This window comes from Ailuropoda melanoleuca, chromosome 2, assembly GCF_002007445.2.
Source record: "Ailuropoda melanoleuca isolate Jingjing chromosome 2, ASM200744v2, whole genome shotgun sequence".
Taxonomy (NCBI): Eukaryota; Metazoa; Chordata; class Mammalia; order Carnivora; family Ursidae; genus Ailuropoda; species Ailuropoda melanoleuca.
Genome location: NC_048219.1, coordinates 78,254,309 through 78,324,223, shown reverse-complemented (window position 1 = coordinate 78,324,223; position 69,915 = coordinate 78,254,309). Strand labels below are relative to the sequence as shown.

Sequence of the window (69,915 nt, the reverse complement as noted above, 5' to 3'; positions counted from 1 at the left end):
TGTCTATGAATTTGATTTTTGACTACCATAGGGACTTCATATAAATGGAATCATACAGTATTTGTGGGGTTTTGTTTTTTGTTTTTTTTGGTTTTTCTGTGACTGGCTTACTTCACCCAGCATAATATCCTCAAGGCCCATCCGTGGTGTAAACTGTATCCGAATTTCCTTCCTTTTAAAAGCTGAATAATATTCTGGGGGCACCTGGGTGCCTCAGTTGGTTAAGGTCATGATCTCAGGGTCCTAAGATAGAGCCCCACCCCCCACCCTGCCAGACTCCCTGCTCAGTAGGCAGACTGCTTGAGATTCTTTCCCTCTTCCCCTCCCCTTCTGCTCCTTCACCCCCCCCGCTTGTACTCTCTCTCTCTCTAAAATAAATAAATAAATCAATAAAAATGTTAAAGGCTGAATCATATTCCGTTGTATGCACGCAGCACATTTTGCTTATCGGTTTTTCTGTCAGTGGACGTTTGCGTTGTTCCATATTCTGGCTGTTGTGGGTAATGCTGCTGTGAACGTGGGTGTACAAATATCTCTCAGTTTCTGCTTTCCGTTCTTTTGGGTATACCCAAAAGTGGTATTTTTGGATCATACAGTAATGCTATTTTTAATTTGTTGAGGAACCGCCATACTATTTTCCGTATTTCCACTGGCAGTGGCATTTCTCACTTCTCCACAGCCTCACACCACTGGATCATTTGTCCGCTCTAGTAACAGCCATCCTAATGGATGGAAACCGGTATCTCATTGAGGTTTTGGTTTGTTTCCCTACTGATCAGTGATGCTGAGCATCTTTTCATGTGCTTAGTGGCCATTTGTAGATCTTCTTTGGAGAAATGACCATTCAACTCAGTTTGCGCATTTTTTAATTTGGCTTTTTTCATTGTTGGGATTTAGGAGATTATATATATTGGATATATGTCTATGTACATATGCATGTACATACATGTATATCTAGATAATTTATTAACATCTTATCAGATATAAGATTCACAATTATTTTCTCCAGTTCCATGGTCGCCTTTTAACTCTGTTGATAGTGTCCTTTGATGCACAAAAGTTTTAAATTGTTTTTCAAAGTTTTAAATTTTGATATAGTCTAATTTACTTATTTTTTTCTTTTGTTGCTTGCACTTTGGATATCGTATTCAAGAAATCACTGCCACATCCAATATCATGAAGCTTTTCCTTTGTGTTTTCTTCTAAGAGCTTTCTAGTTTTAGCCTTTATGTTCAGATCTTTGATCCATTTTGAGTCAATTTTTGTGTATAGTATAGGGTAAGGGTAACTTTAGTCTTTTATGTGTGACTATGCAGTTTTCCCAACACTTTCTGTTGAAATGACTGTCCCTTCCTCATTGAATGGTCTTCAAACTCTTGTCAAAAATCATTTACCATATATGTGGTTTATTTTCGGGCACTCTGTTCTATCCCATTGATCTATATATTTGTCTTTATGTCAGTACCATACTTTTGATTACAGTAGCTTTGTAATAGGCTTTGAAATCAGGAAGTGTGATGCCTCCAGCATTTTTCTTTTTCTTTTTTTTTAAGAATATTTTCACTATTTGAAGAAGAATAAGAAAAAAAAAGAATATTTTCACTATTTGGGGTTGTAGTTCCTAGTTTTTTTGTTTTTAAAATAAAATAAGTATTAGTTTCATGATAATAAAACATTAAAAAGCAAATTTAATAAAATGTTATCTACCCAAACAGCTCCCTACATAAACAAAGCAAAACTCAACAATGGGCCCTCACTGTGTGCTGAAGAAAGTCCAAACTCCTTAGCAGGCCATTCAAGGTTCTCCACATCCTGTCTCCTATAGATTTACCCTTCCTTGTCTCACCTCTGTCCCCACCTTCCACCTAGTGCTTCTTTTGTAAATTCTGAGCTCATGCCTAGCTGCTTGCATTTTTTATGCCAGCCCATCTCCCTATACCACCGGACCTTTCCTTATACTGTTCCATCTGCCAAGAACACCCTTCCTACTTTTGGGGAGTGACTCTTGCTTACCCTTCCTTTAGAAATTAGGTTCTATGTCATCGTTTTCAAGAAGCTTTTCCCCACCCCCCATGCTGGCCTACAACCCTCTCTTCTGAGTTCCAGTGGTTCCAAGTCTATGTTGCTTGGTTAGGACATTATATTATATAGAACTTGCATGTAAGTTCTTCAGGATCAGTGACCAGATCTTCTTCTTTTTTTGTTTAACTTTCAGTGGCTACACACAATTTTTGGCACATAAATTACATTTGTTAACGTTAATTCAATAGAACCGAAAGGAATTTTGTGTCTTTAAGGCACGTGCCTGTTGCTAAGGGTGGGATATCACTGCCATTGGCAAAGGGAGGCCCAAACGGGACAAATTCTCTTGTATCGGTCCTGGGGCTCAGGCTCATTGGGATCCAGATTATATAAAATTTTGCAGGGGAATAGAAGTATCAGATGACTTTGATATCATAGATTGGGAAAATTCTCCTGTTGCCAAATCACTAGGCAGGGCATCTATTTGAAAAAGTATATAAAGTTAAGGTCATTCCAAAGGCTACTAGGCAAAAATCCAACTCTTCTGTGATGTAATAGTCCTTTCTTGGAGGAATGCCAGAGGTCCTGGGAACCTTTTCATTCTTCAGTGCATTGAGATGGAAACATGCTTTACTCAACCGTAGCTCTTTAATTCTTGAGATGGTTTCCCCAAATGCATTCCAGTGACTTCAGTAGTTGCAATTATTTTGTAGACAGTATGGTTCTAAACCCAAAGGAGATTCTGTGCGCTTGGCTTCTGGGACTTCAAAGATGAACCAAATGCATTCAGGGCAAAATCCGTAGTAGTGGGGGCCCACTACGCGGGGACCGGATGCCGGGAGAGACTGATTCAGCAGCCACAACAAGAGACACACGCTCATCAGGAACTTCACACTCATGCCCTGCTCAGAATCATTAGTCATACAGAGACATGGCGTGTCCAAGCAATGAACTTGATAATGGAAAGACCACAATTTGTGTAGCCATGTGATGGGTGTGGGTGATGAACTTCCCAATGCCAATCCTCCTTCTGTATTTGATAAACTTGAGAGCAAGAAGTCTCTGGGGTACCACATAGTTTTCTGCACAGCATCTTGTCTATAATATGTAACCGATAAATGTTTGATACAATATGTAATTCCAGAAGTACACAATGTGTTTTTCAGTGAAATGTCTGTAGTTGTCTGCATATCATAGGAAGTGAATTTTTAATGGCTGGTATCATCCTGATATGCTCAATTTTGTGATGCAACCATTCTTTAAAAAATTGTGAAAATGCCATATGAACTGACAAATAGCAAAAAGCTGTCTTTAATTTTAAATGCTTAGGTATTTAAGAAGAGGACTTAAAGGAAATGAGAACCCCCATTCTGGTAGTAAGGACATGGGGTGGGGGGATCCCCTTGAATAAATGACTAGTAATTAAAATGGTCCAGCAAAAAAGATCACATCTATTTTGGGTGCCTGTCTGGCTCAGTGGTAGAGCATGCAACTCTTGAACTCAGGGTCGTGAGTTTGAGCCCCACCTTAGGCATAAAGTTTAAAAAAAGATCCCATCTATTTTAATCTTGGTTATCATGGCCCCTGTGTGTTTCATGTTGCTAATTATATTGTTTTAATTTTCCTTAAAGTTTATTAATTCCAGATTAGATATGTCTTCCTTAGTCTTGGTAAAGTAGGATTGTTTCCCTTGGACACATAATCTTTGTATTCCTCAGCATTTCCAAATGAGTTCAAACTACGTTCTTTCTAATTCTTTGAAATCACATGTCAAAAAAGGAAGGTTCCCCCTAAAGGAGAACTCTCTGGTGTCCTAGGACAGCTTGTCCCAGGGACAATTTTTAAAGTGCTGCTTAGCCTTTGAGCCTCTTTGGCCTCAGTCATCCAAAAAGGGAAGTTTCTTCTTTAAGCAACAATGCTCTTATGAATTTGTTTTTTGGGTCATAAGTGCCATTGACATCCCTGCCTACATCACTGGAAGATGAGCTCTGACGTCAGATTACCTTCAGGTGCTCAGCAAGTTTTCCTTGAGCGCCTGCGGAGAGCTCAGTGCTGTGCTAGGAGCTATTCATTCAATCCGTGTTTACAGAGCCCCTACACTCTGCTAGACGTTGGAATACACAACAAAAAGGATGACTCCTGTGTTCAAATTGCTCAGAGTCCAGGCAAGGACAGAGCTGATGCACAAGGAAGCATACAGCAATTTGAGCAGTCTTGTGTTAGAGGGGAGCGCCTGGAGTAACCTGAGAAGAAGCCATTACTCTGGCATTGAGGAAGAGGACCTCGATGATGATACTTGATACCATGCCTTGAAGGATGAGTGAAATTTTACCAGTTAAAGAAGACTTAGGTGAGAACAGTGGGGAAATGAGTTTGAGTAGATAAGGTGGTTGCAGGAAAACGTGAAAACCAAGGGGAGGAATTTGGACCTGAATTGGTGGGTAATATGAAGAAGTCAACCGTAGGACGGCATGACCGGTGAGTCGTTCAAGGAACAATTCCTCAGACAAGACATGTTGGAGACAAGAGAAGTTGTCCTGGAGGCAGCCAGCTAGTTCTGGCAGATGCCAGTTGGCTGGAAGGCAATAAAGCCTGGGGCTGAGGTGACAGCAGAAGGAACGGAGAGCAACAGGGCTTGGTGCGTGGTGGGAGATGAATACATGTCTGTTGAGAGAGTATTTAAATGGATAACTAACAGCACTGGATGTATCAAAAGGAAGTGAACACAAAACATCACTGACTCTAAGGATTTGAACCAACATGACAAGAAGAATGGCTTAGCATTTCATTGACAGGGATGAGGAGTATGACAGATGAAGTGTATTCAAAGAAAAAGAAATTAACTAGTCACTGTAAATTCCTCTAGGGTAGACTTTCGCTTCGTTCGGAGTATGACACTTAGTATATAACAATTTATCAGTAAGGGTTAGTAGGAAGTTAATAGTGCAAGTAAGTAGGGGAAACAAGGGCATGGCTCTCAGCCTCTCTGGGGTCCTAAGATGCCTTGTCCTGGGGATAGATACTCTCGAAGTGCAGCTTGGGCCCTTAGCCTCTTTGGCCTCAGTGTCCTCAGCCAAAAAATGCAGGATTTGATTGATGGCTAGCTAACATCCTTCCAGTGTTAAAAATCAGTGACTCTGTTTTTGGTTTTTCTGATATTAGCATTCTTTCTTCTATAAAACAACTTAGAAAATGAGCCTCAACTTCTCAGGCTTTATTCCTTCCCTCTGAAGTGAGCAGAGGGAACTGATGTGTGAGGTACAGAGAGAATCCAAAGGACTTCTGAGCTGAAGGGCTATTTCTCAGTTTGAAGGATCTCATTGCCAAAAATGGAAGTGGTGTTTGGAGTGTTGTTTTTGCCATGTCCCCTGGACTTAAATGGAACTGAATTCTCTTGCAAAGATGGAGAGGAGAGGAGGGGTTGCCTTGGCTGGGAGCTGGCTGCTAATCTATGCACCGGAGGTCCAAGTTCAAATATGCTTTCAGAAAAGCTTCAGTGCGTTTTTCTCCACCCACAATGGAGCTGTTGTGCATCCAGAAACCGGGAGAAGGCAGCTGGATTTCTAGAGCCCCATGGCCAGCATCTTTCTGATTCTTTTTTGATTCTTTTCTTTTGGAGACACACCCCACAGGCCACATTGGTCTGGAGAATAAAACACGGCTCAGTCATTGTCATCAAGTCTAGAAAACAAGAAGTGCACCCTGAATGGGTGTTATCGGGCCCTCATTAGCGCTTGGCCTCCATGACTCATTCAGCAGAATATGAAAAACCACTTGCAGGAGAACAAGGGGCATTAAACACTTACACCTCAACTTAATGATTTGCCCTGCCTATGCCGACCATTTTAGGTGGGTAAGTTCCCGGACTGCTGGCTCCTCGTGCTGTGTTACTTTAATTCTGTAAACTACCCTGTACAAGAATGTGTTGAATAAATGCCCATCTGATTTCAAAAGTCCAGAAAGATTTCTGTGCCTCCTGCTTATAGGATCTCATCAGATGGTCTCTGAAATGGCTCCCAGCCCTCTTTAGGGGAAAAATGTCTAAAATGAGAAATTGTGGTTTTTTCTAAACTCTGTGTGATAGTTGTGTGTGTGTGTGTGTGTGTGTGTGTGTGCGTGTGTGTGATTTCGCTTTAAACAGATGAAATTTGAGGAATTGGCACGAGAGGAAACTAAAGTTGAGTGATGGTGTGGGTGGATGCATTTAGATACAGTGATGGCGATGGGTGACATTTATCCAGTGTTTACTCTGTGCCAGGCACTCATAGAGGCACCTGATGAATTTACCTCATTTAGTCTTCAGCGTGAGTCTATAAAAGGTATATTATCTTTATCACCTTAAAGATGAAACACAGGGTGATTAAATCACGAAGCTGATAGGTCGTTGGGCAAGCTCCCAAAAGTGGTACTTAGAGCCACAGACTGTACTCATTTCCTGTGAGGAGGGTGTTCCCCAGACTTCCATGCCTCTCGGCTTTATGTCGCGTTGTGTTCTGGCGGTGCGCGCTGGGTTGTATGTGCTGTGTTTTAGTTCTGGGTACAGTTCTCGGCTCTTCATTGTCTTTACACTCTGCTTCCCAGATACAAGATGAGCAGAAAGTAATAGAGGAGAAACAGGAGTGGAAAGCAAGGGAAGAAGTCATGACGTTGAGTCCACACGCGCGTGCATGCGCGTGCGGACATATACACACGCACACGCACACGCACGCACACGCCGACCCGTTTATTTCATGCTCCCATCACTCATGCGCTCTCACAGGCTCCTTTCCTGCCAGCTTATACATAGTCCTTCCCCGAGGGATCAGCCCTTTCCAGTCCCGGTCATGGGAAGGGGCAGGAAGGGGATGACTTCCCTTCCAAGAGCCTGCCGGAAAACCATGTTTGGATAGGGTCACTTATAAGAATTGATCAATAAGAATAGCGACTGTGAAGGCCAAACCCCTGTGAGCGAACCAGTGCAATCAGCAGCGCTCGGAGCACAGAAGGAAATCAGTCCTGTCCTACAGGAGCTCAGCACTGACAAAAGCAAACGCAGGTTCTGACGCGTCGTCCCCCACCTGTGCCCACAACCCAGAACACCAAGATTAGTATCTTGGGACATACTGTGGGATATGCTGCTGCGTATTATTTAGTTTCTAGTACCCTGGATTTAAAAACAAGTCCAGCTCTTACGACCATACAATCAGATACTGCGTCCTTACAGTGAATGAGGTTGAATTAATATTGAAAAATATCCATGAGGGTGCCTGGGTGGCTTAGTTGGTTAAGCATCTGCCTTTGGCTCAGGTCGTGATCCCAGGGTCCTGGGATCGAGGCCGCGTTGCGGGGGGCGGCGGGNCCTTTCTGTCTCTCAAACAAGTAAATAAATAAATAACACAGACAGCTTTAACGACCTATGCTTAAATACAAAGTCTCAATGGGGGGAAAACTTATGTTTTCCATGTACAGAAATGAAATAAATAAATAAATCTTTTTAAAAAAAGAAAGAAAGATGCCGATGGTATGTTCTGCAGCTTGCAGAAGAGGACGCTTGGTATGATCCCATTTGTGTAACAAAGATAGAAATACAGGCATAGCAACAATAATAACGCAAACAATAATATCTGTATAGGGCTTATTATACACCAAGCATTATTCTGCGTGCTTTACATTTATTAACTTATTAATCTTCACAACAATCCTATAAAAAGGATACTGACATTATCTCAATTTTATATGAAGCAATCAAAGAAGGAGAAGTTAAGCAACTTGCTCAAGATCACCCAAGTAAATGGCAAAGTCAGAATTCACACCTCCGGCATCCTGGCTCCAGAGTGGCTATTATTAACCAGTATGCTGTCTATAAACGCCATGCAAGCATAGAACAATTCTGGACAAATACACAGCAGACTGCTAACAATGGTTAGCCAAGAGGAGTGGAAGTGACGTTGGGATAAGGGACAGGACAGGAAAATTTGTTTTTCTAATACATACCTTTGTACTCCAGGGGCACTATTCTCAAACTATCTTTTGATTTGCTTACAGTTTTAAGAATCCTTTAGCAGCTACAGACAACCACTAAATCTGGACAGATTCTGTTTCTAGGAGGAGAGAACGAGACGTGGGTTGGCTACAAGTAGAAAGGAAAGAGCAGGATAAGGAGTAGTTGATGCGAGTTAGGTAGTCGGAGCTGTCAGAACCCTGGAGACAGGAAGTGTGACGGGGCTGCGGGGGGTGGGGAGGGGGGGGGTTAGTGCTTAGTGGGTGCAGTTTCAGTTTTACAAGATAAAAAGAGAGGGGCGGGACTCTTAACTATAGGGAACACACTGAGGGCTGCTGGAGGGGTGGGGTTGCTAGATGGGGTGACTGGGTGATGGACATTAAGGAGGACACGTGATATGATGAGCGCTGAGTGTTAGAGGCAACTGAGGATTCACTAAACTCTACCTCAGAAACTAATAATACACCATATGCAAGTTAACTGAATTTAAATAAAAAAAATAAATGAAAAAAAAGGGAGGGGTGGGGAGGGATGGTGGTGATGGTTCACACCAGTGTGCGTGCTTCTAACTCCCCTGAATCGTACACTTAAAAAATTGGTTAAGATGGTAAAGTTTATGTTAAGTGTATGTTGCTACAATAAAAAAGAAATTGAAGGGGATAAAAAAAAAAAGAGAGAGAAGAGGGAGAAAGAGGACAAGGAGCCAGGAGAGGCAACAAAGAAGAGAAAGGAGTTGAAATCGGTGCATAAAACTGTGCCAAGGACCTTGGCTGGGTAACACAGCCGGCTTTAACGACCTATGCTTAAATACAAAGTCTCAGTTGGGGGGGAAAACTTATGTTCTCCACGTACAGAAATGAAATATTTTGCACACTTTATAAATGAACCAGTAATTGTCCTTTTGGGGGATGGTTAGAGGGTCCCCGGGAGAATTCCGATCATAACAGACTTGTCTCCATCCTGAGACTGGGTATTTTGGTTTGGAGGAAAGGCTGCTGTTGTAAAGCAGAAGTGAGCTCCCTGTCTCTGAAAAATGCAAATACAGAGTGATCCTCTCTTCTACGGAGCAGTATGGATAAACAGGGCCACCCACAAATACACCGGTATGGGAGAGCAGGGAGCAGAGTTAGCCGCGGGGACACCTTGCTGGCCTGCTGGTGAGGTGGCCCCATTCCAGCAGATCCCAGTGGCTCCTTTGCCAAGTCTGCTATCAGCTCACCCACCTTTGCCCTTGAACCAGAGCCAAGGTCTTTGGAGGAAGGAGTGTGCTTTCATATCCGGCCTTCCTAGCACGCACTGAGGTCAGGCAGCACTCAGCGCTGAGTGGCTCCCAGGGCTTCCTGGGGCATTGTCACTGGAAAGACTGAATCTCTGGAAAAGACAGCCTCTAAAGGATGGTCAGTCAGGGCCAACAACAATCATCTTCACCTGGGACATCTCTGGCAATTTTGATTTTTGCGGAGTAGAAATGAGATTTTCTTAGTTTTTCCTAGGCTTGGATGGACTTCACTTTAGAGCTCTGCATGGTTTCATTTTGGCAAGTATGGAGAGGTACCATCTTCCATTTTTTAAAAAAGATTTTATTTATTTATTTGAGAGAGAGAGAGAATGAACAGGGGGAGAAGCAGAGGGAGAGGGTGGGGGAGAAGCAGGTTCCCCACTGAGCGGGGAGCCTGATAAGGGGCTCAATGTGGGGCTCTACCCCAGGACCCCGAGATCATGACCTGAGCCGAAGGCAGACACTTAACCGACTGGGCCACCCAGGGCCCTCTAGGAACTACTTTCTATTCAAGTAGCTCTCCAATAAATAGATGGCCAGAGCCATGGCGTAAGCTCAGCATACCTTGTCAGATGTAAGGTCTGAGATTCTCCTCCACCTTATGGGGTATGAAAGGCATTTGCATATGGAAGCTTTGGAAGTGACATTTCCTCAGCTACTAAATACCGTGAGGTCCTAGAACTGGGTTACTATATCCCCAAAGTTCCTCATTTACACGGAGGATATAACTTTAGCTCTAAGAAGGATTTGCTCTGTGTTCAAAGGGCTGTAGAATGAGCCAAGCTAATCCACTTCTCTCCCACCACAAGGCCAAGGGCAGGCTCTCACTGCCTGCAGGGGAGGTAGGAGAGGACCATTTCAGTGCTTCTGGCTAGGTCTCTGAGGAAGAATCATTGATTATCAGTCAGGACTGATTGGTATCAGAGAATTGCTTCTCTGCTGATGGTCCGTCCTCACCGTGAGGCCGTTCTGTGAGGTTTGTTAGGGCTGGCCTCAATTTCCCAGTGTCTCCTGGACATGATCTTAATGATTATTTATGCTCCTTGAATTCAAGTTCTCAATCTTCACACAAGTTTCTAACTCCTTTTTAAAAAGACAACTCAGGAGGGTTCTGTGAAAGAGGTGATTTTCTAAAGCGGTTGACCTTTGCATGACTACACTCTGCAACGGGTAGAATTGATTACTCATGAAAATGTGTCTTTAAAGGCAGTGTTTTTTACACTTTCTCCTCCTCACAACCCACATAAAAAAATACATTTTAGACTTTTAATTCCAACCAAGACAGAGTAGGAGGAACCAGATTTGCTTCCCCAGCTGAAACAAGTAATAAGCTGGACAAACAAGTGATGAACAGTTTTTGGACACTATCAGGCAATGACAGTATTTTCTGAGAGAGGGAAACAAATGAAGTTAACCCCACAGTCATCCAGATTACTTCTGGAAGTGTTTCTAGGTTGCAAAGCAGAGAGGAGGAAGCCAGGCAGTGCCTGGTAATTGAGGAAATGGAAATGGGAGTCTGGGGAGCCAAAGTGGCTAGAGTCTGCAGACAGAGAAAGTGCTGGACACCCCCAGAGGGTCTCCCTCTAGTCTAGCCAAGTACTGCTCAGCACATGCACTTGAGAAAATTATCTGCAGCTGGACAGAACCACACAAAGGGAGCAGAGGACAGGACCAGAAGAGTTCATGTTCCTCCCAGCCAGAGTGGAAAACTTCGTAAATGATGGGATTTGGGGTAGAGATCTCATAAAGATACTGCCTCAGTTGTAGAACAAAATTAGTCCTAGACTAAAGGCAGCTCTGGTCCCACCAAACAAAGTTTGAAGCAAGCCTGGAACGAATAAAACTGTTTCTGACTAACTTAACCGTGCTCCAGAACAGAGCTCGAGAATATTTATAGGAATACAAAAATATCTAGCACTAACAAGGTGAAATTCACAAGGCTGTGCAGCCAATCAAAAAATTGCCTGTTGTGTAAAGAAGCCAAACTATGACCAATAATTATAACATTTATAGAAATAAAACATATGACAGTAGCACAAAGGCCAGGAAGGGGAGAATGGATGTATACTGCTTTATGGTCTTATGCTTTGTGTGAAATGGTATAATATTTGCAGCTAGACTGTATTCTACAAACCTTTTGTTACAAAATAATAAAGAGTTATAGCTAATGAGTCAACAAAAGGGGGTAAAATGAAATCATTAAAAATATAATTATAGGAACAGGGCAAGGATGTCCCCTCTCACTCTTCCTTTTCAACATTATACTGGAAGTCCTAGCTAATGCAATAAAACAAAAAGAAATAAAAGGTATACAGATTGGGAAGGAGGAAGTAAAACTGTCAAATTTTTTAGGATGACCTGATTTTCTATGTAGAAAATTCCAATGAATCAACAAAAAGCCCCTGGGATTAATTTGCTATTATAGCAAGTTTGCAGGATATAAGGTCAGTAGACAAAGGTAAATTGTTTTTTTATATACCAGCAAGAAAAAATTGGAATTTGAAATTAAAAGCACAATATCATTTCCATTAGCATTATTACATAAATATGAAATACTTGGGTATAAATCTAATTAAATACATGTGAGAGGAAAACTGCCAAACTCCGATGAAAGAAATCAAAGAAGAACCAAATACATCGAGAAATAGTCCATGTTCACATATAGGAAGACTCAGTATTGTCAAGATATTAGTTCTTTCCAGCTAGAGCTATAGACTCAACATAATCACAGTCAAAACCACAGTTCTATTGTATGGATATCAACAAATGAATTCTAAAGCTTATATGGAGAGGCAAAAGACCCAGAAGAGCCAACACAATATTGATGGAGAAGAACAAAGTTGGAGGACTGACACTACCCAAATTATTGTAAATCTACAGTAATCAAGACAGTGCAGTATTGGCAAAAGAGTAGACAAATAGATCAATGGAACAGCATAGAAAATCCCAAAAGAGACCCACATAAATTCAGTCAACTGATCTTTAACAAAGGAGTAAAGACTGTCCAATGGAGAAAAGATAGTCTTTTCAACAAATGGAGCTGGAACAAGTGGACACGCACATGCAAAAGTAAATTTAGACATAGATTGTATACCCTTCACAAAAATTAACTTAAATAGACCATAGATCTCAATGTAAAGTGCAAAATTATAAAACAACTAGAGGATAATAAAGAAGGGCATCTAGAGGATTTTGGTTATGGCAATGACTTTTTAGATAGAACATCAAAGGCACAATCTATGAAAGAAATAATTCATATGCTGGACCTCATTAAGTTGAAAATTTTCTTTTCTGCAAAGGTCACTGTCAAAAGAATGAGAAGATAAGCCACAAACTGGGAGAAAATATTTGCAAAAGACATACCTGATAAAGGACTGTTATTCAAAATATACAAGGAACTCTTAAAACGCAACGGTAGGAAAATGAAAAACCAGATTTAAAAAATGGGCAAAAAACCTGAAGAAGACACCTCACCAAAGAAAATATGCAAATTTTCACATAAGCATATGAAAAGATGCTCCGCCTCATGTCATCAGGGAAACGCAAATTAAAACAACAATGAGATACTACTACAGACCTAGTGGAATGGCCAAAATCCCAAACAGTGACAGCACCAAATGTTGGCAAGGATATAGAGCAACAGGGGTTCTCATGCATTGCTGGTGGGAATGCAAAATGGTACAGTTATTTTGGAAGACACTTGGTAGTTCCTGATGAAACAAAACATAATCTTACCATATGATCCAACAATCACACTCATTGGTAGTTACCTAAGTGAGTTAAAAAAAAAAAAACAACTCATATCTATACAAAAACCTGCACATAGATTTTTATAGCAGCTTTTATCAGAATTGCCAAAACTTGGAAGCAACCAAGATAACTTACAGTAGCTGAATGGATAATAAAGTGTGGCACATCCAGACTGTGGAATGTTGTTCAGCACTAAAGATAAATGAACTATTAAGTCATGAAAAGACATGGAGGAACCTAAATGTATATTACTAAGTGAAAAAAGCCAATCTGAAAAGACTTCATACTATATTGTTCCAACTATATGACATTCTGGAAAGGGCAAAACTGGAAAATCAAAACAAAACAAAGAAACCCCCTGGGTTGCCAGAAGTCAAGGGGGAGGGTGGGATTAATAGGTAGAGCATAGAGAATTTTTAGGACGGCGAAACTATGCTGTGCGATACTATAATGGTAGATACATGTCAGTACACATTTGTCAAAACCCATAGAAGGTGCAATACCAGGAGTGAACTGTAATGTAAAGTATGGACTTTGGTGATAATGATGTGTCAATAAAGGTTCTTTGATTATAACAAGTGTACCACTCTGTGCAGATTGTTGATAGTGGTGGAGGCTGTGTATGTGGGGCAGAAGATATATGGAAACGTTCTGTGCTTGCTGCTCAATTTGCTGTGAATTTAAAATTGCTCTAAGGGGTGCCTGGGTGGCACAGTGGTGATCCTGGCGTTGTGGGATCGAGCCCCACATCAGGCTCCTCTGCTGTGAGCCTGCTTCTTCCTCTCCCACTCCCCCTGCTTGTGTTCCCTCTCTCACCGGCTGTCTCTATCTCTGTGAATAAATGAATAAAATCTTAAAAAAAAATTGCTCTAAGAAATAAAATGTGTTTAAAAAAAATTCTAAGAAATACTCAATTCAAAAGAAGTCATAAAAAGAGGAAAAAGGAAACCCAAAACAAATGGAACAAATAAAGACTAAATAGCAAGAAAGTAGATTTCAATCCAACTATATTGATAATTACATTAAATGCTAATTAAAAGGCAGAGATGGTCAGATTATATAAAAAAGCAAGAATCAACTATATGTTGTTTCCAAAGAAATCCACTTTAAATATAAACACATAAATAGGTTAAAAATAACAGGATGGAAAATAATACATCATGGTACTACTAATCAAAAGAAAGCTGGAGAGGCTCTATTAATATCAAAGTCAATTTCAGAGCAAAGAATATTATTGAGGATAAAAAGGGTTATTTCATAGTGACAAAAGGGTCAATTCATCAAGAGGACAGTAACTCTAAACATTTAGTGTTTAATAGAGTGTAATAATAGAGCTTCAGAACAAATGAAACAAAAACTGATAGAACTATAAGAGGAAACAGACAAATCTACAATTATAGTTGGAATTTTAACACCCCTCACTCAATAATTACTAGAACGAGTAGACAGAAGTCAGCAAGTATATGGAAAAACTGAATAACAACCATCAATTAACTGGGCCTGATTGTTATTCATAGAACTATCTAGGCAGCAACAGAATACATATTCTTTTCAAGTATACATAGAACATTCACCAGTAAACTGTGAAATAAGTCCCAATAAACTCAAAAGGATTTAGATTATGCAAATTGTTCTCTATGCAAATTGTTCTCTAGCCACATGGAATTAAATTAGAAAGAAATAATATAAAGATATTAGGAAAATTCCCAAATATTTAGAAATTAACACACTTCTAAATAATCCATGAGTCACAGAAGAAAACAAAAGGTAAATTAGAAAGTATTTTGGAATAAATAAGGATAAAAATATAACATCACAATTTGTGGACACAGCTAAAGCAGTGGTTAGAGGGAAATTTATAGCACTAAACATTTCTACTAGAAAGGTCAAATCAAAGGCCTCAGCTTCTATCTTAAGAAAGTAGAAAAAGAAAATTAAACTAAACCCAAAGCTAGCATAAGAGAGAAAATAGTAAAGATAACAGCAGAAATCAATGAAATAAAAAACAGAAAAATGAGAGAAAGTCAATGAAACACATGCTGGTGCATTCTCCTATTGTGGCCGTCTAGATTGTCTCCGGTTTGGGACTACTACATTTAAAAGTGCCATAAGCATTCACATTCAAGTCTTTATGTGGGCAAAATGTTTTCTTGGGTAAATACCTGGTTATGGAATGACCAGTATGAGATCCTAAAATCAACAATCTCCAAACAAGTCCATAGGAAGATGGTGGCAAAAGTCTAAGAATTGATCTCAGTCACCAGTGCAAGAATTTGAAAGCTTCGGCCTTCTACTTTAAGACTCTATATAATTTGTCACCATATTAACAGAAGAGGAGGACCATAGGAACTGGGGCGCCTGGGTGGCTCGGGTGGTGAAGCAGCCAACAATTTCAGCTGAGGTCGTGATCTTGGGGTCGCGCATGTCGGGCTCCACACTCAGCATGGAGTCTGCTTAAGACTCTCTCTCCCACTTCTTCTGCTCCTCCCCACCCCCTCTCAAATACGTAAATAAATCTTAAAAAATAAAAAAAGGCATGGGAACTTACCCAGGAGGGCTTGTCAATATAACGAAGGGACTGTTTTGGGCTCAAGCCATGTATTTTTCAAACAGATCTCAAAGCAATGTTTTTCAAACCACAGGTATCAACCTCCTAGCGAATTATGAAATCAACTTAGTAGATCGTGATCACAGCATATTTTCAGTTGAACGGCATGAAATGGAATGGACATGTCAGATGACGTTGCACATAGCCAGACTGATTCTGTTTCAGGTATAGGGGTGCGTGCATGCTGGGTAGCACTCTAGAATTAATTCCCTTTGTTTTATACCTTTTTGAAGTATATAATTAACATGCAGTACACTTTACACATTTAAAGTGTGCGATTTGATGAATTTTCACATATGTATACAGGTGTGAAACCATCACCACAATCAAGATAACAGATACAGGGTGCCTGGCTGGCTCAGTCAGCAGAGAATCTCGGGGTCATGAGTTCGAGCCCCATGTTGGGCATACATATTACTTAAAGTAAATAAATAAATCCCCCCCAAAACATATTCTGTTTAAAAAAAAGATGACATAGCCCTGCCCCCCCCCCCAATTTTCCTCATACTTCTTTGTAATCCCTTCCCTCCCACCGTTTTCCTACGGACTTGTTTGGAGATTGTTGATTTTAGGATCTCATACTGAAAATTCTTCTGTGATGAATTCCTTCTAGTCAGAAGGAACACTATGGGGGGCTCCCGGGGGACAGTGAGATGGCAGCCACTGACCAGACAGTTACCACCACAGTCGCCGAGGCTTCTGGATCTCACTAGCGTGGGTAGAGCTGCTGCTAGCTATCACTTCCCTCATAAAGGAAAGCAAGCAGGCTCTGGAACTGAACCTCCTCTTTGCGATGACTTATTTAGCTCCCTGAAGAATTTGCTTTTAGTTGTTGTTGTTTTGCCTATGCATGAAGGAGGCCATATGGAAAGTGGCTCCTGTTTCCTAAGTGGTGTCATTTGCAAAGTCAGTGCATTTTACGTCCATAAAGATTTAAATAAACGAATTTGGAACCAAAAGGAAATGAAACTCAGACAGAAGTTGGAGTTGCGATTCTGGCCCCTGCATTTTTCTAGACCGTAGCCGAAGACAAGCAACTGACAGAACGGCCCTTTGGTCCCAAGACCTCAGCCTTCCCATGGTTCCAGAAGAACTGACTGGTACGTGGATGCCCAAACCAAGATGCGTGGTCCGCTCAAGGGACACAGGATGGTAAAGGAGAGCTTGAATTCCTAGGCTTGGCAGAGAGGCCCGGGCTCAGTCGATTTAGCTCCAAAAATCTAAGATCTGGATTCTGCTCAGAGAAGTAGGAGCCTGAGGCTGTAAGTTCAGAATTCAAACATCCTTGGGGGCGGGGAGTCAGAGAATATTGATGCTGTTGCTTCTGGGCAAATAGATTTCTGTGTCAAGTTCACACCTTCCTTATTTAGAACCAGGAGAGAGCGTGATACCGTGACACATACTGGGTCTTGGTAGCAGGCAGACGTTGGTTCAGATCATGTCTTCTGCTGCCTGCCAGCCTTGTGACCTTGAGAAAGTCGTTTAACCTCTCTGAACTTCAGATTTCTCGTTCAGAGCACGAGTGCTCAACCAGGAGGGATTTCACTCCCTCCCCCCACCCCTCCCTGGGAACATCTGGTGGTAACTGGAGACACATATGATCGTCACGACTTGGGGGTGAGTGGTGCTCCTGGCATTTAGTGGGACAGGCTGAGGATGCTTCTAAACATTCTACAATACACAGAGAGTGCCCCCACAGCAAAGAATTATCTGGGCCAACATGTCAATAGAGCCGAGGTTGAGAAATCTTTGTTTAGAGGTAATGTATGCAAAATGGCTCTACCATTTACTACCTGTATAACCTTGGGCAAGTCACTTAACCACAGTCTATAAAATGGGGGTAATAATGATACCTGCCTCACGGAGGACAGGTCTGCCCAGCATAGCAACTGCTCACCCAATATTTGCTGTTGTTCCGAGGGGAATAAATATGGAGCCAGTGCCGACAGGAGCCCTGATTGAATAAGAAACTGAATTTTTGGATAGGAAGTATGGAGGGGAGCACAAACCAGACATAAATGGGTAATTGACACAGCAGTAGAAAGTTCATCAAGCCGCTAAGCACCCACTGCTGCTGGGCAAGGTGCCAGATGTTTATAAATACCATCTCATTGAATCCCCTTGACAACTCTTTGAAATGGCTTCTATTAACCTATTTCGGTCTTCTTTTACAGACATGGAAACAGGTTCTAAGCAATTAAAATAGCTTGCCCAGACGCTCACAGCCTTTGGGGTAAAGCTGGAGTTTTGAATCTAGGTAGGACTCCAGCCTGTGTTTTTTGTGGGCTGAAATTCAGAAACGCTCAACGGAGGGCCCATTTCAGGATATAAAACATTCAACCAGTTGGGGTTCTCTCTGTTTAGGAAAGGAAGAAAAATGGAAAGCCCAGCTTCTGTGTCTGGCACTGGCTGGGACAGGTGGCCCAGGGTACGTAGGGACGGGGAAAGGGGTGCGGGACACAAGTGACAGGAGCCGTCCTTGCTTTCCTCCAGGGATAACTGCGGCATCCAGAAAGTCACCTTGCATTGCCATAGCGGGAGGAAGCTGTTCCTGGGGAACATTCTTGGTGATGGCTTAGGTCTGGCGCCTAGGAGAGGCGATGTGAATGGTTAGGCTACTCAGTGTTGGTACTTTCTGCCATGAGGAGATATTTTCTAGAGGATTCCTGGGATGCCTGTCCCCTCACTAAATGTTTCATGAGGCTAGTGCCATGGGAATGTATGTGAGTGTTGTGTGCAGTGAGAGGAGACCACAGTAGCCTGGACTGAGGAGCCAGCAGAACCAGGAGAAGGGTCCTGGGAGAAGATATGCCCCTTCCTCTAAACAAACAGCTCTGTTTACACGGAGGTGGAAATAGTGCCTAAAAATAGCCGCGAGGCCTGAGTCTACCCCCAGCCTGGCAGTGTGAAGCCGTCACACACACTGAAGCTCTGGGCCGAGGCTGTGACGTAGGCGTTGTTTCGTGGATCTCCGGCTTTGCTGGGGGGGCCCCTTCACTCCGTCTGGGGCTGGAAGGCATCGCACCTGCTTGCGCCCAGAAAACCATCAGGGCAGACCTGCCCAGCCACTCTCTGAACTCGGCCCTACTCACTCAGCAGAAGCACGGGCCACAAGGCCTCAGCAGCAACCTACGGCCTGTGTGTCCTGCGGGGGGCTGTGTTCTCTCCCCCGGGGCAGAAACGCTCTCCCAAGTTCACTAACCTGGTTGTTTAAATATAGGAGAGGAAACAGATGCTGGTGGCCGGAAGTCTCTGCGAAGACAGGGTTTTGGCCGTGGCTTGCTCAGGCTGATAAGCACATGGGGTGTGCTCCCAGATGGGCCTCTGCCAAGTCGCTTTTCGGGCCTTTCCGAGGTTGCCCTGAGCCACCACCATCAGAACCTGGCTCCTCCCCAAGCCCCTCCTCCTGGCTAACACGGAGGAGGGCTATTTTAAAACTGATCTTTGTGACTTCCTTTTGGCCTTCCCCCTTGCTCTCCTCTCTCAGAGGCCCTCAGAGCAGCTTCCCGCCCAGGCCCACTGGAATCCTGGGGATGGTGATGCACACAGGGTCCTGGGTGGTGAGGGCTGGCTGTGCAGGGCAGGGACACGCCCCCCCCCCACCGGGCAGGGTGTTTAGTGGGGATGGGGGAGTGCCAGGGCAAGCAGGCAGAACTATCACAGGACTCCTGGCTTCAGGCCCAAGTACTGGGGCAGGGGGCGCGCTCAGAGCAGTCACCCAGCAGAAGTCACGTGAAACCTGCCGTTCCAGGACCCTCCAGGGCCACGTAGATGGGGACGAATGCCCTGAGCCTGGGCATCACCCTGCTCACCCCTCTGGGGGCTGACCCTTCCTGGGCCGGGCTGTGCTGACTGGAGCAGCGCATCTTTGCCCTCTGCAGGGAGCACCCCTCTGGTGCCCCTCGGCTCGCAGAGTTCCGGAGGAGCGCGTCTGGCCAGCTGTGCCTCCAGCATCCTCAGAGTGTGTCGAGGATGAATCATACTGACGGTCCCAGACCCGGCACCCCCGCAGTAGAGGAGGGGAGCGTTGCTGCTGGCACAGGGACTTCCAGGGGCCGCGTGAGAGACACATCCCCGCCACAGAGGCCCCCGAGCTCCTCCGTGGCTGCTGCCCCTGGCTTCCTGCAGCTCCCAGACCCACAGCCGGGCAGCTCAGGGGCAGCCACGGAGCCCGGCAGCAGAGGCCCTGAGAATGGGCCCACTGCCTCGGGGGCAAGCCGCTATTCCTCCCAGGGAGCCCCTGCCTTCTCTGCTGGGAGTGCTGGGAGAAGGCTGACAGCACCCACTGCTCCCACCAGGGGACACACAGCCCCTGCCCTCTCCCCACCTCTGGGGCCCTGCAGCCAGGACCTGAAAACACCTCTCAGCTAGTGACTCCTTCTTTCTTCAAAGAAGCAGGGCTGAGGACAGGCATTTCCTCTCTCAGACGCAGGGGAACCCAGGCTCAGTTCTCACGGTGGGGGGGGGCACTCCTGATTCTGCAGCCCCTGTGAAAGCAGGTGGGATGGGAAGAGCCAGGCTACGTCCCACAGGCCAGTCTCCACGCGATGCTCGGAAGGCCTTTCCAGGTTAGAGTCTGGGTCAAGAACTAGGCCTTCACTCTGGAGATTCCCTCTTTAGGGGACACGCGGACCCGGGGGGCATCTCTGTATCGAATTCAGAATTCTAGACGCTCAACCTCTGTCAGTCGTCTGTGAAGAGTGGCACCCCCCGCCCAGGGTTGCCGGGGACTGTGTGTATGAGTGTGTGTGTGTGTGTGTGTATGTGCCCACCCACACTGCACACACACGCAGTGGTGGTGGTGCCAGGCACTAGAGTCTATTTTTTATTTTTTATTTTTTAAGATGCATTTATTTATTTGAGAGAGAGAGCGCATGCGTGTGTGCATGAGAGTGGGGGGAGGGGCAGAGGGAGAGAGAATCTCAAGCAGACTCCCCACTGAGCTTGTGGCCTGACATGGGGCTCGATCTCATGACCCTGAGATCATGACCTGAGCCCAAACCAAGAGCCGGACACTCAACGCACTGAGCCTCCCAGGTGCCCCCCTGTGCCAGATACAACTTTAGACTTTGCTTCTCACTCACTCTCTTTCCTTCTGAGGGCCTTTGCTGTCACCTGTGAAATGAGGAGTTGGGTCCATCGTTTTCTAAGATCCACTTCCACCTGCACATAGAATTCCACATGTAAAATGGTATCTAGGAAAGGGCACGCCCATGCTCTCTTCATTTCGTCACAGCACAGCAGCGTTAATCTCCCTCAAGGAAAAGCGAGGAGGAGCCGGGAGGCTGGCAGCAGTCCTCGGGCCTGACCCCAGGGCCCAGCTGCCTGTTTGCCCTGCTCAGATGCGGCTGTGCCCTCTGCCCTCCTCCCTGAAGTTCACGCATCTTCCTCCCACGGCCTCTCCCGCTGCCTCTCCGCGACCCCACCCGAGCCCGTGGCGGCCCTTGCCTCCCTGCAGATGTTTCCAGTTTCTAGACTGCACGGAGTTCACGTTGGTCATTTGTTCCATTCGCTCAGAAACAACAGCCAGCATTATTGGCAGGAAACGGGGAGGGTGCCAAGCGCAGGATAACACAAAAAGCCCTAGTCATGGGCACTGGGTGGGGTGGGGGCTGGGGGAGGGAAGGAGTGCAGGCTGGATGGTCTCGCAGTGACCTAGAGTTCTGTTGTCCCGGCTGAAGTCATGGTCACTGAAGCAAGGTCCAGCCTTCCTCTGGGAAGGGCCAGAGTGGGCCAGTTGACTCATCTTGGATGGACAAGGACAGAATGAGATGCTATCTTGGAGGCTGGGAGTGGCTGCAGGCTGGCTCGCCAGCCTGGCCCTAAGGCTGAACCTCGACCAAGAACAAATTCTATTTCTTTGTTCCTTCGAAATCAGGAAAGATTGCAGGGTTCATGAAAGATTAGATGATGTTTGGCGTTTAAGGTCGAGCGCAAATACAAATAAATGTAATGCAAATTAAATTATGGGCCTCCTGTGGCCCCGGATGTTTGCCACGCCCGCTGTTTTGACAGGAGTCAGCTGTGTATTCAGCAACCTTCACGCCGGGCGCAGGAGGGGGCGCATTCATAGTGGGTGAGTAGTGAGCTGCCAGGCCCTCCAGAATGAATGGCACACGAGACAGGGACACTGTGCTTATTGCCCACGGTAATCTGGCTCTTGAGACCCGCCCTGGAAGAGCTTCACCAGCAGGAGGCTGGGGGCCCAAGGGGCTTTTAGAGGCTAGTGAGTGGGCAGGCGGCCCTTCCCCAGCCCCAGCAGAGTCATGGGTGGCACTGTCGATGAGCCCACCGAGCAGGCCTGTGGATGCTTTCCTGGGCAAACAGGTGCCACCCCCCAATGTAGACAAACCACTCCGAATGGGGCCAACAAGGCACTTCCTGGCAAGTGTGAAGAAGGGAAAGGGAGGCGTTATCGCCTCCTGAAGTCTCCTTTGGACACTTCCCATTTCTGAAGCCAGGAGCACATCGGGGGAGATTGGAACAGAAAAGGGCCCCATCAGTGAGAGACTGAGAGGCAGCACTGGAGATAACAGGATCTGGGGGCACATCTTTAATGAATTCCCAGCAAGCCTGTATCTCACCATTTGGGGAGGGGTGCTAGGTGTGGAATGATTTTCCTTTAATTCAGTATGTTTGAGGCACCTCCTGAGTAGATCCCCGGGCCTGGAGCTGGAGGGACGCTGGTGATGAAGCATGGCACCCCCCACCCCGTCCCAGGCGCTGACACCTGCTGGGCTTCCCTCAGGTATCTTCGTCATCGAGCAAAGGGGCAATGAAGACACAGAGAACAAACAATTTGTCCAACATCTTCCACGTAGAAACAATTTAAAACAAGAAAGACGGGTTTGTTTAGAAGCCCACGGCTGGACCTGATAATGACTTTTCCCCTGGAGCCCATGGGTCAGAGCACAGGGGAAGGGGCCTCCCCCTGCACGAAGAGGAGTCTGGCTATGGCTGAACCCACTATCACCCATGAGCGAAGACTGACGGGCAGGCTGTCAGGGGCCAGGCGCGGCAATGAAAGAAGGAAAGACCAACCGTGGGCGTGGTTCGAGGGGTCCCAGGCTGTTCAGACAGATGCAGACCAGGGTGACCAAAGAGCCAGCAAAACAGAGCAGGGAGAGAACCCCTCCGACAGGAGACTCAAGAGTATCAGCCCTGAAGAAACACAGGAACTCCCAACCATCTGGACCCCTAACCATTTCTGCAAGGAAAGAAACAGGGCTACTTCTCCCGGTCTGACCTTGAACTAGCTACTCTGGGCATCGGTTTCCTCTGGCGCTCCGTCCCTCTCTAAATCCTGTGTCCTGGAACCCCCCCCCCCACTCACGGAACACAGTGACCTGGGGCAAGTCACTGGACTTCGTGAGTCCCGTGCCATCGTGTGTCAGACTATACTGGCCAGCCAGGGTCAGAGGGGTTCGAGGTCTTGCGAACACCGCAGTGACCAGTAAGGCGTGGATAAACTGGCTCGGTGGAGTGCGAATGAGCAGAGTGAAGCGATGGACAGTACGTGTGTGAGTGAGTGTGTATATGTGTGTGGGTGGTAGGGGGCACGGTTTAGATACATCACAGAGATGAATGCCATGGGGTTGCAGGTACAAATCCTGAAACCACGAAATGTGGTGGAGATGTTAGTCTCTCCGAGGGTCCCTTTCCCAAGGCCCTCACTGGTCCCACGCTGTTTTCTATCTGAACTGATTTGAGATTGAAGTTAGAGGCAAGAAACCATTTTTTCTGAGCAGGAGTTCTCCCCGGGTGCCTCCTGATTCCACGCTGGACGCTGAGAGGTGTGGGCAGCGCTCTTGCAGGGCAAGGAGCGGCCGGCCAGGCCCCGAGAACACCACGCCGTGCACTCAGAGAGGCTTTATCGCGGGTCCCCTTTGTGCCGGGTACTATTTTAGGCTCTTGGTACTTTGGGGACAAGGGGAGTGGGAGGGAGAGCTAAAAATGAATCAGGCATAATTTCTTATGGAGTTTACTTAAGGATTTACTAGCTCGTGGGAGAAGCAGTCACGTAAATAAATAACTACAAATGGTGTCATAAGTCGAACGTGTCAGCTGATGTGGGTGTGGAGAGGAAGCTATTAGTTCAGTCTTCTAGTGACTTCAGTCCTTTGTGGAAGTAGGCAGGGTGTACGTAAATAAGAATAAAGTCTACCTGAGGGAATCATAATGTGATGCCCTACACAGCCCCATTCCTAGGGGGGTGTTTACCACGCGGTGGTGTGTGCTGAATAACGGAGCTCCAAGCCGTGTACCAAAAGCTCTCCTCAAAGAGCTCGGTTAACCCCGAGGCGCATTTTCTGTCTCATCATTTTTTTTTTCTTTTGCCCAAACTGATCATCTAAAATACAATTGTGGGGGTGCCTGGGTGGCTCAGTCAGTTAAGCATCTGCCTTCGGCTTGGGTCATAATCCCAGAGTCCTGGAATCGAGCCCCATGTCGGGCTCCCTGCTCAGTGGGGAGTCTGCTTCTCTCTCTCCCTCTGCCCCCCCCACCTCGTGCTCTCTCTCTTGCCCCCCCCCCAAATAAATAAATCTTAAAAACACTAAGATTGTGGACCACTTGTTGAGGAAAAGAATCTCACCCCAAAGTCAGGGAGGGACTGGCAAGGATCTTTGTACAACAGCCTGGAATAATCCCCTTGCAGACCTGCCTTCAAGATAAATGCTAGTGTTTCGTCTAATGTTAGTTGTACGTATTTATTGAACCTTGCCGACTTCCAAAAAGGTTGGGAGGTCGCTCCCAGTGAAAGAATAGGGCATGACAGAGTCGCTCACAGCCCAGGAGCCCAGGGCTGACATGGAGCCCACAGACACCCCCGAAAGCCTGCGAGACAGAACACCAGCTCCTAGCCCCTTGGCTGCCTTGGCAAAGCGAACTACACAAAGCTTCCCACAGAGCAGAGGCACAAAGCAGGCTGGTTTATCCAGAAAAGCAACCTCTTCACTAGCACGAAACTCCTCGGTGACATTTAGCCCCAGAAACTTTCTGGAAGGAACATGGCAACAGGTTGTTCTCAGTCGTGATGAAATGCTGAGACGCACTTTCTACGAGAGCTTTCTATATTTTCCTTTAATAAAAAGCAGAATGGGTCAGACTATCTGGGAAGGCATTCGGCAAGGAACTGAAGTAATACGATTTCACGCCGCTGCTGTATGATCCCAGACCAGGGGAAGGAGCAGCACTCGGAGAACGCAGAGGTGCGCGGGCGGCCCACCACGGGCCCCAGACCACCAGTATCTCAGCTGAGCTGGGGAGCAGACAACTCACATGGTGACACACTGCCCCCCATAGCCGGCCTGACCGTGACACAAGACTTACCCAGTAAGGCACTGAGGAATGTCTGCCTCAAATGACAAGGCGGGTTTTGGCATAATTGATACAGAACTGTTCTCGCGGTGCGCATTGGGAAGAGCCAGGGCTTTGAAGCCAAGGATAGACGTGGGTCTGGGCCCCAGCTCTGTCATTTATGGGCTGTGTTGCCAAGAGGAAGTCACTTATTTGTCACCACGCCTGTTTCCTCATCTGGGCACTGGATCGAACAACACGAACAACAAGGCGGTTGGTGTTCTCGAAAAGGCAGCGGTCACAATCGTAGATACGAAGGCCTTGCAGAGTAGGACGGGAAGACGCACACAGCAGCAGAACAGGGAAGTTACGTATCTCCTGCCCTGTTCCCAGGGCATTGCGGAGTGTGGTCACATGGGTTAGGGAGAAGGTTAAAAAAACGGGGTGGGGGGGCAGGGTATGGCCCCGCTGTCAACAGTTAGGATCGGCGGTTGTCCTGGCCAGACTTTGTTCATTCCTGCACTTTCTGGGGTTTAGATACAGGCTGTGCAGGTCGACACCAGGACCTACAGTTGGCCCCGGAGGACTGCCCCACTTTGGGATTTGGGGAGACACCTGCCTGGCACAGGTGATGAGAAGCCTGGCGCTGCGTTGTGAAGACATTCAAAGTGTTTTGAGAAATCACGGGCTCTGAAAGGTGGGAGGCTGGGAGGCTAGCCAGCACAGGCCAGCAAGGCTGCCCACGGAAGGGAGAGGACTGGGCCAAGACTGGCAGGTGCCGAGGGAGGGACCAGGGACGCAGGGCAGCTGAACGTCCCAGTGGGACCTCGCCTGGCAAGCCCTCTTCCCGTCTTCCCTGTCCTCCCCTGAAGTGAGGAGGCCAGAGGCGGGCTCCCGTTTCTGAGTCGCCTCTGGCCTGGAGCAGACCCTTCCAACCTCTGGGCCTCAGTTTCTTCTGCGGTGAGCCGAGATGAGTAATACCAGCCTCGTGGGGTGGTTTTGTTAATTGAGTGAAGTGGAGCGTGTGAGCGGCTTCACACACTCTAAAGAAAAACCCAGATACTGTTTTTATTGGAATACTCACAAGTCAAAGTAGAAGCATCTTCTCAACCTTCTTGAGTCAGGAGGACTGAATTCAGTGCTGCCCAGAAATACGCCGTGCGATCGGCTTGAGCTTGGGCAGCTGGCAATCTGTCCTTGTCTCCCTTGCCCTCAATTCTCAGTTCCTCCATGTTCTGCACCATCTGAGGTCTCTGGCTAAACAGCGCCAGAGGGGGGTGCCACCAAGGGCTCCTGGTTTCTCATTTTTTCTCAGCCTGCGTCCTGAGCGGCTGTGAGAATGTGCTGCCACCTGGTGGTCATGATGAGCATAGCGCCCCAGCAGAGCGGGAATAATTCCTGCAGACCCGAGAAGCTCGCGCCCAGAAGCCTTTACCCTGCCGTCTCTTGGAGTTTGAACATCTCCTTGCTTTCTGGGTGCTTACAACCTGGAAAAAATTTAGAGTTAGCTGAACCCTTCTCTGGAGTCTCCATTAGGGCCTGGAGGCCTTCTGACACACGTGGTGTCAGTGGGGGTCTGGTGGGTGGGGTGTTTAACCCAGGAGTTCCCCTTTGCTGAGCAGGATTTCCTGTTGCTCCGAGTGAAGGAAACTTGAACTCTCCCTTCCGCCTTGCCTTGGCTCGGAGTGGATCTCCTGAACTCCGGCTGGAGGCCTCAGGGGTCCCTGGCTCCTTGGCCGAACCCATGTGGCCCAAGTCAGTGGGACAGTGGCTCCAGGTCAGCCCCTGGAGGGAGGCTTCCGGAGGGCCCAGCGGCCTCCTCCTGGGCTGAGAACAGGGAAAGGAGGGGTGCCGGGAGAGGCTACCTTCTTGGCCATCTCGCTCCTTCTAAGCCTCTGCGGCTGCCTCGCAAGCATGAAGCTCTGTAAAAATATAGACCTTTGGGGAAGTGGTGATGGGGCCAAGAGGAAGTGACCGAACTGATTTTGTGCAACTCTGCTGGCTGCCGCGCAGGCAGTGGGAGCGAGCCCCAGGCAGAAGCCACCACCTCCTGCCTGTCCAACATCCTGTCTCAGCAGCCGCCTGGACCACTTCTAAGTCTCCAAAGGCTTTTTCTTCCCCGCCTGGGCTCCTGCTTCCATAGCATCTTGCTGCTGGTGCGGGATGGTGGCTGGGGCTTTTCAGGCTTGTCCGAGAAGCTGCAAAGGAGCAGATGAAGGGCTCCCTGGCCAGCCTGTCACCCCAAGGGAGCCCAAGGGTAAGGCGGCCTCCCTGTGGCTGAGCTGTGTCCAGGTGTGTCAGGCCAGAGTTTGGGATAGGCAAGGCCTTTCCCCAGGACTCCAGATGCTTTCCCAGTGGATCCGCTTGACAGATCGTCCCTGATCCTTGCCTCCTCCATGGAGTCCAGGTTCTTTTAGTAAAACTGAAACAGACACAACCCTTCTTGTAGATGGGGAAATTCCTTGAGCCACGTCTCACTGATAATTTATTTTATTATTTAAAAAACCCTATTTTTGGCACTCTGGTCAAATGAAAGATTTTCTTTCTGTCCCAGAGCTCCCTTTGGGGCCCCACCAAGTGGCCTGCTGGTTCTTCCTCCTCTTCGTGAATCAGGGCAGGTGCCAGACCTACAAGATACTTGGGCTCTCTTCCCACAGTCTTGGTCACCTCTTTCTTTTCCGGGTGTGAGGTGAGAACATCCTATTGATAATATGGCCACATCCAGTCCAGGGACGCCTTGTCCTTGTGAAAGCTTCCCATGGTTGTTCACTTGCCCATTCATTTACTGAAGCCAGGAGCCCGAGTGTGAATGCCCGCTCTGCCACTTCCTAGCTGTACAACCCCAGGGCAAATGACGTCACCTTTCTAAGGCTTCGTTTGCTCCTCGGTGATTATCATATCTATTTCATCAGAGAGCGTTGAACAAGACCATGACAGTAAAATGCTCTGCACTCGAGATGATATAAAGGAACGTACTTAGCAGGTCTCAGCTGATTTATTGGTGTTCTGTACCCAGTGCCAAGCTGATGCCCTCTGGTTCACTGAGGTGCTTTTGTAGTCATTCATTTACCAAAAGCATACTTGAGCACCTGCCATCTGCCAGGCATTGTGGGGGGGCTAGAAATGAAAAGTGGTGGTCCCTACGCTTTGGGAGCTTGCAAGATAACAGGGGAGGGAGGCTTATAAACACAGCATGGGGAGGGGATGTCTGGGAGGTTTTCTTCAGGGTCCCATTTGAGAACAGTCTTGAAGGAAAAGTGCTTGCATTCTAGGTGGACGCGGGGAGAAGGGCTTTCTGAGCCGGGTGCACAGGGGAAAGGAAGTGAAAGCGTGGTAGTGCTTGTGGTTGCAGGGGGGAGGGGGATCCAGGCACCGGGAGGCTGCAGAGGCTGGGAGACCCCAACCTCGAAGGGTCTCCTATGCCATTCCAGGGACGCTGCACTTGGTCCTGAGGGCTACACGGAGGCTGTGAGGGGACTTGCATCTGGGGATGACTTGGGGGGCTGAGGCGGTCTGTCCGTGAGAGATGAGGGAAGTTACCCCAGAGCAGCTGTGGTATGTGTGTGTGTGTGTGGGGGGGTAAGCAAGATGACCATCTGCCCTGGTCTTCTTTTCCAGGCTGCCTTCTGGTGCTCCATCTGGAGGGAAAAGTTGGCTCAGGGCCCAACCCTAGGCCAAAACGCTAAGGAACTGTGGAAACCTCTCCCCTCATCCCTCCAATCACCTCTCTGAACAGGGCTGGGTTAAGGCCTGCGTTGTTCATGGAGAAGAAATTTCCAGAGAATTCCCAGATGGGAAGAGGGTGCTAGGTCAGGTGTCCCAAGTGTGGCCCCTGCCTCTCCTTTTCCCCCTGGATTATTATCTCACAGGCTACCCTACGCCGACCACACTTATCACTGGTGCTGGGTCACAAAGCCCAGCTGTCCAGTCCTTCCCCAACGCCTCGGTCCATTTGCCATGGCTGGATCCACGGCTCAGGCTCTTTCCTGGCCTCTGCCACCTTACCCCTCACCCAGCTTCTGGCCCATAACCACGCAGGGGCCCCATCCCTCTCTCTAAGTGTGGAAACTGTCTGTCATCTGACCAGCTCTCAAACACAGAGCAAAGCTGTGAGGCAGACCTGTGAGGCAGCCAAGCCCCCCTCCCCCAGGATGCCACCCCATTGCTGTCCATTCACCCCAACCGGGCAACATGACTCGTCCCTACACCACACAGTCTGTCTCTCACATTGGGCTGTTTGGTGCTACCCGGTGGCACGGGGCTGGCGGGGAGGGTACACCAAGACTCAACGACTGCTTTAGGGAGACTTCTTTCGGTAGCGCTCAGCCTCCTAGAAATGGCTCTCTGTGACTTCCTACTCCGAAGCAGAGATAAAGAAAGCAGTTGCAGTAGAAACTTCGATGAGAAGCCATGCTGAAGGCTGGCAAAACTTCTCAAGCTCCCAGGGCGCAGGGATGCGGGCGTAGTTAACTCTGGAAAAGTTGGGAGTGGCGGAGATGCTATTGGGGATGGGCTGCCCCTTCACGTCTGGGGGTGGGGGGTTGGCCCAGGGAGAAGCGGCAAGTTTAGAAGGCATGAACAAGGGATTCAAGCTTGGGCCAACTGGGGATGAGGTGGGGGAGCAGAGGGTGACGTGGGAGCCGCAATCCGTGGCATCTCACCGGTGCCCTGGCGAGGATGTGAACAGCACTGCTGAGAGAGTTGAATGGTAGTTTTGGCTGTACGTAGATTGGTTGAAGGCAAATCTTAGAAACCCTTCAATTCACGGTGTGGGCTCAGGTCCACACATCCCTTTCTCTAAATCAACCCTTTGGGCAGGACTGAGACACACGTGAACTTCATGGGCCTTAAATAACCAATTGCATCTAAATGTCTGGTTTTCCAGAAGTTGTAGACCAGGTGAGCAACTTCCAGGAAAGCGATTTTGTTCCTCTTTTCCTGCAGGTAGGGGTGGGAGGGTATGCCACGTGACAATGTGCGCCTGTGGCCCTTGCCCTCCTTTCTGCCTGGCCGGTCATCCTGTTGTCCTGCTGTTCCTCAAAGAGGTTTGTCACCGGATGGGTTGCTGGGGTGAGGGCATGTGAGACGTTGGTGGGTGTGCGGCGGAAATGTAGAGTCAGCGGATATGCTTATGGGAGGTGCGGAGTTTTTTGCCCTTGCAAGCAGGGGATCTTAGCATGTTCCTTGGGCAAAGGATCTCTCGTGCAAAAGTGGGGTCCCAGCTGTGCCTGGCCCAGAGTCAACTGCCACTCAACCCTCAGGGCTTGCTGCTTTGCACTGTCTCAGTCTGTTCAGGCTGCTGTTAACAGAATACCAAAGACTGGGTGGCTTATGAGCCATAGAGATTCTCAGTTCTGGCAGCTGGGAAGCCCAAGTTCAAGGTGCCAGCAAATTTGGTGTCTGGCGAGAGCCAGCTCCTTGGTTCATGAATGGCAGGAGGGGTGAAGGAGCTCCGTGGGGTGTCTCTTATGAGACACGAATCCCACGCAGGAGGGCTCCATCCTCATGACCCAGTCATCTCCCAAAGATCCCACCGCCTAATATTGTCACTTTGAGGCTCAGATCTCAACCTATAAATTTGGGGAGGGGGCCACAAACATTCAGTCTGTACCATGCACTGAGAACCCAGAAATTCTGGCTAAGGCTGGCACCAGAATCTATTTCTTGTTCCCCTGTGGCTCCTGTTTGCCTCTTTGTCCCAGGATCTTTCTGCCAAGCTAGCAGAAAGCCAGAATATTCTAGTCAGTGCTGCTATGGCTCTCTCATGCAGCGCTGCACTCCCATCCCATCCAGTCCCCGAGTGAAAGAGTTGTGAGCCTTCTCCATGCCGCTCACACCCCTCTTCTGCTCTTTCCATCTTCTTGCTGAGCGTTCCTGGTCTATGCTTCCTCTTGGCCCATCTCACTTCCTGAAACACCCCTGAAGAGGGTTGCTTATCTTGATGGAGCTCGAGTGGCCCTCTGGGGGCAGGAGGCAGAGGCCTTGAGCGTGTCTGTCTGGGGAACTAAGAGAAGCGGCACTTTCAGATTCAACCCACATAGAACTATCCTCCACACTTCTGGGAGCCCCGGGATGCGTGGCCCACAGAGGGGCAGAAAGTGATTGCCCCCAGATGGGCTCTGTCTAGGAAAAGTGGGGTTCTCCAAGGGAGTGTCCCATCAGAGAAGAGAAGGAATGAGCCACTGTTGCTGCTGCACCTGGACTCCTAATGAGATGCCTGGCGAGAGCTAGGCTCACTGGACCACACGGATCCTGTCAGCACGCCTGTCCCTTGGGAGGCTCCTTGGGGAGAGCAAGATGGCTGTCAATAGCACTGCCCTGTTGTTGGCCAATGTGACCTACATCACTGTGGAGATTCTCATCGGGCTCTGTGCCATAGTGGGCAACATGCTGGTCATCTGGGTGGTCAAGCTGAACCCCAGCCTGCAGACCACCACCTTCTATTTCATCGTCTCCCTGGCCCTGGCTGACATCGCCGTTGGGGTGTTGGTCATGCCTTTGGCCATTGTCATCAGCCTGGGCATCACCATCCACTTTTATAACTGCCTGTTCATGACCTGCCTGCTACTGATTTTCACTCACGCTTCCATCATGTCCCTGCTGGCCATTGCTGTGGACCGGTACCTGCGGGTCAAGCTCACGGTCAGGTAAGAGGGGGCAGGGTGGGGCAATGGGGGCTGTGCCTGGGACGTGGGGCTTTTTCAGTGGAAACAAATCCAATCCGGCCTCTGAACTTGGAAGAGGGAATTAAGTTTCTTTTCACCATTTGGTGTGTGAGGGGTTTAACAATGCTGAGCTGGGACTGGGGAACAGAGGAACGCTCAGTCCCTCTCCCCTGACTTGGCGGTGGGGGGGGGGTGTATGCTAAGGCCCCTGAGGCAGCTAAAGATGATGAAAGTTTGATGCTTCTTTCTTTCTTTCTTTCTTTCTTTCTTTCTTTCTTTCTTTCTTCTTTCTTTCTTTCTTTCTTTCTTTCTTTCTATTTTTTGATTAGTGTCTCTAGCTTAATGCATCTTTAATTAGTAAAAAATGTTCTTGAGTTTTAGAAATGATAGAAACCTATCAGATAAAATAAGGAGCAGACAGAGAGGGGTAGGAGGAGATAAATAAATGGACGGGTCCTGTTCTTTGCAGATGTAGGTTATTTTAAAGTTATTTTTAACTTTGCTTCCTCTTCCAAGTTGAGGAGAGAACCAAAAAAAAAAAAAAAAAGTTCTCCACTGCAGAAAGTAGTAACAACGTTTTGTGTGATGATGTGAACAGAACAGACTTCCAAACAGAGACATCTCCTTCCCCAGGTGCCTGGAATGGCAAACAGCTTGCACTCCCTCTCTCTGGTCTTGGGGAAGAGACGTGGGGAGGCAGCTGCAAACAAGCTTTTGATAGTAAAAGGCCCCGGCTCAAACCCCGATCTTGACATCTGAGCCGGGGCAAGTGGCTTCTGCTGCTTTGGTTCCTCGTCTTTGCACAGAAGTTAAGATACTCTGAACCTGGACTTACGTCATTTCCGTTTTACCCCTGCCACTTCTAGCTCGTACGGGCTACCTGCCTGTTTCTTTTTTTTTCCATCTATAAAGTGGGGACAATAATCGCTGCTTCCTCATCCACTTCCATAGTCCACTTCCAAGGTCTATACTCACTCCATGGCAGCTCTGACTGCTGTTACCCTCACCAGTCACCAGCAAGGAAATGGAGATTCTTGTAAAACTAACTTTAGTTTGTTGTGAGACGTAACTGGGATAAAGTCTCCCGAGTGCACAGTCAGCACGTAGGGAAATCAGTTTCCCTCTTGTAGTCTGTGTAGGATGCTGTCGGGAAGGATGGCGGAAGGAGGAACGGTGCCTCCCGTTGGATGAGTCGTTTGAGGTCCTGGAAGCACTCAGCGTGCCCTGCACGCCTCCACAGACCCGTGTCACTCGAACACCAAGTGTGGACGCCAGAGCAGATAGAGAAGCAGGGGCAGGGCTTGGGTGGGGAGGGCAGTGCGGGAAAGGCAGAGGCTCCCTCCCGGCCTGCAGCCCAGCAGCCAAACAGACCAGGGAGAGCACAGCTGGAAACGTGCTTTGAGACCATTGTGGGTAGGCGATCCCAAGAGACTTAGAAAGAAAACTCTTACTTTCCATGAATCGAAGAATTCCTGGGCTGGCAATGGAGCTGTGCATGCGGCAACGTATTTCTAATCCATTCTATATCATATTTCTTTTAAAAAGTCCCCCAGAGAAGTTTGCTGGAATGCCAGCTCTCTCTCCTTCCCCATCGCCCCACTCCTTCCTTTCGCGAGTCCTAAATGAACTCACCCGTTCTCTTCCATTCGCACAGATACAGGAGGGTCACCACTCAAAGAAGAATATGGTTGGCCCTGGGCCTTTGCTGGCTGGTGTCGTTCCTGGTGGGACTGACGCCTATGTTTGGCTGGAACATGAAACTGACCTCCGAGTACCACAGAAATGTCACCTTCCTTTCCTGTCAGTTCCGCTCTGTCATGAGGATGGACTACATGGTCTATTTCAGCTTCTTCACCTGGATTTTAATCCCCCTGATTGTCATGTGCGCCATCTATCTCGACATATTCTATGTCATCCGGAACAAACTCAATCAGAACTTTTCGGGCTCCAAAGACACGGGTGCATTTTACGGACGGGAGTTCAAGACGGCCAAGTCTCTGTTTCTGGTTCTCTTCCTGTTTGCTTTGTCCTGGCTGCCCTTGTCCATCATCAACTGTATCACCTACTTCCACGGGGAGGTGCCTCAGATTCTTCTGTACTTGGGCATCCTGCTGTCCCACGCTAACTCCATGATGAACCCAATTGTCTATGCTTATAAAATAAAGAAGTTCAAGGAGACCTATCTTTTGATTCTCAAAACCTGTGTGATCTGCCAGTCCTCTGATTCCTTGGACCCGAGCACTGAGCAGACTTCTGAGTAGTTATCGGGGAAAGGTGACTCTTGACCGCATGGACCTTCGGATTCAGCATGAGTAAACACTCGAGGACCTATCCACCTGAGCCAGGGGCTTTCACATCCTTAATTCCTCCTCCTGAGGCGAGGAGCATTCGACTGGCTGCCTCCAGTTGCACCCGTCCTCATGCCCCTTCCTATAATCCAATTATTTTCTTGTCTCTCTTCTCTGATTCAATGTTCTGGATGCCTGACGTGAAGAGAATGTTCTACTGTGTTACTACCGCCTGTGTTCCTCCTCCCCAAACAGGAGGGGAAGTCATGGAGTCTGAAGGATGCCTTGTTGACTTAACTGATGAAAGGTCCTAATCCCGCTGGAAATGGGTGTGGTGGTGGGGACTCAGTTCCACTCCGTTGTGGAACCAAGCTGACACCGGCGGTGATGGCAGGAACAGAGTGTCGCAAAGGGGAACTGAACCTGCCGAGTTCACCTGTAAATGTATTTGAGTAAATAAAAGATGACCGCTAACCGTCGTGTAGCTCTTTGCTGAGGGTCAGGGTCACTTGGGGCTCGCAGACCCAGTTGGCTCCTCTTGGAACGCAAGCTGCTTGCCACCAGGAAGCATGCCGTGTTCACCTGTTTGAACTCTGGGCCCCTCACCCCTTGCCCTAGAACACCCTGCTCCTTTTCCCTGGGCTGATCGGAGCATTTGCCAACTTGATGAGGCATTCGTCAATTGTTAGAGAAGGATCCAAAGAGGCAGAAAAGAGACACGGGTAGGCTATTATTTGTAGAGTGCTTTCTGTGTGCTAAGCACTTTCCGTACATGATCTCTTCTGATCCTTCCAATCTCTGAGGTGGGTGCCACCATTATTGTCCTGTCCATTTTGCAGAAGGAAAACAGAGGCCCAGAGAGGTTAAGCAACTTGTCTATAGTCACACAATTAACAAGTAGTGTAAAGCCAGGATTTACACTCAGCCCTGCCTTTTGGGAGAACCCAAGCTCCTCACCACCTATTCTCAGGCACGAAGAGGGACTCGTAACTTTTCCAAAGTCCAAACTCTCAAGATCACCTAATGAACGATTAGCAAATGCATGGATACGTGCATGGTTTGTATGCTTGAGGGCTGCTGGATTTTCGGAGGGGGGTGGTTTGCCTTGGCTACTATCAAAGCTGTCTCATTCATCCGGACACCAGGCCAACAGAGTCCCAGTCACATCCTTCCAGCATTGAGTGTGGCTGTGGAAATTCAAGGGGACATCTCTGGTTTGGTCTATCCAGATTTGCGCTGTGGCCCCTCCCCCAACAATGACTATATGACCCTGACGAGAGCAGCAAGCTGGGGATTTCAATTAAACCACTTCAAAGAGGATAAGTGTACTTGAGATTTTTTTTAAATTAATTCTTAAAAATTCTTTTAAATTTAATTCTTAATTAAAACTTTCTCCTGAAAGTTTATCTTGACTGCAATCTTTGGCCAGAGCCTGATAACCTTATTTATCTAGTTCACATTTCATTTCTGTAAAGGTCCTCACTTCTCCCCCGTCACCCCAGGAAGAATGAATACTGTCTGGGAAGTTTAAAGACTTATGTCTTCTTTGCTCGTAATGCCAAACTGAGTTGGTCCCCGACCCACGCACTTCCCCGCACCGCTCACAACTGTGTCTTAAAGGCGAGTGACTAGGACCTGTTTCCATTGTCCCTGGAAGTGTGGGAGGTTACCTTCATCTCGTCAGCCTCCCCTTCAACGTTTGGGGATCTTTGTTCCCTAAAAATCCAAGCGCCGCCCCAAAAACCACAATTTTTTTCCCCTTAATGGCACCTTCTCGTTTGATTTAAGGCTCCCTCCCCTGGCCCCACCAAATTAATTTTTGTGCTTAGTTAAAATGCCCTTCAGGATGATGCCCTGGGTTTGCTGGGAGGCTTCCAGTGACCGTGGTGCCTGCTTCTGCCCACAAGCCACCTTTGCCCAGTTGGATCCTTGAGGGAAGGGCTGGTTAGTTTTCGCTTCCAAACAGAGGCACTTGACAGTTTACAAACAATCTCTAGCAGTTGCTGTAGCAACACTTAGCACCTGCTCTTTGGGGAAACTTGCCTTAAAGGGGCCACTTCCCTCAGAACAAAGCAGCAGTCTGTCCTGTGTCATTTGGTGTCATAAGATGAACTGTGGTCTCTGAGTCGCAGAAAAAACTTTCCCCCCCTTTTCTTTTTTCCTGCTATTCTCCCCCTTCTCTCACTCTTTCTTTCTGAGGGCCACTGCTTAGCAAACCCACTGGGGGTTTGCAGGGAGTTGATTGTTTTTTAGGTTTTTTAAAAAATGTTTTGTTTCAGCTAAATGGGAACATCCTGAGCCAAGATGTCCCACCAGCCCCGAAAGAGCCCTTAAACTGAGAATGCCTTTCGGAGTCAACTCAAAAAAGCTGAATTAAGGTAGATGTTGAGTAGCTGGCTTTATATACCCATTTTTTTTTTAAATCGAGTCAACTGTGGGTAAATGAAGACCAAGTGAGGCCCTGCAAAGGCTACCCCCAAGTTTGCAATAGAAAGAGAGAGTCCGTCAGGGCCCCTCGCATTCTGGCAGAGACTCCAAGGCAGGCAGCAGAGGGGGCCACTGCTCTGGGGGCCACAGGGGGGCTTCGCTGGGCGCTGGCGGGAGGCTGGTGGCTGGGGGGCTGGGGGAAGCTGTGGGCGGGCTCATATGAGTGGGGCATCCTGCGTGATTGGTTAGGAGAGCTATTGGGCTTTCTCTGGTTGGCCCCAAGATGGAAGCGGGACCAATATTTGGGAAGCTGTCAGTTATTACCAGCTACTTGGGTTGTTTGTCACAGGGATTATCGTTTGGTGTTCCAGATCTTGGCTGGAGATCATGGTCGGATTTCCTACAAATCTGACTGCTAGCAGGCTGGCTTCCCTGGCCAGTTACTATAGATAAGACGCTGGTTTCCTGGGCCAGAAGTTCTGTCCAGGGGTCTATTTTTATAGGTGGTCTGGCCATTGTCCATGGGTACATTCAGTTTTTTACAACCACAGGCACATTTTCTAGAGACACTCTGCCCTTAGAGGCCATAGTGGGTATGGTGGGAATGGGAAAAGAGCTGCCCGTCGCCCCGGCCGCTCGGATGACATAGTGTATGTCACATCCACTTGTGACGTCTAACATCTCCAAGCTTTCGCCGTGTTGTTACTGCTGTAGAAGGGTGAGCAATACCATGGAAGACTTAGCATCAGGTCATTGTGGCTGTACTAGCTGTTGTGAACTCCAGCAATTTCCTAAAACCGAACCTCGTCATAACTGAGTATCATTTTGTTTTGTTTTCTACTATTTATGATGGAGAACTTCAGGCACACAAACGTGAAGGGGCAAGAATAATGACCCCTCGGGTATCTCTTATGCTGCTTTAGTCATGATCAACTTACAGCCAATGTTGTTCCATTTATGTCCCTACGCACCTGCCCCGCCCTGATTTGTCTCGAAATTTTGGACATCAAATTATTTCATGTGCAAACATTTCGGTTTTTATTTATGAAAGGTACTTTTTAAATGATAGATTGGCTTATTGTCATTACTCACTCATCTTAAGTTATACATCGAAGGAGTGAAAATTAATTCCGTTCTGACAAGGCAGCGACAGAACAAAGAGCACCAAGAAATACTCAGAAGGCTGGTAGACACGTGGTTCATACTTTGTAACTCTGGACCTCTCATTTGCTTTAGAATGTTACCTCTTCATGGCTTGGGCACTTTACTGATATCTGCGCCCAATGCATTTCTCCTTCGGTTGCTGCTTCTTTGGTTTCGTGGTGCTATCTCTGAGCCATCCCAAGTGTCTATTTGGCTGTAGCTTACTCAGAGATAAGGACTGATTTTTAAAAATAACTACCACAATATTCATATGAATTATCAATTGCTATGTACTTTTTATTGATTTTTCTTTTTTTTAAAGATTTTATTTATTTACTTTTTTATCTGAGAGAGAGCAAGTGAGGAGAGGGAGAGGGACAAGTAGACTTTGCACCAAGTACGGAGTCCCAGCGCCCTGAGACCATGACCCGAGCTGAAATCAAGAGCCAGGTGCCCAACCGACTGAGCCACCCAGGCGCCCCAGTTTTTATTGATTTTCTTGATCACACAGGCCAGCTCCAATTCAGTTTAGGAGGGAACTGCCCAACAACATGAGTGACAAGAGCCATCTTTGAAGCTGGTTATTTTTATTTATTTTATAATTAAAAAAAAAAAGAACTCATAATTCCACCAGTCTTTTTAAAAATGTTCTCGACAATGTCATTATCATATCTGGAAAAAACGTAATAATTTCTTTTTTTTTAAAGATTTTATTTATTTATTTATTTATTTATTTATTTATTTATTTGACAGAGACAGCCAGCGAGAGAGGGAACACAAGCAGGGGGAGTGGGAGAGGAAGAAGCAGGCTCCCAGCGGAGGAACCTGATGTGGGGCTCGATCCCAGAATGCCGGGATCACGCCCTGAGCCAAAGGCAGAGGCTTAATGACTGTGCCACCCAGGTGCCCAAAACGTAATAATTTCTTAACATCATCAACTATCTAGCCACTGTCTAGACCTTCAGTCAGGATCCAAATATGTTCCATATATTGCAATTTGTCGTTATTCTCCTAAGTCCCTTTTAATCGATAGATTCCCCCCTCCCCCCCCATCTTGCGGTTTATTTGTTGAAATCAGAGAGGTTTGATGAGGATCGTCAATGAGGCAACGTAGGTAACACACTTAACTACCGCACAGGTAAAACGGGCACGTGCAGGAGGCGTGCCGCTGGCCCACGCGCTGACTGCGTGGGAAAGGAGAAGCCCCCTCCCCCACGAGAGGACGTTGCTGAACAGCCTGGACCCTCATCCACGCGTGGCCCTCGACGGGAAGGGCTAGCTCTGGGGGGTGAAGAGTAGTGATCAGCCAAAATTCACCTGAGGGGTGGTTGTTAATTCAAACTTTCAAAATCACCAGTTAAGCCAGGAGTCCCAATAGGAACCAAGAAAAGCTTCTCTCGCTACATGGACAGATGTCCTTAATTTGTCCCAGCTCTGCCCGGGGAAGCTCTCAAGAGGTCTGGACGCGGCAGCCCTGGCCGTTGACATCCAAACACCCATCTGCTCCTAACAGCTTCACGCTTCGCCCCCAACCCCATTCCCTGGGGGAAGCGTGGGTGTCTACTTGGGAGTTGGGGAAGTCAGCACTCTCACCTGGTCCATTGGCAGGACAGGCACAGTTGCACCCCTGGCCGTGTGCCAGCACGGGTGTGTGTGCCTGTGCTCTTCTGAGTGGGTACAAGGCTCTGTCGTACCAGGGTGCATTTATCCAGGAGGGGAATCTCCACTGCTGTTTTGGGAGTGCTAGGAAGCCTATGATTTTTTCAGTTGTCTATATTTTCATCAAATAAGTTTATTTCCACAAATGGCACCCCTCGGATGAGATACGCTTGTGCAGTGCACAACCTGGATAGCTATACATAGCAGCACTGCTTGGATTGACTGGTTGTTTCCTCTGCCCTGGTATCTTCAAACAGGATAAAGCCAGCTGGAGCTCAAAGATCTCGGTTCCCCTTAAACAGATCTGGGATTCCTGAGACCCCTGGGCATGGCTTGTCATTGCAGTTGAAGGTTGATCACTGCCGTCCAGTCATGGGGTTCTTCGTTCTGCTCTTCTTGACTGTCTTTTCAGGTAAGATATAGGGAAGGAACATTTCCAGCCTCCAAACTTCCCAAACACCCTGCATTTCCTTGCATTTCCTTCTCCTGTCGTACTAGGAATGCTGGCTCAGTTGTTCAAACAACTCACTGCAGGAGTGAGATAGGGAAATAAATGGAGGAGACAAGAGATCCTGTTCAAATTCATCCTTGTTCTTAGGGCTGGTAAGAGGGAAGTGAGGGGAGAAAAAAAAATTTAAAAAGAGGGTTACGAGGAATTTGAAAGCCTCAGCTAAAATGTGGGCTCTGTACTCTCTCAGCATAAGTTCCCCTTCCCTCCGCCTTCCCCCTCCCCCAAAGGGTTTGTGCAGATGGACAAGGCCAGGACTTACTGCTGTCTGCCTGTGCCCAAGCCCAGAGTGAGACCCCAGGGGACTGGCCTGATGACCTTGCTGGCTGCTGTGGCTCTCCCTGGGTCAGTGCCAGGCCTGTAGACCGAGCATCACCCCATCTTCCTTGTGGGGCTGATCGGAGAACAAAATATGAAGTCATATCAGTTCATACGAGGGACGCAAGCCTGCTGAGCAGGCTGGTCCCAGGCAGCATTTGCGGGGACTTAGCCCACCTCTGGAAGGCTAACACAGTGGGGCCCCTGCTGCCCCCTCTCTGCGATTTGTCCAGATACTTCCTCAGCCACAGTCAAGGGGGACATGGTGTGCACGACTTCCTCACTACGCAATTTCCTGAGATGATGGAGCTGCCCCTGCAGGCCTCGTACAGAGGAGACGGAAGGTTCTTAGCTTCTAAGAACAGAACCTGACTCCCTTTGTTCTCAGCCCTGTGCAGCCAGCAGAAGCGTCTGAACTGTCTCACTTTTTGAGGGTGCCTCAGTGGCGTAGGGGGGCTAGGGGCAGAGGCTCTGCTCACAGTAAGCCTCGGGCTCTTCAAGCCCCCGCCAGGCAGTGGTGAGAGGCCGCCTGTCTTGGCGCGGAGGGTGTTTGTCAGGCCAGGGCAAGAGCCTTGGCCGGGCTTGCAGTAGTAGCGGGTGAGGCCTGCTGGGACCCACACCGCAGACTGGCTGGCTTGAACGACAGGGACTTCCCTCTTCGCATTTCCCGAGGCTGCAAGTCCAAGATCAAGCATTTCCCGAGGCTGCAAGTCCAAGATCAAGGAGTGAGCGGGTTTGGTTTCTGCCGAGGCCTCTCTCCTTGGCCTTCTGGGTGTGTCCTCACACGACGGTCCCTCCGCCTGTCGTCTGTATCCTAAGCTCCTTTTTCATACGGACACCAGTCGGGGCATTCGGGCCCTTTCTAATGACCCCATTGTAGCTTGATTACCTCTTTAAAGGCTCGGTCCCCAAATACAGTCACATTCTGAGCTACTGGAGGCTAACACCTCAACAAATGAATTTTAGGGGGACCCTATTTGGCCCCTAAATAGTCGCTCACCCAAAACAGGCAAAATAAAAAAATCAGGTTCTTGTGCTTTCACTGATTTTTCTCCAGGATGCAGGAGCTGCGACACATTTAAAGGAACGAGGGCATGCAGGGGTGTGTGTGTGTGTGTGTGTATGTGTGTGTGAGTACACGTGCACACGTGCCCATATGTGTGTTCACAGATGCCATGGTCATGGACGAGAAGGTCAAGGAAAGCTCTGTGCTGGCCACAGCTTCCGCCACCTGCAGCTACAGCGCCCACTACAAGGACCACCCCAAATACTGGTGCCGGGTCTACTTCCGGGACTACTGCACCGTCATTGCCGTCACGCCCAACAGCACCGACCGCGTGGCCCTGAGGGACACGGGAAGCCAGCTCATTGTCACCGTGTCCTGCCTGACCAAGGAGGACGCGGGCTGGTACTGGTGCGGCATCTGGCGGGCCTTTGCCAGGGATGACATGGATTCCACAGAGCTGGTTGTGACTGACCACAGAGGAGGCCTCGCTCGTGATTTTTGGTCTGGGAAAGGTAAGGAGCCTGTCAGTGGTCCAGTCAGGGGCGACCCACGGTGGCACGTGTTCGTGGGTGTGGCAAAGGCTCACTGAGGCCCAGGAGCACCAAGTCAGGCTCCCCCTAGGTTCTTTGGAGTAACCTGGTCTCTCCTTCCCTCCAAAGTTGGGTGGTTGGAATTGGGGGAAGAGGAGGGTGTGTGGGCTCCAGGGTACTCCTGGAACCTTCCATCCCTCACAGCAGTCTGGCTCATGGGGTTTGGGAGAGGCTCGTGGCGGCGAACAGGTGGGGGGGCTTTGTGTCGCTGGCCAGGATAAGTTCTGAGGTTGTTGCTACCCGTCTCCAGCCTTGTAGGTCTAGAATCTTGAAGATCCATGTCTCGAGAGGTGAGTGAGGCTATAAAAATGATCCAGGGAGGCTCTAAAAAAAGGCCCAGGTGCAAAAAAATGAGCACACTCAGAAACTGGGATGAAGATTGTGGCCAAATGGGTCAGGAGTGCAGTTTACACCCAGAGGCTGCTGGGCGGGTGTAGGTTGGACGGGAGCCTGTAGGGGGAGGTCTGGCTAAGCCCGTCAGCTGCTCCTTTGGGCCAGGGCTGAGTTCTCCAGATGCTCACCGGAATTCTTCTGTCAAATGCCCCAAACCTCCTTTTATGTCAGAAAGCCTCTGTCTCAGGCAAAGGGTTCATGGAAAGCACTAGCCTTTCTCTTTTTTCCCTCTGTGGTTTCTCAGTTGTTTCCATTTCTAGAAGCGGTGTCTTTCTATCATAATCCAGAGCACGATGCTGGTAGGAAAACAAACCAAGAACTTAAGGGAAGCTGCAAGAAGCCTCCCGGTGCTGGAAAAAGAGCCTTACTCACACTTGAGCAACTAGTAATTTGATTAGCAGGCGTCTTATTGAATGGGTGACATCCTCACACCTGGCGTGTTTCTACTGTATCATTTTAGGCTTGGGATGAAAGAGGTCCCACCTGAATGTGCTCCTTGTGTAAGCCCCCCCCCCAAATAGATGCACCAGAGAAGGCAATGTGGGTGGCCATGGCGGAGCATCTCCCACTGGGTTTTGGTGGCTGTCAGGAACACAGTGTGGCAGTGATGTCACCTGTTGGCTCGTTCCTTAAGGATTGGACTAGCCCTCCAGTGCCTCTGGTGTCCCCTCCCATAACTTTCAGCCTGGGACTCTAACCATGGGCCACTCCTGGTCCCCACAGGGCTTTTGTGCAAACCTGCCTCCAGGTGCATGGAGCCCAGTGAAAGCGGGTATGGCTTGGCCAGCAGAGTGTGGGCTGGATTTCAGCCCCGACTTGCTCCCTCCGCCCCCTGCCCTGTGCAGGGCACGCTTATACGCTGCGCCTGCTGCCTCGGCTTGGCCCACCCTTTGTTCGGAACACTCATTCTCTGAGGGTTGAGGGAATGACAGCCAGACACGCAGAGACGCAGAATGCAAGGGCAGGCCTCGGGACAGGCTCACTGGACCCTCAGCAAATCCTTTCTGATGCAGGCCTCTCAGGCAATGAGACCAGAAGCTGCAGGGCTTCCAGAGTGGTCCACCAGGCCGATCATTCCAGGTGAGGGCAAGCCGGCTTTGGGGGGTGAGGGGGGCAAGGGTGACACTGTGTGGCAATTGATTTGCACCTGCCGCTTTTCAGTGGCACATTGCTGCTTCTCCGCCTGAACTTCAGATCTTCAATGTGACCATGTGGTTTCTCTCAGAAGAATATAGTTGAGGACTCTTGGATGCAAGCAGCAAAAGTGCCCTTTCAGTATTTTAATTAAAAAGGAAGATCCCGGGGTGCCTGGGTGGCTCCGTCGGTTAGGTGTCTGCCTTTGGCTCAGGTCATGATCCTGGGGTCCTGCTCAGCATGGAGCTTGCTTCTCCCTCTCCTGCTCCCCCTGCTTGTGCTCTCTCGCTCTCTCTCTGTCAAGTAAATAAATAAAATCTTTTAAAAAATAAAAATCAAATCAAAAGGAAGATCCGGCTTAAGGAGCGAGCAGAGTCTCACACGTGAAGGGTGGGGCATGGCATCCTCAGAAACGGTCCGGAGTGTCTTTGGGACTCCTTCTCAGTCTCTGATCTGCTGCTCTCATGTGTGTTTGCTGCCTCTCTCTCTGCACTGCCCTTTTCTGTTGCATTTTGGCCGCTTCCACCTCCTGAGCTTGTGTCTGCCGTGTTCAAGAGACCAGCCGCTCTGAGCACTGGACCTTGCTGTTCCGAGTCTTTGTTAGTCTCTGAGGAAGGGGCTCGGCCCTGCTTGGTCTGCCCACCTGCCCAGGTCCAATCAGGCTGGGGCTGGGGGACAGGAGCACTCTGAAGGGGCTCGGTGGCCACAAGCTACTGGGACTGGCTGGGGCAGGGGGTGGGGCGGATCCCAGGAAAGGGAATCCTGAGCAGAGAACCGAATTTGAGCGACATGAAGTCTGTCTGTCTGTGACTCCTTCCAGGGTGTCCATTCTCGTCATCTGCATACTGATCACAGGTTTGGGGATCATCTCCGTAATCAGTCATTTGTCCAAAAGAAGGAGAAGTCAAAGGCACAGAAGGTGTAAGTAGCCACTGGGGGGTGGGGATTAGGGAGAATGAAAGGGCCAAGGAGTAGCTTTCAAATGAGTGACAGTGACCCTCGTCTTGTTGCCTGGACCCCTGGAGGCCAAAGCAGCCAGCCCATGGGCTGGGGGACTTTCTGCTTCACAGTGACCAAGGCCCCATGAGAGGTGACAGAGAGGGCACGGTGGCCTTGGTAAGTGGGAGTGTGTGTAGACTAGGGAGGAGGGAGGCCTTGGGACAACCACACCACAGGTCCCAGCGTGTGGAGGGCCACTTGCCTCCCCAGCACACAAACTTTGGGAGGTAGACTTACTCTTAGCTTGAAACTTTTTGTTCACCTGGAGGGACTGTCAAAGGACCTCTGGGGCCCCTGGGAGGGCAGACATAGAAAAGTTTTCTTGAGAAGGGCCAGGAGTGGAAGAGGACAGGCCCACGAGCCTCACCCCTGGTCTTCAGCCACCGGAGGAAGGCCCTTACGCTTTATGTTTTCTTCTGCCCTTGGGTGATTACAGGTAAAATCTTCGCTAGAAGCCAGAAAACCAGTCAAGCTTCTTCTATGATCCCCATACATCTGGTAAGGTCTCTCCTTGGCTCTTCCTGGGCCCTGGGCCCTGGGCCCCACAGTTACCTGATCTTTAGGGATCCCCCTTTCTACATACAGCAGGGTCTATGTGGATCTGCCCACCTCTCCTTTCTCTCTCTCTCTCTCTCTCTTTTAAATTTTTGTTCAGCTTTCTTTTGGGGCAGCATCAGAGAAACCAAAATCCCCAAGACCACCATGTGGTGGTTCTGCTAACCTCTCAAGAGGACACGAGGTAGAAAGAGCACCACATACAAGTGCCTGTTTGGCCACTAGGGCTTTTTATTTTTTTTTTCTTTTTATGCTCACAAGCCGCAGAAGTACATTGGGCAACAGAGACACTGTAGACATAGTTAAGAGCAGACTCCCGCCGCCTCTGGGTCTGGAAGTGCAGAAGAACAACATTTCAGAGAATGATAGAAAACACACACGGGCACATGCACACACACACACGCACACACCCCTGGAAGCACCTGCTACTGAAACACAGGGTAGAGCCGGAAGAATCTGGAATTCAAAGCTAAGGCTGCCAGGCGTAGTACTCTCCCTGTGATAATTTGGCCTTATGGCAGAGCAGAAGCCCTAAGAAATCAAAGCTGTGGATCCCTTTTGTCTTCTATGAGCTTCGGGGACCAGTGGAGGTGGGGAATGTGGACGAAGCAACATCTTTCTCAGCTGTGCCCAAGACCCCTCCCTTTGGGACACAATTGTACTGTAGGTTTTGGCAAAAAACCATTGTCACTTCTTTAAGGCACGATCTTGGGTAACTTCTCACTCCTCTGGGCCTGTTTTCTTCTTTATAGATTGAGGACCCCAATCTCATACTCCCCAGGAGTTTTTATTCATACATTCACTCTTCTTTCAATGCACATGGACTGTGATAGATGCTGGGGATACAAAGGCGAGCAAAAGAAATGGCATCTGTCCTCACAGCACGTATAATGGAGAGTGGGAGGGAGACAAACTATCACACAGATGAAAAATTGTCAGCTAGCATAAGTGCTCTATAGGGAAGGCACAAGGTGTTGTGGAAGTTGAGGCAAGGGAATCCAACCCCATTCCTTTTGAGCAAGGAGTTGTGCGACCTGGGTTAGGCCTGGCCTGCTTCCTCATGCTCAGGCAATTGAAACGTGGCAGCTGGAATGAAAGACCCTTCTGGCTTTGACGTTCCTGGAGTCTGCAGGGGTCCAGTGGCATTAACTCACTGAAGCGTGGTGACAGGTGAATGCCAGCCCCATGTACCCAGCTTCCCTCCTGACTGACCAATGAGCTTTCAAGTAATGACAGCTGATTTCTGCCCAGAAAACAAACTGTGGTCTTTAGTCCCCATAAAGAGACCAGGAGAGAGCTCGCGTACTGCAGAAGCACGCGGCAGAGGTGGGCAACAGATCTCAACTCGATTTCCTTTTTCTGTTCCCCACAAAGCAGACAAGTCACTGAAGCCCTCTGCGTGTGTCCTGACTCCACAGAAAATGGCTCAGCCTGAACAGATGTGACTGAAGACTTCTTTTATTTAGTTTATAAATTAAGTGATGCTCTAATAGGGTCGGGAAAACCAGCCCGCACATCGTGGGGACCGGTGGTGACCTCGCAGGTGTTCTGCGGGACCCTCTGACTTGCCAGCGACCACTTGCCGCTGGCTGAGAACAGCCGTCGCAAGTGAGGAAGAGGGGCAGAATCTGGCTCAGGGGGCCAGGAGATCACTTGTGTTTTCTTGGTTCGCCAATAAATTCCTGATTGGTGTTGACTGGACTCTCAGGTACAACTAACTTCTCCTGGGATATCCCTGGTACTGTGTTTTCAGAGAAGTTTCAAGTACAATATTGCGATATTTATTTCTGCATTGGTATTACCTGCTGTCCTACCAAAGGAAGGGATATAGGCCAAGCCAGCAGGTCTCAGGTATTCTTGGTGAAAAGATTGTCCTCTATGGGGCACTGTCCCCAGACTGAATGGATGCCGCTCTGGATCAGTGAGAAACCAAGGTGTGGTGAGTGAAATATTCAGTTAAGTCAGAAAGCGCAAATCAGGATGGAGGGAGGCATCAGCAGCTGTGGGTGCAAGGGAGGCTGTACTGTCCGAAAATGCCAGAACTCCCACCTGCGTGTCTGCACCTTCTCTCCCCATGTGAAGTCTTCCCTGCTATTTCAGAGAGTTCCCAGGGGCTCCCCCTCACTGCCTCTGCTGCCCTTACAAAAACCCTGCTCTTCTGGGGTCTTGTAACAAGGGTGCCGGCTAGTCCCAGCACTCAGGATGCTTGGTGACCCTGGGGTCACTGCAGGGCCGGGGTAGGGAGATTGGCTCTTTTTTTTTTTGAAAGATTTTATTTATTTATTTGACAGAGAGAGACACAGCCAGCGAGAGAGGGAATACAAGCAGGGGCAGAGGGAGAGGAAGAAGCAGGCTCCCAGCAGATTAGGGAGCCTGATTCGGGGCTTGATCCCAGGACCCTGGGATCACACCCTGAGCCGAAGGCAGACGCTTAACGACTGAGCCACCCAGGCGCCCCGAGGTTGGCTCCCGACACGACTCCGCACTTGCTCTGTGCATTTAGGTCTAAGCTCTCACAGCGTCTTTCATGAGCACGGTCCCTTCAGTTTCCACCCTAACCCCTCCATCGGTGGGTACCCTGAAGCTACTGAGCAGCCTGATGGGAAGAGGTGGGGGTGAGGAGACCATCCCATTCCTACCATCTCCCTGTTTCCTGCGGCCAGTCCCCCTCCCGCCCAGAGTCTCCGATTCAAGAACATCAAAAGTGCTGCATTTTTTTCTCCACCACAAAACAACTCCAGTCCCTCCTCTATGGCCACGTATTGAAGCACAAACCCACCGGTTCTGCAAATAGCAATCCGGTCTGGGCTCCGGGAGGCCATGCTCCTGCCCCAGGCAAGAGAGCCGGCGTCAGTCTTCCACAACACATGAAGACACCTATAGTAGTGGTGCCGGATTTATACTTAGGTACCTGGAGAATCATTTCCCCTGAGAATCCTACAGGTTAGTTCTGATTCCATGAACCAGCGTTCTAGAGCCTTTTCTTCTTCCCTTCCCCGGCAAAGACCTTTTAAATCTCTGGTCAACTATTTAACTGCTCATTTCATCCTCCAGCAAGACTAGGTGCACACCGGTTTTCATGGTAGGAAGTCAAAATCCAAAACTTTGTAAGCATAGGGCCCTGCTGTTAAAAACAGGAAGCTTCAAGAAAACAGAGGGAAGAGCAATTAAGGTGATATTTCATGTCCAAGGGGGTGGTCCTAGGACAATGCTTAGTCCTCTTGGAAACGTTGAACAAATACCGGTTCTCAGCTGGAAAGCTGACGTGCCTTCTAGCCTGGAGGTCGGTCCTATCATCCACTGTCAGCCCAGAGTCTGGGAACAGGTGACAGCTAGAGAGGCCCCCCGAGGCGCTTCCCCCGGCCATCGACAGAAGAGCCCCCGCTACCCTCCTGGGGTGGCCACTCTGCTGCACTGTGGCCTCTTCACAAGTCCCCAAACTGTCTTTCTCCTTGGCCTGTTCGCTCCCCCACTGGGCCCACTCTTCCGCCGTCTTCTCAACATCCAGCTGTCACAAGCTCTCTCAGTCAGGTCACCTGACTTTCCCTGGCAAGTGTCTCTGCCTCTTGGCCTGCTCTGGGTGGGGCAGCTTGGTGTGGAGGCCAGATGCAGGGGATGGGAAGTCAGGGGACTGGATGCGAGTGTGGCTCTGCGGCTTCCTCGCTGGGAGGCATTGGCTACATTATTTGATCTCTCTGGACCTGAATTTCCCTACCTCTGTTCTTAAACATCCTACCTGATGTGCTATCTAAGAGCGATTTGTGGTGGCCGCTTTTCTCCCACTCCCGTATCCTTTGCGATAGACTGAGCTCCATTAAGGTGACACTCCTCAGGGATGCCCCATCGGAGCAGGAGTGACCCGTCCGATGGGAGTCCACGGGTCAGGCTCCGGGTGAACCCGCTCTGCCCTTCCTCTTCCTTTTTCAACCTTCTGCGCGCAGAAGCTTCGAAGTCCACATGATCTTCTGCAACTCCCGGACGCAGCCGAACCACGGGTTTGGATGTGGGGAGGGGAAGGGATGGCCCGCAGCCGCACACACGCCACGCAGCCACACATGCCACACTCTCCAGGGCTCACTGCACAGCAAAAGCGGTCCTTCATTCGCTCTCTGCTGAGGCCTCTCACTTCTCAGCTGGCTCAGAATTCAGGTGGGGATGGGAGCACCAGCTATCAGGTGCCCTGAAGATCCTCCATGAGGAAAGTGAAGAACTTCAAAAGGTACAAAAAAGCTCTTGAGGGAAAAGACCTCCTCCCATCCCTGCCCCTCAGTCCCTCAGTTATCAAGCGCCCTGCCCAGGGGCAATCACTGAGCCCAGTTAATGGTGCCTTCTTTCAGAGATGAAGTATGTACAAATACAGGTGCGCACACGTGCAGGCAGACACACACACACTCTCTCTCTCTCTCTCCTGAACGTGAACAGAGCAGTCAGAATTCTGTTCCGCAGTCTGCACCTTACGTTTAACGTAATTTGGAGGTCTTTGTTTCCTAGAACATCGTGCAGCTTCCTCCTGTCTAATGGCTATGTTGCACTCCATTAACCAGTCCCCTCTCGAGAGACACTGAGACTTTTCTTGATCTTTCCCTGTTTCGGAGTTGAGCATCGTGGAAAAACGGGCAAACTCTGGAGCCAGCCTACCTGGGTGTGAGCCCAGCACCGCGACTTCTAGCAGCGTGAACTTGGGCACGTCACTCAGCCCCTCTGTGTCTCCCTTTCTCTTCTAAAATGGGAATAAAAACATAAGCTCGTGTTTCATGAGGCTCCCAGGAACACGTGCCAAGCTCTCGGAATACACTTGGCGTATAATGAGCCTCACTAAGCTTTAGGCAGTTTGGCGAACGCTACAGTTTAAACCGTGCACAGGTGACTTGCCCCAGGATGCATTCACAGTGATAGGATTTAAAACCTGGCCGGTTTTTGCCAAACGGCCTGTCATAGCTATTGTATGTGTGTCTTGGTTCCCCGCAGTCCTGCACGAGCGGTTTGTTAGCAAACTTTTTGAATATTGTTCATCTCGTTGATGGAAAATATCTAATTGTAGTTTTAATTATGATTTCTCTTATTATGAGTGAACTTGAGTATCTCCTTATATGTTTAAAAGCCATCTATATTTCCTTTTCTGTGACTAACCTAGACTCATCCTTTGTGCTTTTCTTTTTCCTACTGAGTTGCTGATTTTTTCTCTACTGACTTACAGGAGCTCTGAGAATGTTAAGAAAATTAGCCCTTTGGCTAGGAGATGCTTTGTAAATATTTTCCAGGCTTGGCATTTTGAATGATATTTTGTACATCCAGTTAATCAACTTTTTCTAGTTTATTGGCTTTGGGTCATACATTCAAGGCAGGGACCACTCTATTTTTAAAGTTCTCCCATATACCCTCCTAACACTTTTACTTTTTTTTACAGTTAAATTTTTGATGTACCTAGAATTTATTTTGATGTAAGGAGGGAGATATGGATCTGATCTTATTTTCATCCATCCACACGACTGCCTACCTGTCGAAATACCTTTTATGGATAAACCAGTTGCCCCCAAATGACTGGATATGCCGTCTTCATCAGACTCCCAATTTCCTCATGTACATCTATTTCTAGGCTTCTTAGTCTATCCCATTTGCTTACTCACGAACCATGAACACATTTTAATGAGTCATGCTTGATAAAAAAAATACTTTTAGTTAGTGGTTAGGGCTAGCCTTCCTATATTCTTTAATCTGCTTCTTTTTATAAATTTTCCTGGATTTGCTTTCTGGTTTATTGCCTACATGGGGACTTTAGCGTAACCTTACTGAGTGAAAAATAATCTTATGGGGAAGGTGGGCGCGCCTGGGTGCCTCAGTCCGTTAAGCGTCTGCCTTTGGCTCAGGTCATGACCTTGGGGTCCTGGGATGGAGCCTCACATCGGGTTCCTGGCTCAGCGGGGAGTCTGCTTCTCCCTCCGCCCCTCCCCCTGCTCGTGCTTTCTCTCTCTCTCTCTCTCAAATAAAAAATATGTATATAAAAAAAGAAAATCTCATTGGTATTTTTCCTGGGACTGTCTGTGGGATCATCCATTAGGATGTGGGGGGGGGTTAACATTTAAATTTTTGGCTCCCACATAACATCGCTTTACGTATCTTTTATGCTACAGCAAGGAGGTGGACATCCAATTTGAATCACGCTTTATACGAGAGGGACCTTGTATTTGTGTAAAACTCTTAGGATGTACAAGGTACCTCAGGAGATGACATCTCACTTGCTCTCACACGAAGAGGTGAATGTTCTGTTTTCACGAGGAAGCTGTTACACTTACCAAAAGGATGCAGCTAGTTGGTGCCGAGCTTGAGACCTGGGCCCCGATCGGTCCTGAGCTTGCTCCAGAGTCCCGTCACCTCTGTTAGGCTTCCAGCTATGGAGGGCTTCGGGATCTCTGGACGTGACAGGACCAGACAAATAAATGATGTGGGAGGAACCAGCACTGCAGAGGGATTGCTTTTATTTGTAAGTCTTGCTGACTTGCCCATTTAGCTGACTTCTCCCACGTTGGTCAGTGGTGCTGAGTGAACACTCTTCGTGTGCTGAGCTCTGCACCACACACTTTGGAAGGGGACCCGGGAGGCCGTCTCGGCCCTCAAAGGGCTAACAGGCTGTCCATCCAAGAAGGAGGGCCGGCAGTCTCAGGCCAAGGGAAGGACTCCCCCTTGGTCTTCAAAACTGCTGGCTAACATTCCCAGACCCCACCCAAACAGCCCCAACTGTTGTTTGGCCACGCTGTGGTCCAGAATTTGTCCTAAGGGAAAGTGAGACATAAAGATGGAGCCGGGAATAAGAGGGACTGGCATCAAGCTTCATTGGAAAGGTAGAGGGAGTCTGTCACTTTGACTGGAGCATAGACAACCGGGTCCAAGGGTGTAGAATGTTTCTTGGTCAGTGATCACTCTTTTCTTCTGAGATTTTGAAAGCTACGCTAGCATAGGTGAGTGCTTCCTCCGGGGACGAAAGCTGCAGAGGACAAAGGAGGAGGAACGAGTGAGTTCAATTTGGAGGAAGGCGTCTCTTTAGAAGCCACTTGGAGGCTGTGGTCACAGAGGACCAAAGAGATCAGAAGGTCCCCGTGCCCAGTGTCCCAGAAACAGTGTGGTCATCTTACCTTGGCCGGAGGCTCACGGCTGGAGTGAGGGTCTGTGGGAGGATCCAGGGCCCAGGGACTGGAGTGACCTACCACACGTGCCAGGAAAGAGAGGGACGAGTCTCACCAGCAGGGCCTGGAGGAAGGGGAAGCCTCTCTCTGCAGGCTGGGGTGCAGGGGTGGGTGTTGGAGGTGGCAAAGTGGAGGGGCAGGGAGGGCAGGGGGAGAAGCGATGGGATTCAGGCCCTCAGTCTGCAGACGGAGAGCTACCCGGGTTTTAGGCCCCCTGGGAGCTAACGCTGTTCTCAATGTCAGAGCCAGAAGAGCCGTCCCATCTCTCTCAAGCCCACTTACATTTCCTGTAGCTCTTTATGACGAAGAAGATAAGGGCCAGCAGCAGCAGCGTCAGCAGGACCCCCGCGAAAAAGGCTAAGACCAAATGCTGTATGCTGTTTTGGCAAAGAAAGGGAGCAGATGACCTGCTGGGCTTTCTGCAGGCCTCTGCTAAAGGTCAGAGGGTCACTGTTCCCGCCTGTGGGTAAATCCCTGAAATAGCTTTTTCATGCTGGTTAGGTGGCTTTTACTCTTAACCCCCTGCATTTCAACTTCCTGCTTTGGGGTGCCAGAATTATCTGAGGCCTCAGTGCAAACTGTGGGCTCTTGTCCCCCTCAAAAATCTTCAGAAGCCCATACACACAAAGTTTCTCAATGAGCTGAGGGGATTCATAGATCTCTTAAGGGCTCTCCCCTCCCTGGGGCACTCCGGGTTAAGAACCACACTCTAAATACAAAAAACTGATACAGTTTTTCAACTGTTTCTAGTCCCTTTTCCCCAGAGTTCCCTCCCAAGTCCCGTGAGGCGAGGCTGTCAGCACAGAATCCAATGCCATGTGGTACACGAGGAAACGGGTGGGAGAATGCTCGCTTACTTGAAGTGCTCCAGGAAGCCGGGCATAGAGGCAGTTGTTGGGGCTGCTGTGTTGACACACTGTTTGTCTGTGAGAGAACACAAAGGGGCTTAGTGTACCTGCCATGTCTCATAAATCTTTCCAGCTTAAATGTCCCCAGGTGCCCCTTCCTATCCAAGCAACCAGGAGAGGTAAATGATGGAGGGCCCCACTCTGCAAAAGGAGAGAACGGTGTTTCGTATCCTGGATCCTTTAACGTGAAAACTAGGGTTGAAACTTAAAAAACAATCAGCTACACACATGAAAGAGGAGCCTCGTGTCTCTGCAGCCCCGTGTGCCCCTTTGACAAACACATCTCCTGTGGCTCCCTCCAAGGTTTAATGGACCCCTGGGAGATGTGCTTCCTCGGACATAAGCAGACAATGTCAAGGCCAGGGAGTAGAGAACCAAAAGCGAAACCCAGAACTAGCATTTCCCAAAGGTTTAGGGAACTTGACCATGGAAACTGCTGCCTTTTCTAGTTTGTTCCTTTGTTTGCAGGGCAGCTTTTTAAAGTGACTAGCTAAAGGCAGCCACAGTGAGTTCTCCCCATGCCGGCGCTATAAATAGGGGGCCAGTAAAGGAAGTGAACTGCCTTGTCCTCAGCTATGCGGCTGGTCTTGTACTGAGCACACATACGCTTTACTCAACTTGGGAGGATAGATTGTTCTCACTGGTTCCCCTTGTCCCTCTTCCTGGCATTGGGTAAAATTTGATTCTTCCAACTTCCGAAATGTTGTCCCATTACAGCTCGTTAGTACAGTTACTAGTTAATCCAGTCCATGTTGGACTTACCATTGCTGGGTTCAGGTTTGGAACTCCCTGTTCCCATGCTGTCTTCCTGAGAGTAAAAAAATGTTCCTCTTTGAAAGTCTAGAAAGGAAAGGTAGCAGAGGGGTGAACTCTGAGACTGATTTTAATACCAAAGCATACTGATGAGAGACAGGCTAGTCATGGTGGGTATTCTAGCAAGGACAGTGGTCACGGACTTTATGTGGTGTGGTCACTACACCTCAGCAACCAGTCCTCAGCTTTGCAGGTCCAGAAATTCGATCTTAGCAGGGCACCAAGAATTGACTGATTGGTCTAGAACTGACTCACATTAACTAACTCACAGGAGACTGATATATAAACTGAAATGACACGTTGGTGTCACCAGTGCATTCTATCGGAACACATGAGAAAGCCAGTTAAAAACACAGTTTTGCTTGGCAAGCATTGAATTGAACTAAGTATGGGAGAAGATGAATGGATGATTTAAATATTGAATATCATAGAGGTCTAATGTATTTGCCTCACTCCTCCCTGGCAGCGCTGGGTAATCTTTGACCCACTTTCTCGTGAAGATCCTTCCTCTAGGCTATATCAGAACTTTTATTCTGTTCACATATTGTCTTTTCAAGTATGTCAGTGTCCTTATCTAGGCTATGGTTCTACTTCTTATGTTAAGTTTTCTGTATTTTCCCTTTTATTTATTTGTACTAAAAAGTATAAAGTACCTAAAAGTAGTGGAGTAAAATCACCCCCAATCCTATTACCGATTATTAATATTTTAGTGTATTTCTTTTTACTTATACTTCCGTGCATTTCCTAAAAACTAGTTGAGACTTCATATCTCTTTTGTTGTTTTTACTGTTTTTTTTTAAATTATAAACATCCCTCCCATGCCACTCAAAACTTTCTATAAGCATTTTTAGTGGCCATAGGTCTTTCTGTTATAGCTATGTACCATACCTTGCTTAACCAGTTTCTTTGTTGATAAAAATGGTTTCCACTTTTATTTAAATGAAAGAATAAAACCATTTTAGGAAACGACAGTTTTACTTCATATTTAGGCATGCCCATGATAAGAATTTTTGGCTCTGCTTATACCTGCTGTATTTTAAGGTAATTTATTTAGAAAATAAATGTCATCTATTATTTGTGTTTATTTATTCAGCTTTCAAAAGTGAATCAATTTCCAAGTCCTTGGACATGGGGAGGGTCGGGAGAAGGATACGTCATCGCCATGTACCACTTACAACAGCAACAATAATAAGTGCCTTAGACTTGACCAAATAACATCCTCTAGGATAAAGTGCCGACAGGGAAATCTGGCGAGAATTCTGAGAACCGAGACTAGGAAGCCCACCATCCGCAGCGGAATCATCAGTGGTAACAATTTCTCTAGTGTTTTTGCTCTTTTCCTAATTTAAAAGTCAACAGTGCTCTTTGTAGAGCACCATAAAATATTTATAGAGTATTTTTTAAATATTGAAATATGTGCTTGCCCTAAAAAGAGCATGATCTTATCCTATGAATTTATATTAGACTTGGTCACTGGGGACGTGGGAGATGAGAGGACCACAGGTTTCTGTAAAATCTTAACCTTCACGTAAGTGGCTCTGAATTTACAACCACCCCAAAGAAATGCTACCATACTCACCTTTAAAAATTTGGGGGCCACCACACGCTGAAAGACAAAACCGTTGCACAGGGCAGCAGGGAAATAAATTCTTACAGATCCAGGCCAAGAAAAGCAGGAAACACATTTCCATTTGAAAACAACACCGCGAACGTTTGACAGAGCATAAATCAAAATAGAAACAGCACTCTATATACTTTTTCACGTTTTGTCCAGTCCTGGGAGACTCTTACCGATTGCCATAAAATCCACCAGCTACGTGCAGCCGCTCAAATACAACCCTTCCCCCACCAACTAAAGTTAAACAGAAAAAAAATGGAAGAAACCACTAAAAATTAGATGGCATTTTCTTTTGGTGAATGATTATTTCATCTAGATTAAAAGCATGGGGTAAATGCATTTACCTTCTGAGAAAAAGTCCGGTCATAAGATGCCAGTCGTCTAAGACTGAACTTTTCACTTGCTTCCGTGACTACTCCTACTTTTCAGAGATGACGAAATAAGGGTTTACTGCTACTACCCCGTCAAGCTGTCTGTTGCAAAGATCTCGTCTAAACTTGAGGTCAGACTTCCTCTTTGAGGCCAACATTATATATATATATTTTTTTTAATTATTTTTATAACGCCATATATTTTTTAATCCCATGAACAGCTTCTCTTTTATCTTTTGACACATGAACACTAGAACACAGGGAGCTAAGACAAGTTTATTTCTAATTAAGTACGTATTAAGTATTTAACCACCATGCGAGATAAGGTGGAGTTCCCAGCAATATGGCATTATCATTATCATCAAGCATCTTCAAATCTCTCTTGTTCTAACCAGAAAGATGAGGTTGATAGGAGGGACAAAGAACAGAGTCAAGCATGAGCTGCTAGCTGGGCAGACACGAAGTGTGTTGGAAGATATGGAGATCCCTGGGGGTGCCTGAGTGGCTCAGTCATTTAAGCCTCTGATTCTCAGGTCATGGTCTCAGCGTCATGAGATTGAGCCCATGTGGGGCTCTACGCTCGGCGAGGAGTCTGCTGGGGATTCTCTCTTCCTCTCCCTCTGACCCTCCTCCCTGCTCACGTTCAGGCTCTCTCTCTCTCAAAATAAATAAATAAAATCTTCAAAAAAAAAAAAAGAGTTATGGAGATCCCTTCAGAGGGAAGGCGAGTCATTTCTTTATAAACATTTATCCATAAAATAATGTTAATAAAGTACTCTGCATCTTAAAAGAAGTAGTAAAAAGTAAAGGGAGATTGAGTTTAGAAAACTAAACGCATGGATTTAGAAATAAACCAAAATAGAATTTGTGAAAGATTCACTATTATGTATTCACAGATATTTAAGAAATTTGGAGCATAGTGATTTCTAAGAACACCATGGAGATCCTGGTCACTCCATTGTGTTTTGTGTTTGCCCCTATAAGAAAACAGTACCGTTGAGAGTGAAATTGGTATTTAAGGATTCAAGAGGTGTGATAAAAGAAAATAATCCCTGAAATTATTCTTTTTACAAAAGAATGTCCTCAATTTATGGATTTTATGGAAAATAAAGCAAGAATTCTTATGCTTATGAGGCCGAAGTTATCAAAGGAACAGATTGGATAATCCTCATCAGATTATCCTCTCCATAACTTGAAGAAACTATTGAAAGAGAGAAAAAACACCTTTAATTTGGAATCACTATCTCTGGATCCGTTAATCAAGAAATGCACACTTTTTTTTTTTAGGTGTAGTATTTGAAAACAAGAAACATTCTATAATTTGAAAAAAGAGATTTTAAAATATTAATACATATACTTGCTAAGTAAACTGTGAACTAGCTGCTGTGGATATTTCAGAGAACAAGGCAGAAAATTTTCTCATGGGGCCTATTGTCTAATTGAGAAGAGAAATCCTAAACAAGAAAACAACAGACATTACAGATTGTGTTAAGGGCCATAAAGGACAGAAGCAGAGTGCCATGCTAGAGTAGATTAAATGATGGGAGAAGGTCCTTAGATGAAATGGATGACCGGGGATGGTCTGTCCAAGGAGCAGACACTGAGAACCAGAGGATGGGAAAGAGCTGGTCAGGCAGAGAGCCCCAGAAAGACAATTTCAGGCAGAGGGCAGAGCAACTCACTGGCAAGGGAAAAGGAAGAGCTGGCAGAGCTGGTGAAATTGGGCAAATCTGCATGCAGGTGGACCTGAAGCAGGGGTCTGGGGCATGGATGGGGTTTGGCTGTAGGGAACAGAAAGAAACCAGGTAGGGAGTACCCCAGGCCCGGGACTCGTTGCTGGGATTCAGGGGATGTATTTCCTGAACATCAGTGTGGTTCAAGAGTGGAGCATTTTTTTAAATGTAATTTTTTTAATTTAAATTCAATTAATCAACATATAGTGTATTATCAGTTTCAGAGGTAGAGTTTAGTGATTCATCAGTCTTATATAATACCCAGTGCTTATTATATCTCGGGCCCTCCCCATTGTCCATCACCCAGTTACCCCATCTCTTCACCCTCCTCCCCTCTAGCAACCCTCAGTTTGTTTCCTATGATTTAAGAGTCTCTTATGGGTGGTCTCCCTCTCTGATTTTGTCTTGTTTTATTTTTCCCTCCCTTCCCCTATGATCCTCTGCCTTGTTTCTTAAATTCCATATATCAGTGAGATCATATGATAATTGTCTTTCTGATTGACTTGTTTTACTTAACATAATACCCTCTAGTTCCATCCACATCATTGCAAATGGCAAGATTTCCTCTTTTGATGGCTGAGTAGTATTCCATTGTGTGTATATATATATATCCACCACATCTTCTTTATCCAATCATCTGCTGATGGACATTTGGGCTCTTTCCATAGTCTGGCTATTGTGGACATTATTGCTATAAACACTGGGATGCAGGTGCCACTTCAAATCATTACATTTGTATGTTTGGGGTAAATCCCTAGTAGAGAAATTACTGGGTCATAGGGTAACTCTATTTTCAACTTTTTGAGGAACTCCATACTGTTTTCCAGAGTGGCTGCACCAGATTGCATTCCTAACAACAGTGTAAGAGGGTTCCCCTTTCTTCAGATCCTCGACAACAACAGTCGTTTCCTGACTTGTTAATTTTAGCCATTCTGACTGGTGTGAGCTGGTATCTCATTGTGGTTTTGATTTGTATTTCCCTGCTGCCAAGTGATGTTGAGGATTTTTTCATGTGTCTGTTGGCCCTTTGGATGTCTTCTTTGCAGAAATGTCTGTTCATGTCTTCTGCCCACTTATTGATTGGATTATGGGTTCTTTGGGTGTTGAGTCTGATAAGTTCTTTATAGATTTTGGATACTTGCCCTTTATCTGATAAGACATTTGCAAATATCTTCTCCCATTCTGTCTGTTGTCTTTTGGTTTTGTCAACTATTTCCTTTGCTGTGCAGAAGTTTTTATTATGATGATGTCCCAACGGTTCATTTTTGCCTTTGTTTCCCTTGCCTTTGGAGACGTGTCTAGCAAGAAGTTGCTGCAGCCCAGGTCACAGAGGTTGCTGCCTGTGTTCTCCTCTAGGGTTTTGAAAGATTCCTGTCTCACATTTAAGTCTTTCATCCATTTTGAGTCTATTTTTGTGTATGGTTTAAGGAAATGGTCCAGTTTCAGTCTTCTGCATGTGGCTGTACAATTTTCCCAACAGCATTTGTTGAAGAGATCATCTTTTTTCCATCGGATATTCTTTCCTGCTTTGTTGAATATTAGTTGACCATAGAGTTGTGGGTCCATTTCTGGGTTCTCTATTCTGTTCCATTGATCTATGTGTCTGTTTTTGTGCCAGTGCCATACTGTCTTGATGATTACAGCTTTGTAATGGAGCTTGAAGTCTGGAATTGTAATGCCACCAGTTTTGGTTTTCTTTTACAACATTCCTTTGGCTATTCAGGTTCTTTTCTGGTTCCACACAAATTTTAGGATTATTTGTTCCAGTCCTGTGAAAATAGTTGATGGTATTTTGATAGGGATTGCATTGAATGTGTAGATTGCTCTAGGTAGCAAAGACATTTTAATAATATTTATTCTTCTAATCCATGAGCAATGAATATTTTTCCATTTCTTTGTATCTTCCTCAATTTCTTTCATGACTGTGGTATAGTTTTCTGAGTACAGATACTTTGCCTCTTTGGTTAGGTTTATTCCTAGGTATCTTACAGTTTTGGGTGCAACTGTGAATGGGGTCGGCTCTTTATCTTTCTTCTGTCTCATTGTTTGTGTGTATAAATGCAACTGATTTCTGTGCATTGATTTTATATCCTGCCACTTTGCTGAATTCCTGTATGAGTTCTAGCAATTTTGGGGTGGAGTCTTTTGGGTTTTCCACATAGAATATCATGTCATCTGTGTAGAGTGAGAGTTTGACTTCTTCTTTGCTTATTCCGATGCCTTTTATTTCTTTTTGTGGTCTGACTGCAGAGGCTAGGACTTCTAGTACTAAGTTGAATAACAGTGGTAGAGTGGACATCCCTGTTGTGTTCCTGACCTTAGGGGAAAAGCTCTGTTTTTCCCATTGAGAATGTTATTCGCTGTGGGCTTTTCGTAGATAGCTTTTATGATATTGAGGTATGTTCCCTCTATCCCTACACTGTGGAGAGTTTTAATTAAGAAAGGATGCTGTAGTTTGTCAAATGCTTTTTCTGTATCAATTGAGAGAATTATATGGTTCTTGTCCTTTCATTAATGTGATGTATCATGTTGTCCTTTCTTTTATTAATGTGATCAATCACGTTAATTGATTTGTGAATGTTGAACCACCCTTGCAGCCCAGGAATAAATCCTACTTGGTCATGGTGAATAGTCCTTTTAATGTACTGTTGGATCCTATTGTCTAGTATCTTGGTGAGAATTTGGGCATCCATGTTCGTAAAGGATATTGGTTACATCTCTAGGATTGCATCCATTTTTTCCAGATTGCCTAATTTGTTGGCATATAGTTGCTTATAGTATGTTCTTATAATTGTATTTCTTTGGTGTTGGTTGTGATCTCTCCTCTTTCATTCATGATTTTATTTATCTGGGTTCTTTCTCTTTCCTTTTTGATAAGTCGTCAGTGGTTTATCGATCTTATTAATTCTTTCAAAGAACCAGCTCCTAGTTTCATCGATCTGTTCTATTGTTCTTTGGTTTCTATTTCATTGATTTCTGCTCTAAACCTTATGAATTCTCTTCTCCTGCTTGGTTTAGGCTTTATTTGCTGTTCTTTCTCCAGCTCCAGACCTTTCTTGTTTCTTGAGAAAGGCTCGTATTGCTATATACTTCCCTCTTAGAACTGCCTTTGCTGCATCATTGAACAGTTAGTTGTTTTTTCAATTTCACTTGTTTCCATGAATTTTTAAAATTCGTCTTTAATTTCCTGGGTGACCCATTCATTCTTTAGTAGGATGTTCTTTAATTTCCAGGTATTTGAGTTCTTTCCAAATTTCCTCTTGTGATTGAGCTCAAGTTTCAAAGCATTGTGGTCTGAAAATATGCAGGGAATAATGCCAATCTTTTGGAATTGGTTGAGAGCTGATTTATGACCCAGTATGTGATTGTATTCTGGAGAATGAATGTTCCACGTGCACTCAAAAAGAATGTGTATCCTGTTGCTTTAGCACGGAATGCTCTGAATATATCTGTGAAGTCCATCTGGTCCAGCATGTCATTCAAAGCCCTTGTGTCCTTGTTGATCTTTTGCTTAGAGGATTGGTCCACTGCTGTGATTGTGGTGTTAAAGTCCCCTACTATTATTGTATTATTATCAATGTATTTCCTTAATTTTGTTATTAATTGGTTTATATAATTGGCTGCTCCCATGTTAGGGGCATATTTACAATTGTTAGATCTCCTCATTGGATAGACCCTTTAATTATGATATAGTGTCCTTCCTCATCTTTTATTACAATCTCTGGTTTAAAATCTAATTTGTCTGATAGAAGGATTGCTACCCCAGCTTTCTTTTGATGTCCATTAGGATGATAAATGGTTTTCCACTCCCTCACTTTCAATCTGGAGGCGTCTTTGGGTCTAAAATGAGTTTCTTGCACACAGTATATCGATGGGTCTTGCTTTTTTATCCAATCTGATACCCTGTGTCTTTGATTGGGGCATTTACCCACTTAACATTCAGAGTAACTATTGAAAGATATGAATTTAGTGCCATTGTATTATCTGTACAGTTACTGTTTCTGTATATCGTCTCTGTTCCTTTCTGATCTATGTTACTTTTGGGCTCTCTCTTCGCTTTGATTCCCTTTAATGTCTCTTGCAGGGCTGGTTTAATGATCACAAGTTCTTTTAGTTTCTGTTTTTCCTGGAAGCTTTTCATCTCCCCTTCTATTTTGAATGACAGCCTTCCTGGATATAGTATTCTTGGCTGCATATTTTTCTCATTTAGCACCCTGAATATATCACGTCCGTCCTTTCTGGCCTGCCAGGTCTCTGTGGATAGGTCTGCTGCCAGTCTAATGCTTCTACCCTTGAAGGTTAAGGACCTCTTGTCCCAAGATGCTTTCAGGACTTTTGTCTCTGAAATTTGCAAGCTTCACTATTACATGTCGAGATATTGACCTAGTTTTATTGATTTTGAGGGGAAGTTCTCTGTGCCTCCTGGACTTGAATGCCTGTTTACTTCCCCAGATTAGGGAAGTTCTCAGCTATAATTTGCTCAGATGTATGTTCCGCCCTCGTCTCTCTTTCCTCTTCTTCTGGGATCCTAATTATTCTAACATTGTTTTGCTTTATGGTATCACTTCTCTCTCAAATTCTACCCTTGTGCTTCAGTAGTTGTTTATTTCTCTTTTTCTCAGCTTTATTCTCCATCATTTTGTCTTCTATATCATTAATTCTCTCTTATGCCTCATTTATCCTAGCAGTTAGAGCTTCAATTTTTGATTATATCTCATTAATAGCCTTTATTTTGACTTGATTAAATTTTAGTTTTTATTTCTCCAAAAAGGGATTCTCTAGCATCTTCTATGCTCTTTTCAAGCCCAAGATGTAAGTAAATTTGAGAGATATCTAGGAGAGTGGTAGCAGAAACAAGGAAGGGCAAAAGTTCAGAAGGGCAAAAGATCGAAGACGTCACCAAAGGGCTGAAGGAGGAAGAAGAGCCCGAGAGGGAAACAGTAGTAGCTCAAGACTTGACAATTAATTTATCCAACATTTACTGAGCACCTACTATGACCCAAATGCACTGTCAAGTTCTGGAGTAAACAGCATAATGAAATGTTGTAGATGCTATGCTGACGTCTGCACCAGATGGAGTGGGACCCAACAGAGAAAGGGCTGAGCTTACACAATAAGGAGGGAGACTGAGTGTCACAAGAAGATGATGTATAACGTGTTGCTGTCTTGAAAAATGAATTACATTTTCTAGGCAGGCAGAGGAAGGAAGTGTATTCCAGGCAGAGGGACTGCACAAGCAAAGGCATGCTTTGTCATGTTGGTTACAGTCCAGGAAATGGAAGTATTTCAACATGGCTGGTGCAGTGGGGAATGACGGTCAGGTGGGGATGGGGAAGAGAAGAGGAAAGGCTGGAGAGGAAGGACAAAACCAGGTAATGGAGGAACCTAAACAAACCTTAGAGGGAATGGAGAGAGGCTGAAGAGGAGTGACATGGTCACATTGGGGACTGGGGAGGGGCCAGGCAGCGGGTGGCAAGTCCTTTACCATTGAAGAGCTCTGATCAGAGGCAATAGCCATGGGGAAGAAGAGGAGGGGCAGAAAGGTGATGAATCTAGTCATTTATCACTTCTAAGAGGAAGGTATGGGAGGAGCTCAGGGTAGCTCCCAGATTTCTGCATTGTATCACTGATTAATAGTGCAGGTATAGATGAAAGGGGAGTAGGATTGGACAAATAATGTGTTTACTCTTGGACACACTGACTTTAGGGTGCTCGTGGAACATTCAAGTAGAGATGTGGTGAGGGTAACTGGACACGCAGGCCTGGGGCTCATGAAAGAGATCTAGATTTGTGTGGTAGACAGTCCTAGTTCTTGCCCACAACCAGGTCTCCTCTCCTTCTGGCCCAGAGCCTCTCCTGTGGTTGGGTGGTGCCATGAGACTCGTGGTGGCCAACGGCCTATGTGGGGAAGTGTTGTAGTCCCTTTGAGTTGAAGCATTTAATCACGGAAGTAAAATCTTCTCTGACCCCTCCTCCTGCAGGGCAATCATGATTTTGTGGTGAGAAGGTAAGGCTGAAGGCTCTAAAGCCGGATCACTGTGTCATCATATAGAGGACAGTTTCTCTGGGGGGTCACTTGGAACTGTGGTGGATTCTTTATGAGCAAAAAATAAGCTTTTCCATGTTACACGAAGATCTGGGGATAGTTTATCTCACTTACTCTCTCCTGCCTAATACAATCTGAGATATAGATGAGGAAGTCATCAACATACATGTGATAGTAGAAGCCATGGGAATGGCTAAGATTGTCCAGGTACAGTCTGTAGAGTGGGAATAAAAATTCCTAGGACAGAACACTGAGGAACACCAATGCTTAAGAGGGAGGCAGACAGTTGTCACCTACGGAAATTGAGAGGAAGCAGTGATAGCAAACATGCACTATTAGAAGCCAGGAACGAAAGGAAGGAAGGAAAGCTGTGGCCAACAGCACCAGATGTGCCAAGAGGGAGGCCCAGTAACATGAGGATTGCAAAGAGTGGACTGGATCTGGAAATGAAGGGATCATGATCTTTTCTGTGAATGCAGCTTAGGGTGTGGCAGTGGTGGAGAAAAAGATTTTGGTGGGTTGAACCATGAACACAAATCCCAGGACATAGAACAGACTGGATCTTTAAAGAGATCCTCTCGTTAAAGAACACCAACCAACACTGGATAAAACATTTTAAACACCAGAATTGAAAAAATATGTGGCTGAACTGGATGTTGGAAATCCTCAAAGAAAGGAAGAATGTTGACTGAGACCTGGAGTTGGTGTTTGCTGTGGAAATAGCTGCTAATTTTCGTTGACCCAGAGCTAGGGTCGAAAGGCATGTGCATGAGATCAGGAAACCAAATCTAAAGCCTGCACAAAGGGGGGGATTTGCATCAGACCCTCTGAAAGGAGGGCATTACGAAAAAGCCATGCCACAGATGGAAATGTTAAGGATCCTTGTACTAGCTTTCAACAGCAGCATAACAAATAATCACACATTTCAAGGCCTAAGAGAGTCCACATTTATTATATCTCAGTGTCTGTGGGTTAGAGCTTGTGGGTACAGCTTACCAGGGTTCTCTGCTTAGGGTCTTACCAGGGTGCAATGAAGGTACTGGCTGGGTCCTGGTTTCATCAGAGGCTTGACTGGGGAAGATCCACTTCCAAACTCCATTTGTCACATGAATTCATTTCCTTTCGGCTGTATGACTGAGGGCCTCAGCTTCTTACTTCCTGTCTGCTGGTATCTGCTCTTGGGGTCGTAGAAGCTGCCTGCCGTTCCCTGCCTGTGGCCCTGTTCATAGGTAGTTCACAACATGGCAGTCAGCCTCATTAAGGCCAGCAGAAGAGTCTTGCCACGCTGCTAGGATGGTCTTACACAGTGTAATGTAGCAGTGGGAGTGACTTCTCATGCCACATAAAGTAACCCAATGGAGGGAGTGGCAACATATCACCTTTGCTATATTGTGTTCATTAGATGCAAGTCACAGATTCCATCTGTGCTCCGGGGGGGGGGGCAGACAGTGAGGTGCAGTGTAGAATTCTGCCTGTCACACTGGCTTATACCAATCTTGGCTCTGGGCAGAGGAGGACAAAGAGAAAAACAAAACAAAACAGCTTTTCTTTGACGATTCTCTAACCGCAAACCCGACCTCAGGAAGTTTTGGGCCAGATTTTGTACTCCTTGTGGTTCTGTATCTTCTGTTTTTTATCATTCATTTCACAATACTTTCTAATTTCTTCTTTGATTCATGGATTATTTAGAAATGTATTTCTTAATTTCAAAATACACATGGATTTCCTTATCATTCTGTTAACTTTTAAGCAACAATTGCTCTGTGATCAGCAAAAATATTATTTCAATCCTTTAAAATCTGTTGAGGCATGCCGTGAGTGTTATTTCATACGTACTTGAAAAGAATGTGTAGCCTGTGGTTATTGGGAGTAGTGTTCTCTACATGTCTATGAAGTACAGTTTGTTGTTTTGTTTGAATTCTATATCCTGTTTACGAATTTTTTAGTCACTGATAGAATTATGAATTTGTCTACTTCTAATCTCCCAAGAGTGTATATTTACACTTACAACGTTCACTTAGGTTTACTCACATACTTAATAGCCATGTTTTTCTTCCTTTTTCCCCATTTCTGGCATTTTCCATGGGATCATCTTCCTTGTCTTAAAAATACCCTTTAGTCTGGGGCGCCTGGGTGGCTCAGTCGCTAAGCGTCTGCCTTCGACTCAGGGCCTGATCCCAGCATTCTGGGATTGAGCCCGGCATCCAGCTCCCTGCTCAGCAGGAAGCCTGCTTCTCCCTCTCCCACTCCCCCTGCTTGTGTTCCCTCTCTTGCTGGCTGTCTCCCTGTCAAATAAATAAATAAAATCTTAAAAAAAAAAAAACCTTTTAGTGTTTCAATTAAATGCCACTGGTTGCTAACTCATTTTTAGTTCTCTCAAAATCTCTTTTATTCTTAAAAGATAGTTTTACTGCTATAGAATTCTAGTTAGGTATTCCCCTCCCCGCCCCCCACCCCATATCAACCATTTCGTGTCATGATCTTCTGGCCATAAGCTCTTTAAATATTCCCTCTGCCTCATTTTCTTTGGGGATTCCAACTACGTGTTAGACATTATTGAATCTTCTCTTTCTCCTACTCTTCCTTTGGTATTTTTCATCTTTTTGTCTCTCTCTTCCTCCTCCCAGATATTCTAAATTATTTCCAGTTCATCATTGCTCCTTTCACCTTTGTCTAATCTGCTATTGACAATGGCCAACTGACCTAATTTTTCTATGTAATTTTTTTCGGTTCTAGAATTTGTATTTTTTAAATTTTCTGTTTCTTTTAAAAGTATTTCTGGTTCTGTCTGCATTTTCAAACTTGACTTTTATCTGCTTGAGTACATTAAGCATAATTAGTTTATGTATTTATTTAGTTATTGCTTACAGTTTCTTATCTCCTAATCATCTGATTATCTTTTGCTGTAAAGTTGGACTTGAAAAATCATTTGTAGAAGAAATATAAGACTAGGATCATGTTTTGTTCCTCCAAACGAGGTTTCTTATATTGCTTTTGTCAGGGACCTGGGGGCACCAGCAATCTGGGATCACCTTAATCCAAGTTCAGCGCTGAGCATTCACGGAGTCGTCTGCTCACAGCACGGCGCTGGCCATGGAAGGGCTGTTTTTTTTTGTCTTCGCCTTTACTCCAAGAGCGGCTGACTATGTGTGTGTTGGTGGTGGGCAGTGGTGATGTTTACTCGGGTCTCCCTCCTCAGTGGGTCCTGGACTCCATCCTTCATTCCTCTAGCCTTGTGAGGTCACCAAAAGAATAGTTTAGTCTCTTCGCCATCTCTTTTAGATTGGCAAATGCTCCCAGGGCATAAGTGGGCCCACGTGCTAAACTCACCTCTTTGAATTTCCATTGTCTCGCAAGTTCTTGGCCTGATGACTTCTCATTACCTCTTGGTGCTTTAATATTCTTAAGATATGTTTTATATCTCACCCAGATGTTAAAAATTTCTTCAGTTGGACAGTTGGTCTGAATTACCTAGTCTACCATTACTGGAAGCAAATGTTACAAGATTTTGCATTTCAATTGCATTTTTTTTTTAAAGATTTTTTTGTTGTTGTTTATTTGACAGAGAGAGACAGCCAGTGAGAGAAGGAACACAAGCAGGGGGAGTGGGAGTGGAAGAAGAAGGCTCCTAGCAGAGAAGCCTGATGTGGGGCTCGATCCCAGAACGCTAGGATCACGCCATGAGCCGAAGGCAGACGCTTAACGACTGTGCCACCCAGGCGCCCCTCAATTGCATTTTAACCCCAACAACAAAGTTCCAGGAGTCTACACCTTAATTTTATTTCTTCAACAACAAACAGAAAATTTAAGCAAGGTACATTTTATAATACTAATAAAGAATAGAGAGTTTTTAGAATAAACGTTATAAAAAAGGTACCAGACCTTAACCGAGAACATCAAAACATCAAAAAACTTTAATGGAAAACACTTAAGACCTAATACATGGAGAAACATAATTCTTAATTTAATTACTTCCTTTAGTGTCATTTATCTTGTTCCTCTATCTCCTGCAGTTCCTGGAAACTGGAATTTACATCTTAAGCCTTGACAGATTCAAGTTCATTATTTTTGGCTAAATTACATTATAGGTGATATCATCCACTTTATATTTAATCACATCAGGGAACATTTCTGGTTATCTCACCATGAGGGATGCTAAGAATAACCACTGAATTAGGGTGATTGACTTGATTGGAATGGTCTTCAGATTATCATTGATAATAAATTTTTTTACTCACTATAAAACTTATAACCAAGAATCTAACGTTTCCCTTTTTTCATTGACATTGTAATCTACTTTTGCTAATACAAAAATACTTCAAATTCAGTTGGACTTTTTCATATCATGTACTTAAAAAACAATCAAGATACTCTAATCTGCAGCCGGCACAGCCAACCCCCACGCAGCCGGTTGGTAGGTCCCAAACCACATCTACTACATAGAAATACATTTCTGATCATTTGAAGGTAGACATTTGGACCTGGGGTGTGGAGTTTCACCTCTAGGTCCCCTGCTGGCTTACCACCTCCTCTGGCTGCTGGCCGGCTTCACTCTGGGTTGACACCATATCCCTTGGGCACAGGTGAACAAATTCCTCCAGCACATCCGTGGCCCCTTGCCCAACGGAAGCAGCATGTGCTCTACACCCAGATGCTGTGGCTTATGTCCAGGTAGCAGAGCACCCTCCTGGCAATGTTTCAGTGTTGCTCAGTGCACATGGATGTCACTCATCCGGTTCTCTGGTTCTGGGGACTCTGGGGCCTGTTCTCAGACTCTGCTCGGACCAAGTGGCCTGATGAAGAGCCCCAGATGAAGCTGTTCTCAGCCTGAAATCATTGGCCTGAGGGTCAGCCTGGCTGCCCCACATATTAAGGAGCAGTATCTCCTAGCATATTTGCTATCTGTGGCAACCGGTCTGGGAAGCTCTGATTTTGTGCAAAGGCTGCAAACTGGGAAAGTTTAGACATTTGAAGAAGAGCAAAGAAAGGACGGCCAAAACAGAATGAACAGGGAAAGTGGTAGACGAGGTCGGAGAGATTGCTGGGGACCAGTTCACATAGTACGTTGTAAATAATGGTAAGGATTAGATTTTAAATGTGATGGGCATTATGAAGTTTTATGCAGAGGAGTGACAGGATTCAACTTATATTTTATAAAGCTCACTCTGGCTGCAGAGGATTGTTAGAAGGGGTTCAAGTGTGACAACAGAGAATTGTAGTAGCCCAAGTGAAACATTGCATTTTGGATTAGGCAGTGGTAGGAGTGGACAGATTTGTCGTAAGTTCTGAGAGCAGAGGTAACAAGACTTGCTGATGAACTGGATAGAAAAGTGAAAGGGTGGGGCACCTGGGTGGCTCGGTCAGTTAAGTGTCTGTGTTCGGCTCAGGTCATGATCTCAGGGTCCTGAGATCAAGCCCCACATTGTCGTCGGGCTCCCTGCTCAGCGGGGAATCTACTTAGTCTGCTTGCCCTCTCCCTCTGTCCTCCTTACCCCCCCCCTCCCCCACTTGTGCTTACTGTCTCATAAATAAAACCTTAAAAAAAGAAGTGAAAGGAACTAAGGTTGACTCCTAGTTTTTTGGGCTGACCAACTTGGGTGAATGGTGGTGCCATTATGAGATGGAGAAGATTCAGAGAAGAGCAAGCTGGAAGTGGAGACTAAAACATCTATTTTTAACTTACATTTGAGATGCCTTTGAGGTATCCAATAGGTGTGTAGACAAAACAAGTGAGGGTGAGTAGTGTTTTGGAAATTATTCTATGTGGGTCTATTTCCTCACTGCCTTTCAATCCTTTATCACCACTGTAATCTATCTTTTGTCCCTGCTATTCAGCCAAAACTACTCTAAGAAGGGCCACCAGAGACTTCCAAGCTATTAACTCTAATGGGCACTTTGAGTCCTCTTAATCTCCCTGAAAAAGTGGTCTTGATTTTTTGACACTGCTCTCTCCTGGTTTTCCTCAGACAACTGGCTATTTCTTCTTTTGTGGAATCCTCTACTATTTCTAAAACACTGATGTTCTTTCATGGCTCTATACTTAGACTTACTCTCTTTCCTGAATCACAGTGAATAACAGTAGCTCCCGTTCCCTTCTAAGAAAGCTGTGACTCACATCGATTGTTCCCTTCTTCTGTATTCTGCACACTCAAGTCCCACTCATATTGCCTTTAGTGTTTCTCAATTCCCTCCTTTCCAACCACACTGACAAGGCCTTTAGTTAAGGTCTTCAATGTCTTTTGGTTAGAATGATCCCGCAGCTAAGCTAGCTTTGCCTCTCTCCAAACTGTTTTCTACTGTTGATAGTGCCTTTTCTGAAACAAAGATCCACTTGTCATTCCTCTGCTTAAAACCTTTCACTGGCTCCCCTGTCCTCAGAACAAAATCCAACTGCTAAGCACAGCATTTAAGCAACCCTAATATAACTCCTATTTGTATTTCACTCGAGTAACTTCTTGAGTTTCAAAAATGTTACTCTCGGGGCGCCTGGGTGGCACAGCGGTTAAGCGTCTGCCTTCGGCTCAGGGCGTGATCCTGGTGCTCTGGGATCGAGCCCCACGTCAGGCTCTTCTGCTATGAGCCTGCTTCTTCCTCTCCCACTCCCCCTGCTTGTGTTCCCTCTCT

General features: G+C 46.7%; 2 protein-coding genes and 1 long non-coding RNA gene across 7 annotated transcripts in view; 1 reads left to right on the top strand and 2 right to left on the bottom strand.

Moving 5' to 3' along the window:
- LOC117801033 overlaps positions 1-20,522 on the bottom strand; it is a 36,890-nt gene extending 16,368 nt beyond the window's left edge. Inside the window, exon 1 of the long non-coding RNA XR_004623353.1 lies at positions 18,842-20,522. This is a non-coding gene — a long non-coding RNA (uncharacterized LOC117801033). The remainder of the gene's footprint in view (positions 1-18,841) is intronic.
- A 4,175-nt stretch (positions 20,523-24,697) lies between these two features.
- Positions 24,698-46,317, top strand: LOC100472050 (adenosine receptor A3). 2 transcript variants are annotated; one of them, XM_002927476.4, is made up of 7 exons: positions 24,698-27,193; positions 29,881-31,583; positions 39,421-39,530; positions 41,115-41,462; positions 42,947-43,013; positions 43,888-43,988; positions 45,996-46,317. In XM_002927476.4, exons 2-7 carry the CDS (start codon positions 31,234-31,236, stop codon positions 46,064-46,066), a joined length of 1,047 nt encoding a protein of 348 aa, XP_002927522.1. In that variant the 5' UTR covers positions 24,698-27,193; positions 29,881-31,233; the 3' UTR covers positions 46,067-46,317. The 2 variants fall into 2 exon arrangements, with proteins under 2 accessions (XP_002927522.1, XP_011233341.1); XM_011235039.3 differs by lacking the exons at positions 24,698-27,193; positions 39,421-39,530; positions 41,115-41,462; ... (1 more) ...; positions 43,888-43,988; positions 45,996-46,317 and adding an exon at positions 33,256-34,363 and having other exon boundaries at positions 31,234-31,583.
- A 4,763-nt stretch (positions 46,318-51,080) lies between these two features.
- C2H1orf162 (chromosome 2 C1orf162 homolog) lies at positions 51,081-55,621 on the bottom strand. Of its 4 annotated transcripts, none has more exons than XM_034654083.1 (7): positions 55,486-55,584; positions 55,103-55,129; positions 53,473-53,550; positions 52,660-52,726; positions 52,085-52,179; positions 51,752-51,819; positions 51,081-51,603 (listed from the first exon to the last, which is right to left on the bottom strand). In XM_034654083.1, exons 3-7 carry the CDS (start codon positions 53,507-53,509, stop codon positions 51,529-51,531), a joined length of 342 nt encoding a protein of 113 aa, XP_034509974.1. In that variant the 5' UTR covers positions 53,510-53,550; positions 55,103-55,129; positions 55,486-55,584; the 3' UTR covers positions 51,081-51,528. The 4 variants fall into 4 exon arrangements, with proteins under 4 accessions (XP_034509974.1, XP_034509972.1, XP_011233346.1 ...); XM_034654081.1 differs by lacking the exon at positions 55,486-55,584 and adding an exon at positions 55,315-55,339; XM_011235044.3 differs by lacking the exon at positions 55,103-55,129 and having other exon boundaries at positions 55,486-55,621.
- Between the last annotated feature and the right edge of the window lie 14,294 nt (positions 55,622-69,915).

Coding starts and splice junctions, on each gene's coding strand:
- LOC100472050 (XM_002927476.4), top strand. CDS start 31,234: ATGGCTGTCAATAGCACTGCCCTGTTGTTGGCCAATGTGACCTACATC. Junction 39,531..41,114: donor CTTCTTGACTGTCTTTTCAG/GTAAGATATAGG, acceptor GTGTGTTCACAG/ATGCCATGGTCATGGACGAG. Junction 43,014..43,887: donor CACCAGGCCGATCATTCCAG/GTGAGGGCAAGC, acceptor GACTCCTTCCAG/GGTGTCCATTCTCGTCATCT.
- C2H1orf162 (XM_034654080.1), bottom strand. CDS start 55,214: ATGGAAATGTGTTTCCTGCTTTTCTTGGCCTGGATCTGTAAGAATTTA. Junction 52,180..52,659: donor GGCTTCCTGGAGCACTTCAA/GTAAGCGAGCAT, acceptor TTGCCAAAACAG/CATACAGCATTTGGTCTTAG. Junction 51,604..51,751: donor GCCGTGAGCCTCCGGCCAAG/GTAAGATGACCA, acceptor TGTCCTCTGCAG/CTTTCGTCCCCGGAGGAAGC.